This window comes from Amphiprion ocellaris, chromosome 7 (assembly GCF_022539595.1).
Source record: "Amphiprion ocellaris isolate individual 3 ecotype Okinawa chromosome 7, ASM2253959v1, whole genome shotgun sequence".
NCBI lineage: Eukaryota > Metazoa > Chordata > Actinopteri > Pomacentridae > Amphiprion > Amphiprion ocellaris.
Genome location: NC_072772.1, coordinates 19906038 through 19962260, shown reverse-complemented (window position 1 = coordinate 19962260; position 56223 = coordinate 19906038). Strand labels below are relative to the sequence as shown.

Here is a 56223-nt window from a genome sequence, read left to right as displayed (position 1 = left end):
ATTATAACATTCTTCTGATTAATCGTGTCTGCTCGCAGGCCTCAGAGGGGTGGCGCTGTGTGCAGCTCATGCAGCAGGACCACACACTCTATAAATAAAGTCTGAGTCAATAACAACGTTAAGGATCACTCATAGTCTTGTCAGCTCTGTTTGCTAAGCCCCGGTGATTCAGCCAATGAGAGGACAGCGAGACGTACATGCCAACACACACACACACACACACACACACACACACACATGCTGGAAAAGTACAAACGTCCGCACTCTAATCACCTGCAGCACACACTCACTTTGGTGCACAGACACACACTCTCACACACACACACACACACACACACACACACACACACACACACACACACACACACACACACACACACTGTTTGCTTTCTTAATCAGTCCATACCATTAAAGATGAAGACAAATCACACCTGCAAAGCTTCTCAGCTAAAGCATTACTTTTATTAATGAACGCTCCCCGGCACTGAAAAGGCTATTATTTCTTTAATACACCCCAGAGTGTAGTTACACAGAACTATTTTAATGACATTTCATACTGCCAGATAATCATACATTTTTGGACGTGTCTTCTCGCTCCAATAATACTGCCATATTCAAAGAAACCCAAATTAAATAATCACATTTTCCCCTAAAAATTTTCAATGGAAAAAACATAATAACCCTCCGTGTTCCAAAAGCACAAAAATAAACCATTGACTTTGGTCATGTGTTAGCATTGCAAATGTATTTAGCTTAAAATTCTATTTTTACATCAGCACTATAAAATATCAACATAATTCCATATTGGCTTGTTTGGGTGAAAATAGAAACATCTATCAATCTGCAGATTAGCTCCATGTTTGACACAGTGTGAGGTAACAGTTTTACAGACTCTGTCGCAGAGTCAAATGTGCTCCTTTAGACTTCAGATGAGTGGGATAAAATGGAAGAAGTTAAAGTTTTCTAAAGTAAAACCCCGTCACACACACTGTCCCTTTCTCTCTCTCTTGTTCCCACACAGACACGCACATCGAGGGAAACACTCATAGCCTTGTACAACCATGTGATCCAGTAACTCACATCTTAGACAACCCCCTGGGTCAAAGAATTTGTTTTTTTCCTCAGTGTTGTGATCTAACTTGACCTCCAGATCACGGCAGCAGCTGCTTCTGTCATTCTCACTACACTAAACGTGTGTGCGTGCGTGTGTGTGTGTGTGTGTGTGTATGTGTGTGTGTGGACCTTTTCTTATTGTCTTGCCGTGCCATTGCCATGTGTGTTCTGTGGCTCTTTGTGAAACTGTCTGAGTAGCTTTGAAACAATCATGTAGTCAGAGAGAAGTGGGTTGGCACACTGACTCCGTGGGTAGCACAGAGAGGTTTCACTCTGAATGTGACGAGCAGCTGGCTGGTGTTAGCTTGGTCTTCCTCAGTCTGTACTGGTTTGGCCCACATGTTCTCGTTTCAGGCTGTAGTGAGCTCCCTGTAGATGTAAGTGGGTTCGTCTGTCTCTATGTGAGCCCTGAATGGAATTAACTGTGAACAAAATCAAAAATATCATCAAATATGCTGAGGACCATAAATCAGGCTCAGCATCAGTTATGGACTACTCATATTGAAGTATTCACAATAACATACTCACCAGCAGAGTTCATCAGCCAAAGAAACAGCTCTGAACGTGTCACTCGAGGCTCTGTCAGAGGTGATTGTTTCATTCCTCTGCGCAGGAGCACTTTCAGTAAGTCGGCCTGGTCAGTGAGGAGCGCTAGTGAGTGGAACTCAGTACCAGAGGAGGTTAAACTGCTTAAAACTTACAAGGTCTTCACAAAAAAATGAAAATGTGGCTTATTGACCCCTATAGCTGCCAACACTAAAAGACAAGCCTATTTGTGATGTTTTGATGTTGTGATCAAATGTTGTGATGTGTTGTGATGTCTCATTCTCTCTTAATTGTGTAGTAAGTGTTTGAACATGTATCTTGTATTATATTGTATAGGTATTGTGTGCCTTGTGCTAGACTAGGGATAGACTGGGAATAGTCTTTGAAGCTACAAACCAAATAACTGCACAAAGACACAAAGACTGCAGAATTATATAGACACGCACACTGCTGTTCAAAAGTTCACCCAGACAATTTCATGTTTTCCATGAAAACTCACACTTTTATTCATGTGCTAACATAATTGTAAAAGGGTTTTGTAATCATCAATTAGCCTTTCAACACCATTAGCTAACACAATGTAGCATTAGAACACAGGAGTGATGGTTGCTGGAAATGTTCCTCTGTACCTCTATGTAGATATTCCATTAAAAATCAGCCGTTTAACAATGTCTACACTGGATTTCTGATTCATTTAATGTTATCTTCATTGAAAAACTGCTTTTCTTTCTAAAATATGGACATTTCTAAGTGACCCCAAACTTTTGATCGGTAGTGTATATACATATAATGTATTCCTGTTATGAATGGCAGCACGGGTCTCTGCTGTGCTTCACAGTTCATTCACAGTTTAACAAGTTGACTGCATCGAATCCCTGTGTGTTAGGTACATATATTTGTTAAAAAATCTGATTAAACTTGATTATATCTGCAACAAAATCCTGTTTGACAACTTGGACAAATCCTGATTAGTACAAAGAGATCATAAGAGGTTGTGAGTAATGACAGTGGCTGACTGGATCACAGTCTCAGTATATTACACACACACACACACACACAGTTTGTGTACAATGAGTAATAGAGCTAGTTCTGTATCAGCTCTACGGAATAGAACTCCAGTGGGATTTGATGATTGTTATAATTATTTATTTGAAATTGGGCACAATTATCGTGTTTCCACTGATGCTTCTGGTGCAGTAAAGAATTATGACAAGTGAAAACATCAGATCTGTGCAGAGCAATGATGAAACTGTAACTTTCTTCAAATCATCATATGCACCAGTGTCTTATTTCCAACGCAGTTTGTATAAAGTTGTCCATCATCTGAGGTTTGTCTGGCTCTCTTCTGATCTAGCGGCTCTGTTTTTTTTCTCTGCAGTGTTCAATGGTCCGTGGAGAATTAGCACCAACAACTGTTCATCTAATAATTTTGCATAATTGTAATAAAGACAAACAGATGATTCATTCACATTTTCTGTAAATGCGATTAAAATTTGACACAAATCTGAATGGAAACTTACCCTGCTGCTGTCTCAGTCTATTTCATGGCTCACACACAGCTCAGTTCAACTCTGTAAGAATCCCACAAGTTGTGATTAATGATCTTAAATCCTCTAAAGTAACAGAAGCATTAACCCATGTTCACCATTATATTAATATATGTCACCCCACCAGACATCCCATCAGTCCAGTCCCCTCTGCACACCAGGTGGAAGGAAGAGTTCTGGGGTGTCTCCTACATATCTCCGCCTGCCATGTAACCCCTGTACACACACTTAACCCCTGACACTCCCCAGTGTTCAGACACTCTGTCATCACAGGTCTTGGCTGCTGCTGACCTGAGCACTAACACATGCTGGGGACAACTTAACCTCTGGACCTTCGCACAGAAAAACACATCGACAGAGGAGAAGGAAGGAGGGGCAGGAGCCGAAAGAAGATGATGAGGGATCAGTGTGTGTACAAGTGACCCCATTATTGTGGTGATTAATGACATATTTAATGTCTTGTCTCCTTTCTACAGATTATGTTTTTTGAGTTTTTCTGCTAATTCTGAACTAGTCTGTTGAACAGAGCAGGAAGCAGCTGCTGGGTGAACACAATTTAAACACACCTGAGAAGTTAGCTTGGATGGAAAACTTGTTTCCAAGACAGTGCTTTGCTCCTGAAATCTATAAATGCGAGTTGTATTGTATAATTCAGGGGACTCAGACATACACTCAACATACATTCAAAAGTTTGGGATCACCCAGATAATTTCATGTTTTCCATGAAAACTCACACTTTTATTCATGTGCTAACATAATTGCACAAAGGTTTTCTAATCATCAATTAGCCTTTCAACACCATTAGCTAACACAATGTAGCATTAGATCACAGGAGTGATGGTTGCTGGAAATGTTCCTCTGTACCTCTGTGTAGATATTCCATTATAAATCAGCCATTTCCAGCTAGAACAGTCATTTACCACATTAACAATGTCTAGACTGTATTTCTGATTCATTTAATGTTATCTTCATTTTTAAAAACTGCTTTTCTTTCAAAAATAAGGACATTTCTAAGTGACCCCAAATTTTTGAGCGCTAGTATATATATATATAATTGTGCAGTCTTTGGGAAATTATCTAGTGTGTAGCTTGAAAGACTATTTCCAGTCTATCACTTTAATGCAAATTTAAAGGAAGCTTTGTAAATGTTGCAAAATATAAAACAATAGACAATGTGCATTAGGCTTGTTTTCAGTACAGTAACTGGAAGCAAATCAGACTCATCAGATTCTGAATTTTAAAAGCTGCTGAATTTCTTACTTTGAATTTTTTTGCATCAAAATTACGTATGTGATTTTTTTTATGCCTGAATTTAGCTCATCAAAATTCTAAAAACCAGTTAAAAATTCAATGTCTTCAAAATTCACCATCAAAAAATTCAAAGTTCAAAATTCGCCATCAAAAAATTCAATGTTCAAAATTCGCCATCAAAAAGTTCAATGTTAAAAAATTCTCTGTAAAAAAATTCGCTGTTCACATCAGGGGGACTCAGGCGTAAACAATCGATCCTGGCCAAAATCGAACCAACGCCCAGCCAATCACGTGGCGCTCCTCCGGCCATCTGACGCAGACGGTTCACCTCACAAGACCGGGGTCAACCATGGCTACCAGCATGAACAACGGCGCTTCAGTGAGTGTATTAATCCGTTTTTTGTCCTGTATGTGGTTTGTTTTTGTGAGAGTCAGTAAGCTGTAATGCATGCCGTTAGCTGCGCTAGCACAGCGTTAGCCGCGCTAATACAGCGCTAGCACAGCGTTAGCCGCGCTAATACAACGCTAGCACAGCGCTATCACAGCGTTAGCCGCGCTAATACAACGCTAGCACAGCGCTATCACAGCGTTAGCCGCGCTAGCCGCGCTAATACAGTGTTAGCCGCGCTAATACAGCGCTAGCGACGCTAATACAGCGCTAGCCGCGCTAATACAGCGCTAGCCGCGCTAGCACAGTAATAAGGTCACACAGACAGCACGTTCTGCAGCTGGGTAGTTGAGTAACAATTTTATAAACGCACAAATGGGTGGAAGTGTGATTTATGCGCCCGAAAATGCAGTTAAGTCACAGAGCAGTGCAAAGAAACTGGTCACCTAGCAAACTGAATTAGTCTAGGTAACACTTTGTTTATTATGTGTGTTTTCTGCTCAAGTTAATGTCCTGGTTTGATTCATTTTAAATTACTCCTGATCTTGAAAGGTTTTAAACTGTGCAGTCAAAGTAGTTACAACTGTGAGCGAATAGCTTGAAATGAACTGCCCTAGACTGCCCTGTTCATAGCCCACCATTCTTTCACAGCTATATCAAGAGTTATTGTGCAATGATAGTGATAAATGCGGCCCATTTTTTCAACTGTTTCCTGTTTAGTATGCGTACCCTAGATTGTTTTTGTTGTAGCCATTTATTTAATCAATTTTACTCCACTCCATAGCAACACCGTCTGAACTGACCAGTCTGGTGAAATTCTGGACTGGATGGGAGACTCTACCAAGAACTCTCTCCTCAAAAGTAGTGAATGGCAGATACCTGACAACCTCCACCTAATACAGTGGTTCTCAAATTTTTTCTGTCGGGCCCCCCTTCGGAGGACAAAAAACTTTCGTGCCCCCCCAATAACTTTGTGCATATATATATATATATATCAAAACTGTTTTAATATTAAAACGTGAATATGCAGCGCTGTGCTATTTTATCTGATTCCATTTTGTTGTTTTTCACAGTAAAGATCAGGGGTGTCAAACTCATTTTAGTCCAGGGACCACATAAACCCCAACCTGATCTCCAGTGGGCCCCACCAGTAAAATCACAGCATAATAACCTATAAATAACCACAACTCCAATTTTCCCCTTTGTTTTAGTTCAAAAAAAGTACATTCTGAAAATTTTCACATTTAATGAACTATCTTTTTACAAAATATTATGAACCTGAAATTTCTTAAGGAAAACAAGTTCAATTTCAACAGTAGCCTATTATGCCTCAGTTCATCATTTACACATGCATTGTAACTGCCAGATAACAGTTTATCTACAAAAACACAAAACATTCAGTCACAGGTATCTGCAACTGAACAATCTAGTATTTTACTTTATGATCAGAACAACTTGTCAAGTTCTAGAAATTATTTTAAATTTACAGTTTTACAGATTTACAATTTACAGTTAATGTTGTAATTTTTATCATTTGTAAAGTCGTCCCGCGGGCCGAAATGGACCGTCTGGGGGGCCGGTTTTGACCCGCAGGCTGTATGTTTGACATTACTGGTAAAAAATTATCGGAGGAGATGAGCCGAGTATGTGACGTGATCAAGTACGCTGGTGTTCCGACTGCACATTAACGATGTGTTCTCCCGTTCTCAGGAGTCTGTACTTGGGAGTCTGAACGGCCAGTGCATATACCATAGATATATATACAAGATCATTATTATTAATATTTTTTTTATATCTATGGCATATACAGTCTATGGGGCCAGCACAATTTCAGTATTGTACGTCGCGAAAAACAGGCCGACGTTAAAACAATAGTTCAGCTAATTAGTTCCGTGTTGAAGGACCTTTTCCTCCCAGTCGCCCGCGCCCCCCTTGACATGCCTCTGCGGCCCCCTAGGGGGGCGCGCCCCACTATTGGAGAAACACTGACCTAATATGAGACCTTACATTCCCAGGACATTACAAGGACTACACATCATTTAAGACTGATATCCTGGCCTGTATTTGCACTTGCCAGTCAAGATATGTTATGTGTTGTTCTCTAGTTAGTTTTACTTGACTGACAAAACTAAGTGCACTTTTGGATTCCCTCCCCTACATGTTCTCCCAACTCACCTGACAGGTTATCTGGCTCAAGTATGCGTGTTTCTGCCATACATTTAAAGTATCTGAAGTTAAGAATATTTCTGGTGAACAATACATGCAATCACGGCATTAAAGCAGGAGTTAAAAATGAACTGGACTGTATTGACTTTATTTTCTCACTGGTGAATGGGATGAAAATCCGTTGCAATATTACAAAACAGCAGCCTATATATATATATATATATATATATATATATATATATATATATATATATATATATATATATATAAAATAAATAAATAAATAAATAAATAAATAAATAAATAAATAAATACATATATAAGATAAGATAAGATAAGATAAGATAAAGTTCTTTATTTCTCCCCACTCCAGGGGAAATTTACATTGTTACAGCAGCTTATGTAACAGTAGACATAGTGATAAGAATAAAATAATAATAGAACAATAGTAATAATATTTACAATATATACAAGGGTGACAGATGAGGGTAAAGTGGCTTAACAGAAAAAATAAAAATAAAGTTTAAAAGTGCAGAGATGTGCAGTGCAAGAATGTCAGTGCAAATTTTATGGTTTGGGGTGGTAATGATATAGTCCAGTTTATGTTAACATCAGCCAGTGATGCTGATGTTGTAAAGTCTTATAGCAGATGGAATGAATGACCTGTGATAGCGTTCCTTCTTGCAGGGTGGATGTCTCAGTCTGCTGCTGAAGGAGCTGCTTAAAGACCCCACAGTGTCATGCAGTGGGTGAGAGGGATTGTCCATGATGGATGTGAGCTTTGCCAACATCCTCCTCTCACCCACCTCCTCTATGGAGTCCAGGGAACAGTCCAGGACAGAACCAGCCCTCCTGACCTTCTGTTTAGTCTCTTTCTGTCCCTTTCAGTGCTCCCTGCTCCCCAGCAGGTGGATATATATATATATATATATATATATATATATATATATATATATATATATATATATATATATACATATACATATATATACATATACATATATATACATATTGTATGCCAAATACTGTCAGAGCAAAAAATATTTTTAAATTGGCCGTCACTGTCAACCTACTTCAACAGGCATTTTTTTGCACATTGAAATTTGAGGTTGTTTGAATGACACTATCTCAGACAATGATGAAGAATCTATAATACTGAACAAGTAGATCAATAATCTCAGATTATGGGTGAGTTGAAATATGAAAAAAATTAAGTGGTCTATGAAAAGTCCAGTCTTCGAAACCTGACATGTTGTTTTGTGTAATTAGCCCTGTATCCAGTCATTACCATGACATTGGCATAATGGAACCATGACCACATATATCCTTCTGAATATAGTGGTATTTTTCTAATGGCAAATTTTTATGCTTTGACAGATACAGTGGTGGAAAAAAATTTTCAGGCACCTTTAAAATTTTCCACAATCTCAAATATTATCGTGAAATATTTGTTGGAAAGTCTTTTGTGTTTCAAAAGGTGTGACTGCATTAGACAGACACAAATGATGCGTTTTTTTGTTTATTGTTTACATGAATAACAAAACTAAATTCTACCAAAATGACCCAATACTCAAAATTTCTTATTTTTAAGGAGCCAATCAATTTCAAGTTTTTATTGACTTTTTTAGGATTTGTTTCGTATTATGGCTGTGACTGAACTAATAGAAATTGCATTTGAAGACCTCAGAGGGATTCTTAAGTCAATATTTCACAAATGTATGAGGTGTCCAAAAACTTTTTTCCACCGCTGTATTTAATAGCAGTCTGATATTCTTATGTTAGCAAGACAAATAAATGAAAATTTCAGGCTTTTATCTTGAATTATTCTTGAGATATTTCATATATATATATATATATTATATATAGCCTCAAATTTCAATGTGAGAAAAAAAAATACTGAAACTAGGTCTACGGTCCACTTAAAAAAATCTAAAAGTATTTGACATACTAAGCTAATATTTCACAGATACCATTATCTATACATGGGACAGACATATTAAGTTCCAGTAAGTTGTACAGGTGCTCTGGGGATGTGACCATTCTTTGTCGCCCAGCTGCTCCTCTCTCTGAGTGCACAGTTGCAATGTACTGATTCCTGTTTTCTTTTTCTGAGCTGATAAGATGGTGTAGCTGTGTCAGTGCATTTAAAATAGCTGGGCAAACTTCTACTTGGTTAGATAAATCATTTAAAAACACAAGTTCTTGTGTGCAAGTGAACTCTAAGAAGTCCAGATCCAGAGGCATGCGTCTGAGAATATGCTCCAAACGAGAACAAAGTCTCACATAAAGATGATTTAACAATAGTTCCTAGAACAGAGAAAAACAAAGTTATATAATGCAAACCACCAATGGGAAAAATGACTTAACCTGACTGAAACACTAGACTGCCTCATTAGACATTTCTTTTAGAACAAATTAAGAGGAGGTTACACATACTAAACAGGAAACAGTTGAAAAATGGGCTGCATTTATCATTGCACAATAACTCTTGATACAGCTGTGAAAGAATGGTTGGCTATGAACAGAGCAGTCTAGGGCAGTTCATTTCAAGCTATTCGCTCACAGTTGTAACTACTTTGACTGCACAGTTTAAAACCTTTCAAGATCAGGAGTAATTTAAAATGAATCAAACCAGGACATTAACTTGAGCAGAAAACACACATAATAAACAAAGTGTTACCTAGACTAATTCAGTTTGCTAGGTGACCAGTTTCTTTACACTGCTCTGTAGGGTTGCCATCCATCCCTTAAAATACGGAAACATCCTTTATTTGACAATTAATTGTTGCGTCCCGTATTGAATCAATACGGGACGCAAGTTGTTCCGTATTTTCATAAATGCCCCGTACACGTCTGTCACACACACATCAAAACTGCATAATGAATAAAATAAAACACAGGAAATATTAAGGGCAGCCAATTTCATCTTCGTAGGACCCACGTAGCGAGGACCCGATGCCAGGTCCAGTGGACAGACTTCAGACGTCTCTGTGTGTCCGGTCCTGTCTCTGGTTGCCAGGTTACAGACGCTGCTGCACCCGCACGTTTAAAAATGTCTACACCTGAAACTCCACCACGTCTAAAGAAGCAAAAACGTTTGCAAATGTACAGACTGGAGTGGGAAGAGTGGAACCCCTGGCAATGGGTACAAGGCAAACTGTGTTTCCTGTTGCTCATGGACTGGCTGAAGTAAGGCAGCATGAGGAGACAAACATGGAGGAAATATGAGAACAGAGAGAACCCAACCAGCAGGTCACAGTTTATCATCATCTAATCATCTCCTGAAGTCCATATGGTAAGGAGACATCATGATGAGATCAGCTAGATTTCCTACAGTATATGGCTGTGAATTTACCAGAGGAATGCTTATAATAATGCTGATGTGGCCGTAGACTCTACACTATTTTAGTGACTCAGTAAATGCCTCAGTTGGTTATTATTTTTTAATGCTTTTTAGTTTTTAATAAACATTTATTTAATAGCCTATATGTAATCAAACATGGCCTTTGCCTAAAAAGAATAATATTTCATTGCACAAGTAAAAGAATAGTAATTTTTAAAACTGTTCAAATTATTATATGTTGCTAAAAAACAAAAAAACACAAACAAAAAACACATCATAGTAATATGTCAATTAAAAAAGCCTATAGTATAGCATGTCGCCCAACAAAAGTCATAGTATGGCCTTTGGTCTAGAAAATGTCCATAGTATAGCATGTCGCCCAACAAACGTCATAGCATGTCGCTCTAAAATTGTCATAGTTTAGCATGTTGCTCTTAAAACGTCATAGTATAGCATGTCGCTCTTAAAACGTCATAGTATAGCATGTCGTCCAACAAACGTCATAGTATAAAATGTCGTTCAAAAAACGTCATAGTATAGCATGTCACTCAAAAAGTGTCACAGTATAGCCTTTGGTCCAACAAACGTCATAGTATAGCATGTCGCCCAAAAAACGTCATATTATAGCCTTTGGTCTAAAAACATCGTAGTATAGCATGTCGCTCTAAAAACGTCATAGAAAAACCTTTAGTCCACAAAACGTTATGTCCTGGCTGTCTGAAGTAGGTGACGAGCAACACAAAAACAGTACAAACGCTGGTTTACAGAGGGTTAGACGAGTATTTATTTGAAAGTAAGTTTACAACAACACAACATGTGAGGGGGTTAAAAGCAAATGGGTGTTAGTAAAATAAAAATAAATAAACAGAACTAAAAGTGAACTTCATGTTGACATTGATGGGCATTCCAACCAGGAACAAAGTAAAAGATAATCAATACGAAAAAAAAAACTCTTCCTGTTCACCTCTTAAAACCCAAAAACACACCACAGTAGCACCCTAAACTAAAACTACCAATGGGTTCCCTGTTTTCCTTTCTGAATAATTCAAAGGTTCCTCTCTATCTCCCCACACATCCACCAACCACTGGAACACATCTCCAAAGTTCTGCCAGGCCAGCTCAGCTTCCCCTCAGAAGAAGTGCTGCCACCTGCCAGATGAAGGAGCCTTTTGAGAGGCAGCTGGCATCGTGATTGGACTGTACTTTGGTCTGTTCCAATCCAGCTTCAGCTCCAGAGACGGCAGGCGGGACGAGTCAACGGAGGCCGGGTGGATGAAGGCATGCAGCTGAGTACAATCTAGAAAACAACAGAGGAGGAGTGCAGTGGCCTAGAGCCAGAACAAGCAGAGTAGTATCGTATGTCTCTTAGAAAACATCATAGTATAGCCTTTGGTATGAAAAAACACCATCATATACATCGTATATTGTACAAATAACAAGTCAAAGGAAAGAGACATACATTGTAGAATTGTAGTAATTGTGGGCTGACTGATTTACTGATTATCAGTATTTTATTTTTTACTGATTTACAGTAATAAATACATTTAAAAATGGTGCTACTTTGGCTCTGAACCTTAATCTACCTGTGGTCGCTCTGTCTTCTGGAGTGATTTGATTGGTTATACGTCACGAATAAAACTCCTTTAACTTAACATCTGTAAACAAAACAAAAACGTATCAACAAAGTTTTCTGTTAGAGTTTGTGTTCTTCTAAGTTTAACTCCAAGATTTTAAATACTTTCATTTACTGCAAATGAATATCGACTCCAAATGTTTCACTAATAATCATTATCAGCCTTAAAAACCCACAAAACACCCCTCTATACTCAACCACACTTAGTACAGTCCGGTTCCCCCTTCTATAAATCTGCTTGGAATCTTCCACTTCCTGTTTGTCAAAGTGGCCTTCTACCTGGACAGGTTTTGTTGGAGCACATGCAACAAACATTTTGGGTAACTGCACCTTAATATGGATGGATGACACTGAATTAGAGTCTGTTTTAATGAGACTGAGTTAAGATGTGTAGCTGTCATTAAATAGGAAATTATTTCTCAGAATTCACAGAGAAAAGTCTGAAATGTTTGCTAGGTTAGCGTCCCACATGTTCTTTGGCTCAGCTAAAGCTAACTCTGTCCAATTTCTGGATCTCTTGAGTTGCTTGTTGTTAAAATATCTTGCTGTAGGTGCTGAAGCTCAGAAAGTCTGAGATGTTTGTTCAAAATAAGCTCATTCTCAAGTCTTATCTGAACTGTCCTCTTTTGTTTGAACTTTCCCTAAACTTAGGAGTTAATGACAGAGCAGCACATCCAGACTCACTCTCATTTATGTAGAGATTAAACTTCAGTGTCATTCATTGATGTTAAAGTGCAGTTTTTCAAATGTTTGTTGCACATGCTCCCGACCAAACCAGTCCAGGTGGAAGACGATGTGAAGAGAAAGCTCCAGAGGATGAATATCACACATTTACATTGGAAATTAATGTCCTTTAATTAGACATTGTCATGCAAAAGTTGGATTTCCCTTCAATGATGTTCAAATCTTTGAGTGTTTTGTTGATGTTGGTTTCTAAATGTTTTTTGACACTCGGCCCCAAAGATTAAAACCTTTTACGGCTCACAAGCTGCAACAATTCACACATTATCAACTATCTTTCTGACTAAACTAAGATAAAAAGTGAAAAACTGTTTGATTCCTTCATCATGAATGTAAATCTTTTTGGTTTTTATGACAGTAAACTGAATATATTTGGGTTTGACATTTTATAAACCAAAACAAGAAATGAATTACTGGAGAAAACAATCAACAGATTAATGGACAAAGAAAATGTGTTTTCCAACATATATGGCTGAATTACTCCAACATTACAAGATACATACAATTTGAATTCAATTTTATTTATATAACACCAATTACAGGTCAAATTGTCTTGACACTTTATTTTTCCATTTTCTGTCATATTTAAAATATGACAAAGTAAGAAATTTAAACCTCTTGACTAATCCAATTTATTATTTGGTTTTTAAGAGACTAATCGACAACTAAAATAACTTTCTCCACTAAAACTAATAAACATGAGGTCAAATAGAAGGAACAGTTTTAAATACTGCAGTCCCACGATGACAAGAATGAAGTTTCTCAACAAAAACTAAATCTGCTGGTGGATTCCATTAAAGTCCTAATAAATGATAATAAAGTGTGATACTAAAGGTTTGTGGTGCTAAAAATGTCAAAGTAAAGATATCAAGTTGAACATCTGGATGGAGGTTGATAAAAGTTGACCTTCCTTCATTTCTCTGGAACCGACTCCATGGATTTTATGGATGGTGGTTAAAGACCTGCTCTTCTAGTCGTCTTCCTTCTAGTCGCTGTAAAAAGTCAGTCCGTCCTGACCGACTTCAACACCTCTTCATGACAACTTGTTCTGCCTCCGACCTGGTGGAAACTCCAGAAACTCGGGAAAACCTGTGGAGACTCGAAGAACTCGTGGCGACTCGAAGAACTCGTGGGGCGGGGGAAGGTGTGGTGGGTGGTGGGGGGAGGTGGGGGAGTAGAGGGGGGAGGCCGCCACCCACCTCCCCGCCTACTCTCCGCCCAGACTCCACCCAGACTCCGCCTCGGCTCCACCCATGTGGCCACTTGAGGAACTACGATGCCAAAGGGACGACGAAATTATTTCTTTATATCTGATCTGTAGCTCAGTGAGTTAAGGATTTGCCTAGGGAGCTGCAGGTCGCTGGTTCAAGACCAGACCCTTCTTAAGTTTTATCAAAATCCTGACAAAGACAAACAAAGAAAACTGCCGGTGGCGGGTCTTGAACCTGCGACCTTCCAGTTGGTAGTCCTCTTCTTATCCTCCTGAGCTACTCGCTCAGATACTAATTCTTCTTTTTTTTGCGCATTTATCATCTATTTTTTGTCGTTTTTGAGTTTTTTTTTTTTTTAGCTCGAGTCTCGACCGTTTTTCTCAGGAGGTTGGACTTCAGCGTTTGTGCTGGAGGGTTGAACCCTCAGTTCCAAGACTTTCCAAAGCCTCCACACCTCCCGAGTCCTCAGGACCTGAGCTTTCACACAGTCTGAGGGCTGAAATTTTCTAAGTCCCACAGTAGTTCTCTGTGAGATTGAACTTTCAGACAGTCCAAGGACTGATATCTTCTGAGTCCCACAGTAGTTCTCTGTTAGATTTGACTTTCAGACAGTCCAAGGACTGACATCTTCTAAGTTCCTGAGTAGTTCTCTGTTAGTTTGAACCTTTCCACAGTCCGAGGACTGAAATCCTAAAAGTTCTTGAGTAGTTCTCTGTTAGTTTGAACCTTTAGACAGTCTCAGGACTGAAATTTTAAAAGTTTCTCAGTACTTCTGTTAGTTTGAACTTTATGGTTAACAGAAGCCTTAAAACTTGTGACCATGAGTCTTGATTTCACATTTAGATCATCCATCTGAGTTCTTCTCAGACCTTCACCTGTGGGTTTTTTAGAAATCCTCAACAAACTTTGATTCTCTTCACTGAACAGTAAAGTTTGTGGAGATCAGAAGGTAACATTAGTTTGATCGATGCCTTCAACTACTAGTAGACTTTATCTGGAAGCAGTTTTCTGAAATGAGTTCTTAGTAAATCTTTCCACAATCAAACCAAGAACATAGAAAGAGGAAATGTTTGAAGAAACAACTTGATGTTTTCATTTCAGACTAGAAAACACTTCAAGACTTTTATCTGTTTTTGCTCTTTTTGATCATTTTATTGTTTCTTCTGTTTAATTTGATCTTCTAAAGTTTAACTGGTGTCTTTTCAAATGTTTTGTCTTTAGTTTGATTCTTCTTAAATGTTTAGTTTTGCTCTTTTCTCACCTTTTATTCTTTTCTAATGTCTGATTTGATTTCCAAATGTTTTGTCTTTTTAATGTTTAATTGTTTTTTCAAATGTTTTATCGGCTTGTTTGAAAAATTTCCTTTTCTTTTTCTGTGTTTAATTTTTCGATTAAATCTTTAAGGTTTTTCTTTTTAAATGTTTTACCTTTCAATGTTTAATTTTCTTTTTAAATGCTTCATTGTATTTTCTGTTTAATTCCTATTTAAAGATTTATTGTCTTTAAGATTTAATTTTCCAATTAAACATTTAATTTTTAATTCAATGTTTTGTATTTTTAAAGGTTTAATAATCTAATTTAATGTTTTGTATTTTTAAAAAAATGTTTAATATTCTTGTTTAATTTTATTTTTTAAATGTTTAATTATCTAAAATATTTAATCTTTAATGTTTCATATTTTTGTTTAATAAATTTTGTTTAATTTCATAATTACATGTTTTGTATCTTCTGTTGAATTATTTAATTAAATATTTTGTCTGTTTAATATAATTTAATTGTATTTAATGTTTAATTTTCTTTTTAAAAGTTTTGTTGTATTAAATTCTTTTTTCCTTTGATTTAATTGCTTTTTTAAAATGTAGTTTATTTCTTTAATCTTTTTTTTCTGTCAAGATTTTAACCTCAACCTTAGAAATGAAACAAACCCTTAAATCACAATGAAAATATTTATGTTGTCACAATCATGAGTTAGTCAATTATTCAGTTTATCAATTCAGCTTTATTTTTTTAGCACCTTTTACACAGATGACAAAACTAAACAAGCAAAGAGAAAAAACTATGCTAAAACTATGATTAAAACTAAAAAACATATTTAAAAAAAAAAAAAAAGATTTAACATCGTAATAAAATCTGTTGTGTCCAGGGGATGGAGGGAGTTTATTGAAGTCTTCTTGGGCTCACATGGGAAATCATTTAAAATATAAACTTTATTTTCAGTCTAAGGAAACTGGAAACTGCAGAGTGACAGAAGAACCAACAATATCTCCTGTTTTCTCCTTCAGTGAGTCGACTCTTCTTGTGCTTTCAGACCAAAGAACTACAGACTCTTCACAACCTGCTCAAACTCTTGGTACAGGACCTCACCACATGGGTCAAGAAGGTTTCCGTCTCATTTCTACTCTGAAGATCACCTTCTCCTGCTCAAACTGCTGACAAATGTTTCTGCTGCTCTAAAGTCTGGTCTCCAGAACTTCCTAAAAACTCTCAAAGTCTCTTCTGCTGCAGGCTGCTTTGTAGAACTGTTACAGAAAACCTCACTAAACCACATGGAGGGGCCTCAAGATAGTCGTCCAAATGAAACCGTACAAAAACCAAACTAGCACAACCCAAACACTAAAGTCTCCTGCAGCCTACCAGAGAACCTCTGAGAACAGAGAATCAGGACAGGAACTCTTACCTTCTGGACAACCACCTTTGGTTCACAAACAAGAATACAGAATGTGTCTGACCAAAAACCTCTGAAGACTCACTACAGCCAAGATAAAGACACAACTCAGCTGCACCAAATCCACTAATCACTGCACACATTAGCACCATGTGCAAACTGTGGCTAAAGAACCACATTTACCAAGACAACTATCCAGTACAAAGCCCTAAAACACACCAAGAAACACATTAAAGATGATTTTACTGCTGGAAGCTGCAAGCCAACACCTAAATAACAAACTAAAGCAATGGAGCCAAACCCGGTTCACTGGTGAAGAGAAGCAGAGGAAATGTTTGTCTGCAGCTAAATAAAGCAGGAAGACACTGAGCTGCTCAGGTGTTCCTGATAACAACAAGCAGCCACCTGGACAGCCAATAGGAACACAGCTTACTAGAAGTCCAGAGGGTTGGGTTAGTGAAGGAAATTTAGTTTAAAGTTGAGGCAGAAAGTTAACAAAGTTGAAAACCACCTTCTGATACCTGAAATCTCTGAGTTTTCACACAAAGAACGCCTGAACATGTCAAACTGGTTTCATAGTAGAACCATCATTGTAAAAACGTCATAGTATGGTGTGTTGCTCAAAAAACATTACGACCCGGCTGTCTAGGGTCGCTGAGGAGCAACACAAAAACAGGTGGTATATTCCACCCAACATCCTTGAACATAAACTTAAAAAGTTCATTCAAAGGAATATTCCACCCAAAATCCTTCAATGTAGACCAAAAAAATCTTGGTGTAAAGGAGTATTCCACCTTAAATGTAGAGCTAAAGGATGGTTTGGAGTAATATTCTACTCTAAAATCTTCCAATGTAGACCTAAAAGGTTTATCTGATGGTATATTCTACCCAACATCCTGGAACATTTACCTAAAAGGTTGGTTTAATGGTATATTCCCAGAAAAACCCTTGAACATTAGGCTTAATGGTATATTCCACCCAAAATACTTGTACATATACCAAGAAGTCAGTGTAAAGGAAATGTAGACGTAAAAGGATTGTTTAAAGGAATATTTAAACGATTACTTTCATTATTTAATAATCTGTTATCAGTCAGAACCCTGGCAAACTTATTTTCATCAGTTTTTTTTTAGTGGAAGTCACAAATAAAGGAGCTCTTGGTTTTTCCCGGCATTAGTGAGTCAAAAGCTGCTTTTTCAACACAGACACGTTCACATGCATCCACAAACCTCTCAGCACTCAAACACCCACAGACAGGAGGCCGGCTGGACCGAGGCTCGGCAGCGTCCTCAGACCCACGAGTCGGGGAGTCGGTGAACTTGTTGGTCTGGTCTGAAGGCCTCCGTGTGGTCCAGTAGAAATCCACGTAGTCGGTGTTGGCTTTGAACTGCAGCGACTGGCCACCATCAGGTGGACCGGCTCATCCTCGTAGGGCTCCTCCTGTAGCCTTGAGGGTACCACAGGAACATTCAGTAGCTGTTGGAGTTCTTCCTGTCAGGCTCGTGGTAGAACGGCTCTGTAGAATGTTGTACTTGTCTTATCTGGAACAATCTAACAGCCTAAACTGTTAACAGCGGTGTAAAGAAGCAAACACAGGCATTGATTAGGACTCAAACTAGATTTATTTTAGAAAACAAATCAGCTTAGAGGCATTTGTTCACACACGTGGCTGAATAGGAGGCTGTCCAATCAGATTTGAGGTCTTCACTCTGTAGGTTGGTTGTTCAGTGAGACTCTTGGACCTCCATCAGCTGACGTGGATGTTTGATGGTCTTCCTCTCTAGTGCCAGATGATTCATCCATGAATTCAGCAGCTACAGACTGAAATGAAGCTCATGCTGCCGTTATTGAATTCCTGTTCCAGATCAAATGTTCAGAGCTCACCTTGAATGCAGCCGTCTGCTGTCTGATAGTTTTTCTCATTGTAGTCTTCAATAAAGTCTTTTTCCTCATGTCAGGATGTGGTGAGACTCTTTCTCAGTTGCTGCAGACGTCCCTCATTGTGCATCTCCAGAGAAGAAACAGAAAAACTGGTCACTGCTTCAGCATCACAAACGCTCTCCAGCAATGAGAGTGTTTTAGGAATTCATTCATTGTGTTGTGAACTTTGAAGGAGCAGAAACTTTACAGCTGCCAAAGATATGAGCTCCAATTCTGGATGTTTTAGGAAATGAAGTTCATCAAATGAACACTTGATTTTTGCTGATAACTCTCATTAAATTACTGAAGAAATCCAACATAAAAACCTGTAAACTCTCAGGCAGCTTTTGTTAAAGTTTGTCTATAATTCTATCATCATGTTCTGGAACCAGGACTCTGCAGAAGTTCCTTCAATCAGATACTTGTGTGTTTCTATTTAAGGCCTCAGGTTTGAATGTACAGCAGAAGATTAGAAAGGAGTGATTTTAATATTTAAATCAATCCAGTAAATGTTTGGAGTAAAAATTATTAAAATTTTGATTTAGATAGATTTGTGTCAAAGAATATTGTAGAGTCTCACTTAACTATATCCAAATGAGTTCAGTGTATTTACATTTTATAGAATATTTGATTTCTTAATCTTAATACTGTAGAGTCTGACCCTAAATATTATAATAATGATGTAAATCTAATTAATAAATAATATTGCAGTGCAGAGTCATAAACTTTAATCAGCTAAACTTACATAATAAATATCACTGTACAATCTTAACCTGAACATTCATATTATTGAGGTAAATTTACATAAATCATGATATTCTAGAGTCTTAACTGGAATATTTCTAACATTAATCTTTTTGTATTGTGCTGATAAACAACAATAACCCGACTTTCAGATAATATTTATTCACTGTGTATTGGGTAGTACAGAAGTATTAGTACAGATAATTATTTCTTGTTTTATGTGTGATAATTGGCAGTAAACATTCTAAGAATTGCAAATTGACAGGGTTGTAATAGTGCTGTTCTTGCACAATATTTGTCACTTAATTGCCCTCAGGATGCTGTCGTTGAGCTACCAGTTTTACAGAACAGGCAGATGTTGTAGTTAATGATGTTGTAATTCACATAAACAAGGAAACAAGTCCATCATAATTTGAATGTTAACAGTCCAAAATGAAAAGGTCATATACAGCTTTCCTATTGGGTTAAAGAGCCAAAAAAAAAAAACATGAAAAAAAACTTTGTAAAAGCGAGAGGTCGGTAGCAGCTTTAATTTTTTCATACAACCCCCCCCCCAAAATATCTGTTGTACCCCCCTGTGCCCCCCGCCCCCCACTAAAATTAATCTGGATCCGCCCCTGTCTGACATGAAAGCTCGAATCGTTCTGCAGTTACTGTCCTCAACGAGCAGCAGGTGGCGCTGTGAGCTCCTCCCCTTCCCAAAGCACAGGCGGTCAGTCTAGTGACCTGCAGCATCCCACTGTCTGATTAGAGGAGACCCACATCACTCCATGTCCAGACGGCAGATAAATCAAAGTCTCTGCAGATCCTGTCCTGCTTACAGAGCGGGATGGAAATGAAAATGTTTCTTCACTGTCACACTAAAATATATCACTGCATTTAGCCTCTAGTTCAGAAACATATTTTGGGTATTTTAAACTCACTTTTTGTCTCTCCCGCAATGTTGATTACAATTACATGCAAACGGGAAATTATGCAAATTAGGCGATGACATCATTTAGCGACTTCTAGTGACTTTTAGGACAGCCAATAGCTACTTTCCTTACTGAGGAGTTGGCAACACTGGTCAAAACATAAACGATGCCTCTTTCCCACCGTTGTAAGGTAGACAATGTGCTACAAGCCCAGTTTTATCAACAGTAGCTGTCTTTCAAGCTGCACGAATACCATTGATGTCTATGGAGTGAACAGGGACCGTGTGCAAATTGCAAAACTGCTGCAACAGCAAAGAGAGACACAAATATTCAATAGCTTCTCTCTGATACACTGTAGTGTCACCAGAATCACTGCAGCCTTCAACTGGCTCCTGTTGACACCAATGTTATTTCTGCAGCTTGAAAGACAGCTACTGTTGATAAAACTAGGCTTGTAGCACATTGTCTACCTTACAGCGATGGAAAAGAGGCATTGTTTATAATGAGTTATTGATGCTGGAATTCTGAATCTGTGAATATCTTTCCGATTTTACTGAACTGTGGCCCCAAGGAGCCGTGGTAGGCGTCCTTTATTTTCATTTCTGAAAGGTGGCAACCCTACTGCTCTGTGACTTAACTGCATTTTCGGGCGCATAAATCACACTTACCCCCTTTTGTGCGTTTATAAAATTGTTACTCAACTACCCAGCTGCAGAACGTGTTGTCTGTGTGACCTTATTACTGTGCTAGCGCGGCTAGCACTGTATTAGCGCGGCTAGCGCGGCTAACGCTGTATTAGCGCGGCTAGCGCTGTTTTAGCGCGGCTAACGCTGTGCTAGCGCTGTATTAGCGCGGCTAGCGCTGTACTAGCGCGGCTAACGCTGTGCTAGCGCTGTATTAGCGCGGCTAGCGCTGTTTTAGCGTGGCTAGCGTTGTATTAGCGCGGCTAACGCTGTGCTAGCGCAGCTAACGGCATGCATTACAGCTTACTGACTCTCACAAAAACAAACCACATACAGGACAAAAAACGGATTAATACACTCACTGAAGCGCCGTCGTTCATGCTGTTAGCCGTGGTTGACCCCGGTCTTGTGAGGTGAACCGTCTGCGTCACATGACCGGAGGAGCGCCACGTGATTGGCTGGGCTTTGGTTCGATTTTGGCCAGGATCGATTGTTTACGCCTGAGTCCCCCGGATGTGAACAGTGAATTTTTTGACAGCGAATTTTTTAACATTGAATTTTTTGATGGCGAATTTTGAACATTGAATTTTTTGATGGCGAATTTTGCACATTGAATTTTTTGATGGTGAATTTTGAAGACATTGAATTTTTTTGATGGTGAATTTTGAAGAGATCGAATCTTTTTGATGGCGAATTTTGAAGACATTGAATTTTTAACTGGTTTTTAGAATTTTGATGAGCTAAATCGGGGCATAAAAAATTCACATACGTAATTTTGATGCAAAAAAATTCAAAGTAAGAAATTCAGCAGCTTTTAAAATTCAGAATCTGATGAGTCTGATTTGCTTCCATAGTATGTTTTAGAGCAAATCGACTGCAAACCAATAAATCTGTAATTATTCTGTCAGGTGGTATTACCATCTTTATTGAAAAAAATTATTTTTCTTTCAAAAATAAGAACATGTCTAAGTGACCGCAAACTTTTGAATGGTAGTGTACGTATTCTCCCTTCTGTGCCCAACTGGGTGTCTCCTGTACAAGTGATTATACTCCCTTGTGAACGCAGCTGCAGACACTTTGGACACACAGTTGTTGCTATTATGCTACTTTTTTAGTCAGCTGAACTCTACCTGGAGGACTTCATACGGATTTAGTAGATCCTATGTACACTACTTCTGAGGATTCACACCACTGCCCTTGTAGAGTAGCCACAGTACAGACACAAACGTAGGGCTCTGCAAACTCTGGTGGACTTGGGAAGATGATGGAATTTACATCACAATGACCCTCGAATGCAGAAAGCAAAAGACTGCTGTTATACCCGCCTTAAGGCTAATTCATGCTCTCAGTGTCTGTAGGTAAGTGAAGGTACGCATGACACAGATTTTGTCATCCACCCAAATCCACAGCCCAAAATGCAAGCACACCAAGTGCACAAATGCCAGGAAAACAAATGGTGCTTTAAACACATTGCTGAGTGATTCTTCTTCATCGACACCTTTATAAATCATCATTAAAAGAGCTGTAATTAAAGTCGTCGCTGCAGGACTTTGGACTTGCTTTGATTTGTGACGGCTTTCCACTGACGGTGCCCAAACACAGCGGAGAGTGCTAAACTTTCCAGAAATCCACTGTAGTCTGCACACCTCAGGGCTAATTGTACTGACATGAATAACCTTCTATAGTCCAATCTGGAAGCAGCTGCTACATCCTGTAAAAGAGAGAAGTGGCAGCCAGCCAATTAGAAACATCCATGGGAGCCCTGTGTGTTTATCTGTGCCCAATAAGAGGAGCAATGTAGCTGTTTGCAGATCAACACCTAGCTATTCCAGTATGAACCACATCTGCTTGTAAAGTCTAAATTAGACATGCAGAAACCATGAATTGCTCAATGAACTGTCTGTGTACACATCCACAAGGGCTTACATTCAATATGGATGACTATTGGTTAAAGAAATGGGTTGCAATTTGCATCCCTGGACCAACCATTATTGGTCAGATTGCTGTAAACTATTGTGGTTTAACATTTATGATCTCTAGAGGATAATATCTGCTGCCTTTGGTGATCCTTCTCCTTCAGCTTTACCAAGAGGCCACCATTTTTCTTAACCAGCGAAATATTTCAACAACTGCCGAATAAATGGTGCAATGTTTTTCACAGTGGTCCAAAGTTCCCTGAGCTATGCTAAGAGAAACCTGCAAACCATCAACATATTAGCATTGTCCGTGTGAATATATTAGCACGCGGGTGTTAGCATTTATTTCAAAACACCACTGTGTATTAGTACAGCCTCTCATAGTGATGATCTCACTTAGATCTAATTTACCGTTTTACTACTGATGCTGCCCCCCAGTGATCAATAAAGTTTTGCCATGATTTATTTCACTGGAACTAAAAGAAGCACAAAGAGGAATACTGTGGCAAGCAGTAGAGAGTCATCCTCATCCTACCAAATTAACCAACGGGAACAAAAACTGAATTCATCGCTCTTTGATCTATTGAAAGAAATGACAGTAATAGCATTGTTATTTGGTTCTTGAGTTCTGAAAATGCATTTTTGTTGACACTTCTCCATAATATGTGCCAGCAATCTATTCTATCAGAAATAAGTCGGAAACACAATCTTTGAAGTGAAAAAGGCATGCTTGTCAGCAAACAGTTGCTTCATTACACTACAAGTAGAGTCATACAAAGAAGTCTAATATATTTGCAGGATGTGCAGTGAAACTTTCAGAGCTGTTAAAACAAAACAATGAGCTAAAAAAGCTTAATGACTCAGCAGATGTGAGGAGAACTGCAGAGTTGGGTGGCTGTTACTGTAAAAATATGGAACAAAGCTGTTTTAAATATACAATTTCCTTGTTTCAATAGCTGTATTTGTATATGAAAAATGATTATTGCGCATAATTGGTGATAGAAACACTTTTTCTTTAAAAAGTGATTGTGTTTTCCATGAATCAAACTCAACAAAGTTACTCTGCATGCAAACTATCCTGGTGGAAGACAAGTTCACTGATTCAGACCAGACAGGAAAGCCAAGATTTTATCATTGACTTTCTGGTGTGCTACTACAATTCTACTTTGATTGAACCTGCACTGAAGAAACCTGACTGTATGAACTTGAATTAAACTTTATGGAACCAGCTTAGCCCCAACTGATTAGTTTGGTTCATTTAAGATGGTGGACTTCAGTCGCCACTTTTCTGAACGCACTTAATAGAAAAGGTCACTGGTTTTCTGACTCCTTCTACTCTGTTTATTACAGCCATGTGTGAAGCAGCCTTTACTGCCAACTTCTGATGCACACTACACAGTCTAGTTTATTACTCCACCAAGAAGGCGGCGCTTCGGCGGAGTTATGTGATTTTCGGCGTTGGTTTGTCTGTCTGTCTGTTAGTAACATTACTCAAAAATGGATAAACGGATTTGGATGAAATTTTTAGGGAAGGTCAGAAATGACACAAGAACCAAGTGATTAGATTTTGCCAGTGATGTTGGTTAAAGTCTGGATTTGTTAATGATTTCTTTTGTCATTGCATGATAGCGGCACGGCATCACTGTAACTATGACGACAAGTGAACACTATGTCAGCTGCCTGCTGATGATCACATGATTGTGATCCTACTATCAAATCGACCGCTGCGGACTTATCGGGACTCATCCGTCTGAAATGACACAAGGACTGAGCAGCCTTGGTGTAGTACTGTGCTCTCTGAATGCTTTTCTTGTTGGCTCTAAAGCAGTTAAAGGAAACAAATCTAATTTGGATTTTCTATTTTTTGTGACATTTTTAAAGTTTGCCTCAGTCTTGCTTAACAGTATTATGGAAACACTACTAATGTTTTACCTTTTCTCCATGATGAGACCTTGTCACTGTTGGAATCAGTTACAATGACTTGAGTCCAAGCTCTTGTTCAATAGAAAGAAGGAAACTATAAACTTTTAACAGCAGCTTTTAAAGCAGCTAACAGCTGGTGAGTGTTTGATACTCAAATGACAAATTTTGTAACGAGCATCACTTTATGAGAGAACCATGGCAGCCAAGAGATTGTTTTGACAACAGTGGAGTCGAGCAAAAGCAGGACTGCCTTGATTCATTTTTGTCTGGAATCACATGATGAGAGAGAAACGATGGGAGTGACGGAGAGAGAGAGAGCAGAGGATTGCAGACAATATGTACCTTGTTTTATATGTATGTCAGCGGAAGCTACATACGGTTTGTACGTTGCAGCTTGCATGTGTTTCTGTGTAAAGGAAAAAGACAATTGGCAGACAGTGACGCAGATCAGAGAGAGAGGGCTGGAGGAATGAAGTCAGACAGGAATTTCTAGGAAATGACGGCTAGCCAAACAAGAGCAATGTGACTGCATCAATACGAGTGCTGTGGCGCTCTGCAGCCGCACATAGGCGCCACTTTTAGGGGCTTACTTTGCCTAGAGAAAATCACATGACCTGCATGTCTGTGTGTCTTTGTGTGTTGTGTTTTTAGGCAAAGAAGCTGTTGGATGCTTGATAGTGACCTTTTCTGTGCAGCACCACTCTCAATTCGGAGAGAGTATTATTTTCCTGATAGAATAACATGCCACAAATAATTTTAATGTGACTGCATGATGCTATTGAGCACTGATTGCAAGCACAAACATTAATGCAATGAAATCTTTAGAAGTTCAAAAAGACTTCCTGGCAGGGCCTGTTTCTGTTTAATCTCTTCTGACAGTCATCTGGACAAACACGGAGACATCTGTAGGCAAAACCCTGCTCATGTGGACTGTAGCTATTGTTTCTGCTTAAACACTTTTCACTCATCTTCAAGTGAAAATGTGCAGTTTATGCCTGTTTTTGCCTTTATTTTCCACTGATAATGACCATTCACTATCCCATTTGGCTTTCTCAGTTGCTATAGGTATACTGTGCCTATAAAAAGTATTAACCTAATTTGAAAGTTTTTCTCTTTAACTGCTTTTCAACACTGAGTCATGGTTAAAATAATTTGAGATTTTTGACAAGAATTCTCTGCAAAAAGACTATTTCGTGTCAAAATGAAAACATAATTCTACAACATAATGTCAGTTAATTGAAGATATAAAGTGTGGTTGCATATGTTTTCACCCTCTTCAACTCTATATTTAGCAGATGCTCCTTTGGCCACAATTACAACATTAAACCTTTGTGGACAGATCTCAGTTAGCCTTGCACATGTGGAGGGATTGTGAGAAAACAGCCTGTTTCAATTTCAGCCACAATTTTCATTGTGCACCTATCAAATCTGTATGCTGATTAAGTAGCCAGAAGCCGCTTATCTTAGCATAGCATAGCATTAAAACTTAAAATGAGATGAACAGCTAGCCTGTTTTAAGAACAGCCACCATCTTATGGTAACCTACACTACCGTTCAAAGGTTTGGGGTCACCCAGACAATTTCATGTACATTTCATGTGCTAACACAATTGCACAAAGTTTTTCTAATCATCAATTAGCCTTTCAACACCATTAGCTAACACAGTGTAGCATTAGAACACAGGACTGTATTTCTGATTCATTTAATGTTATCTTCATTAAAAAAAAAACTGCTTTTCTTTCAAAAATAAGGACATTTCTAAGTGATCCCAAATTTTGAAAGGTAGTGTAATCTGCCTGCCAACATCACTGAAACTCATGACAACACGTCACTCACTGTCTTGAATTTAATATAGAATTGTTTTGTTCTTGTTTAAACCCCTAAAGATTGATTTTTATGTCTCAATATTTAGACATTTCTTTATCAAAATATTCCCTTCCTTAATTTGACTTTTCCTCCACATATCTGGTGTCTCTAGAATTTGAGGATATATCAAGTTCACATCTCTAGTTTCTCCACTTGTTGCACTTAAGCACACCGGCTCACTTAAAACTCTGCTCAAATACTACTCTGCATTACACAATGGCAAGTTGTAATATTGGAGTAACTTGGCCATGCATATATGAACTGAAACCCAATTCTTAAGGAGAATAATGATACAGAACTCTGCTTGTTGACAGAATTGGTTCTTGTTACATCTGAAACCCTGGAAGTCCAAATCTGTGTTTTTGAGACTGTTGTCACTGCAGTCGTCTTCTTTAATACAGAATATATATAAAAATATACAGTATATATCCCCTTCATGCACTACAAGTTGCGTCCTTTTCCACTGTGTAAGCTGATCCGTTCCAACCCCACAGTGTTTGGAATAGCATCCCCATCTTCCAAGGATGATGTCCTGATTTTCCTAACTGGAGTTCTGAATGGATGGCTGCTTTTATTCCTTTGGGAATCATGAGAAAGAAAGACCTAACTGGCCATACAGGCAGCCAAAAACATGCTCTGCAACTGGTCAATGTTTGTGGCGTCCTACATTTCTGCATTCCAAGGTAGAACTGCTCAATCATGATGTCGACTGATTAATTTGATGTGCCTTCAAGTGTTTATATATAAAACTGGACATGGCAACAAGATGAAACACTTTAATGCAGAGGAATAGATGCCAGCAAAGACGGAGAATGGTTTCTTTCTGGGTTGCTTCCATCCACTCTGACATATTGATAGCTTCATACTAAGCACAGTCTATCAGTAATTCTCAAAATTGGATCCATAGAACCCTAAGGGGCTGTGACAATGTGGCTTCATCAGGATAACAATGTACTGAGTCAGAAAAATGGCACTTATTCTTGTAAACGCCACTTGTCAAATTATTCGGTCATTATAGGAAACAAAGCCATGCAGCCAGTCGAGCTAAGGCACCATCTGATATCACGACACCCGGAGCATGCAAGTAAATCTAAGGAATGGGGGTGGGTGGGTGAGAAATATAACCAGAATTAAAAAAATACTGGTTGCAAATACCAGAGAAAGCACAGAAGGCGTCTTCTTTAGTCGCTCAGTGGATTGTGAAAGACAAGAAACCGCACACAACCAGCAGCTGCAGCCGAAGCGTGAGTCATTATTCTCCTCACTGACTGCAGTAAAGACTGAGGACAGGGCATGTGTTTATGTGTGTAATGACATTAGAGCCTTCCTCTTGACTGTAGCTCCAAGAATTGACAGACTGTGTATATCTTCTCTTTCACAAATCTTTTCACGTAATGATGAATCATCCCAAAGAGAATTCTCTATGCAGGCTCACCACCAGTTTAAAAAAAAAAGTGTGTTTTGAAATGGAAACAAACCCATGTTACACTTTTTCCATCATAAAACCTACTGCCATGATCTGTTCAATAGAGAGGAGGAAACTATAAAGTTTTAACAGACACTTTTTAAGCAAGCTGTTCTTTTACAGGGCTGCATGGTGGATCGGTGGTTAGCACCGTCGCTTTGCAGCTAGAAGATCCCGGTTCGTGTCCCGGCCGTTCCAGGACCTTTCTGGAGTTTGCATGTTCTCCCTGTGCATGTGTGGGTTTTCTCCAGGTTCTCCAGCTTCCTCCCACAGTCCAAAAACATGCTGAGATTAATTGGTGATTCTAAATTGTCAGTGGGTGTGAATGTGAGTGTGATTGTTTGTCTCTATGTAGTCCTGTGATAGACTGGTGACCTGCACAGGTGTCCCATGTCTTCACCCTAAGTCCGCTGGGATAGACTCCAGCCCCCCGCGACCCTAATGAGGGTAAAGATAATGGATGGATGTTCTTTTATAGAGGTAAGCAAAGGAAAGACTGTGAAAATCTATGATGGACATGTTATGTCAATATTTACTCTGCCAAGGGATGGTGGAGTTATGTGATGATCGCCGTCTGTTTGTCTGTCTGTTCGTAACGTTACTCATAAACAGACTAACGGATTTGGTCTGGATCCATGGATTTCTTAAAGATTTCTGTGTCATTGTGAGATAGCAGCACGGCGTCACTGTAACTATGACAAATCACAGTTACGTATCATATTTTACACATCATATTTTTTAATGTGTAAATAATACCTTTTTCCAGTCTTCAGTAGTCACATGATTGACATCCTACTATAAATACACCGCTGTGGACTTATTGGGACTTGTCTGTTGGAAATGGTACAAGGAACAATTGATTAAATTGTGGGGGTGTTTGTGAGTCTCATCAATCCCCGCCGCCCGCTATATATTTAGGTCACGCAATTCGGTATCTGTACATAAAGTACACATGCATAACACACACCTGTGCTCAGTCCAAGGTCATTTTGTTTGCGGGTACATCTATATTAAATGGACACATTCTGCAGTGTTGTGATTTCTGCCATGAATTTTTTCAAGACTTCACCATTGGAAATGATACAACAACTGAGCAGCTTTGGCGGAGTACTGCGTTCCCTGAGTGCTTTTCATGTTAATGCATCTCGAGACAAAATTTCAAGGCTACAAACTTAATATATTAAGCTACACATCATCATTTTGTCTGTTTTTACTTCTCTGAATTTACACTAAGTTAAAGAAGACAAAGAATAAATGTGTCCCCTTCATGACCATTTAAAAACCATCTGTGAAATCTAATGTAATCCAACACAGCACTCTACCGATAAAACGTACTTTTAAGAGACCTCTACAGAGAGGTCATAACAGACTTGATAGTGCAGTGGATGAGATGAATTTTCAGAGTTTTCCTAATATTTTGTCCACACCATTGACAGACACTTTTGAATGTAGTGCAGTCCATTTCACCAACAACTGTAGAAGCTTTGTTAAAAGCAGAATTTATAGCAGTGCTGTTGTATTGGATTGTATTAAATTTCACAGGTTCATCTACTAAAGTGGTCAGTGAGTGTAATTCATTTGATTATTTACAAACATGTATTTGAAGATTAGATCTACATTACTGGAGTTTTTGTGACTCTTCCACAATGCCTTTCTAGATTGATATATTGCATTATCTTAATTGTTATGTCGCCTTCAGGGTACACCGCTTTTGACTTGTTTGTTGAGGAACTCTGCAAACCATTTATTTTGTTTTACAGCTATCAAAATTAAGTTTTTATTATAAAGTTCTTCTTATTATTGTGTTGTTACAAGTTGCTCTCAATTTTCTAGTTGCCAAATTCAGAGCAGTAATGTGACAGTATGGCTTTAATGTCTAAACAGTGTGTGGATACCAGCACACTTACATCACTGGAATTTCATGAAGCAAGTCCATGTGACTCATCAGAGGCACACAACAAACCTCCATTATGTAAACTTTAATAAGGTTCACTGAGCAATTTAACCCATTGGATTATGGGAGTTAATGCAAAATCATTTAACAGGATAATGATTAGTAGTTACTTTAAGTAACAAGACTCAACTCATGACTTCAGTCATTAGCTGACCTGACCTGACATTAACAATTGATCTAATTACACCAAATCTGTAATAATAGAACAGTTTATTAAATATAACTTTATAAGATTTAACACTGCAGGAAAGACAAAACAAACATGAAGTCAATTGTGAAATTCCATAACTAAGAACACAAGTTTTGCTTTGATTTATCAGTTTGAGGTTAAATTCACTTTTGTTAAAGCAAAAACAGTGATTTGGCCTGCTGCCACAACTTTGATTCTTTCTTGTTCTATATGTTTTAGTTACAGTGTGGTCATGAAATCAGCAGAAAAGTATAGAAGAAACAGTTTGACAGGTTAGTGATCTGAGAATTACAGCACAAAAGCACAACCTAACGGGCACAAAAGTGTGTCTTTAGTTCACTTAACTACTATTAAATGTCACCTGCATGTTATTTTACATGTAGTTTACATGCAAAAGAGGTCATGTAATCTCTGTGTGTCTCAGAGGTCATAGGTTGCCTTACTGCCACATCAGCAGAGGATATGAATCCAATCCTGCTGTCAATATAATTTCATATTTCATGAATTTATTTGCCTTTGTCTTCTCTCTGGCTCGGTGGTGTTGCTCTGTGATTGACAAGGGAGCTCCTCTGAGTGCATATCTGAGACATTATGAGCGCCTCGTGGCTCCGGGTTGTGCAACAGAATCGCCTCCGAGCTACACAGCCAACACCGTGAGGTTTGGCCGGCAGTCTGAGGACAAACTGGCAACCCAGCGTTTGCGGTTATGTCATGTTGACGAGTGTGAAAACCGAAAAGACAAGAGAAAGAATGTGAGCGATTAAGATGCAGGCAGAATTCAGAGGAGAAGGGAAAAACAACACACAGAGGAAAGTTGGTTGTAATTTGCACACACATTCTGCCATAAGGGCGTTGTATGAAGGGGTTATAACATTTGAGGTGAGTTTTGGTAATCCCTGAGAGAAAGCAAAAGGGAGACGAAAAGACAAAGACGGCTTTGCTGGGTGAAGATTTCACAAAGCAGATGGACAGAAGCAGATGTAAATGATGGCCAACATTTTGAGAAGGATTCTACTTACTCAGAGAAATATAGCATCTCTGCAGAGGTTGTGTGTCGGTGGGAGAGCGGTGGGAGCTGGGAGGTATGCGGCGTGTTTTTTTTAGAGAGGTATGTGATGTAAAACGGTGGAAGTGGGATAGCAGCTGAAGCTGTCCATCGCCCATGAATCAGGCTGAGGCACCGTGAAGCAGTGGCCCTCACAGGAGCCAGATGGGCCCTTGGCTCGACTCTGGCCGGGATGAAGGAACACACACGCACACACAGGCAGGATGGAAACAAATGGGCTCTTATGTGCTCTGCAGATACAGATGCGGAAAAACAGGCAAAAGCAGGAGCGCCAGTGTACACAACATTTAATACGAGAGACTTTATACGCACGCTTAAAGTGCACATGAACTGAGCAATGTGAAAGAAACAAGTAGATGGAGGCCCAAAACTGACATGAAGCAGAAATAAATTATCAATTTAAACTAGGAAATAAAATAAACGTGCATAAAATATCTTCCCATTTATGCTTAGTGAAACAGAGAAAAACATGACTTTTTTTTTTAGCTTTGTTACAAGTTGAACCTACTTCAAAATAATTATATTACTTTTATTTACCCTTTTCTAGTCTTAGAGAACATTTGATCATTTTCCCCTACAAAGCCTCACTGAGTTATATGATTTAATAGAATACAGAGTACATGTCGTGGGCAGCGATTGCTCTGGTGTGTGTGTGTGTGTGTGTGTGTGTGTGTGTGTGTGTGTGTGTGTGTGTGTGTGTGTGTGTGTGTGTGTGTTTTCAGCATCAGTTAGATTAGCATCCATGACATATTCTTAGTTTAGATAGGAAAAAACTCTCTGTGCACTAATTTTTTTCAGATAAATTATATTTCATGTTCTACACTCCCTCCCCTCTGCCATCATCATCCTCAGCTGCTGATGAAGGGCCTGCAGCAAACATGCCTTTGATTTTTGGACATTTGGCAGCAACACCCTGAAGGGTCTGTCTTCTTTGGCTTATAGTTTCTTCACCCCTCCCTTGTTTTTTTTCTTTCTTTCTTGTAATTTGTGGCATTTTTAAAAAATTTTTTGTAGATGCACTGCTGAGTGAAGGCACTAAGCTCAAAGGGGGAGGGATTTGAATATATAACTAGACCAGCCCATATAAGATATTAAAGTTCCACACTGGTGGATGATTTAACCTATAAAAATTGATCTCTCTGTGTTAAAGTTACATATTTAGGATTTTTGTCATGAAAAATATCTTTTTTTTTTTTTGCCTTAATAATGACTTCAATGTAACTCTTTGTTGCCTCTTCTGGAATGTGCAGATCTATGAAATCTCTGTGTTGTTTTTATCTATCCACCTCTCGACTCAACACACCAGCTCACCAACAACACAGTAAAAGTACTCTACTCTATACAATGGGGATATTCAGGCATGTTTGATTGAGAAACTGATTCTGAAGAAGAATAATGATACAGAAAGCCTCACCCTGCAAGTTGACAGGATTTTTTTTTTTAACATGTGAAACTCTGGATGTCTGAATCTGTTTTTGAGACTGTTATCAATACCCTATAGTTTCAAGATTTCAAGATGGAAATATTTCACTACTGTATGGTTCTGGCATATATTAAAAGAAAAAGAACTCCATGTGGACATATTAACAAAGTAAGTGAATGTTACTGGGCTGTACATACCTATCTGCTGTTCTCTTTCAAACACTCATTTGGTGTCTTACCAGGGGGAATGCTTTGAAGTGTTTGCTGTTTTAAGTGCGTGACTTAACAGTTAATGTAATGTTGCTTTCATTTGGAAGGCACTGATCATCTAATCAGTCTCTCTCTCAGTCTTTCACATAGACAGGATGCCCCTTGAGTTTCATCATCCGAATATATAGGGTGCTTAAAACAAACATTTTTTTATGATGAAAGACAGAATGGAGAGATTCTCGGCCGTCTACGCCTTTAAAATTCATCATTAAAAGAGCTGTATATTAAGTAGTTGCTGCAAGACTTAGGAGGTACTTTAATTTGTACATGTTTTTCAAAAAAAGCTTCCAAACACAGTAGGAAGGTCTAAATTATCCAGAAACCCTGTACTTTGTCCATCTCATATTGAGACAGTGCCGCCATTGCTCCTCTGTCCTATAAATAGTGCAAAGTCACAACCATCCATCCATTATCGATACACTGCTTAATCCTCATTAGGGTCTCTGGGGGCTGGAGTCTATCCCAGCTGACTTAGAGTGAAGGCAGGGGACACCTGGACAGGTCACCAGTCTATCACAGGACTACATATACAGACAAACACTCACATTCACACCTGCGGGCAATTTAGAGTTACCAATTAACCTCAGCATGCTTTTGGACTCTGGGAGGAAGCTGTAGAACCTGGAGAAAACACACACCTGCACAGGGAGAACATGCAAACTCCATGCAGAAAGATCCTGAGAAGGCCAGGACATGAACCGGGGATCTTCTAGTTGCAAGGTGAAGGTGCTAACCACCACGCCACTGTGCAGCCGAAGTCACAACCAGCCTTTCAGAAACATCCAGCCCTGAGTGTTTGATATGAGATGCAGTATGACTGTATGCATACCTATTGTAAATAGAGATGCATCCCATGTCAGATTTCCAAGTCGGCATTGGTCATGTGGAAACCATGAACTGGCCAGTGCTATACTTCGTGTGTCTGTGAATATAGTGACTCTCTACAAAGGTCTGCATGACATAAATTTCATCTTCTGCGCAAGTCCACGGGAGTCCCAGTGTTTGCATCCAGACGATACCTGTGCAGAAACAAATATAAGCTACTATGTATTACTTGAAAAAAGTCGTCTCAGTAGAATCACGCAAACTATAAATATAGTACAACAGCAACACTGTATGTCCACACTGCCTTTAGGTATCCGAGTGCACAACACATGGGACTATAAACAAGGCTTAAGCCAGCTTGGAAGTATTGAGTTTATTTTTTTTTAAATGTAAAATTAAATGATAGGCTGCAGAGTGGCTTGGTGGTTGTCTCTATATGTAGCCCTGTGATAGACTGGTGACCTGTCCAGGGTGTCCCCTACCTTCATCCTAATGAGGATTAAGCAGTGTATAGATAATGAATGGATGGATGGAAGTTAAATGACACACATCTAAAAAAATATCCAGGATAGCACAATAATGTTCAAAATGTATTTCCATTGTCTATTAAAGAGCACAGTGGAAATTGAAGAGAAAGACAATGTTGTGAAGGCAAAAGTATCCCTTTGATCTGCCAGATCTAATCTCTTCTAACTTCTAGGTTTTTTGTCTTTTTTATTAAGATCAAAGTTCAGTCAGGGTAGTTTCAACAAAAACTAAAAAATACAGAACAGTGCAGTACAGCACAGTAACAAGGTCTCAGGAATAAAAAAAACTTCGAACGGGGGGAAACAGCGAGGGGCCAGTGAGCTGTAACTGCAGAAGATACTCTGCCTCAGATCATCTGAGCAGGTCACTATTTCAATGGAGCCTGAAGAGTGTACGTTTGCTGCAATGAATGGCTTCCTAAAGCCCATCATCCCTGTCTGGCTGACTTAAGTTCGACAGACTGTGACTGATTTCAACCCGTAGTGAATCCGTACGATCCCACTTTACAGGCCACAAAAGAGATGGGTCAAGGAAAAGCAGCAGTTTATGGGCTCCGATAATTATGGAGCTTTATGTGATGAGTTTTCCTGAGCCAGTCCTTTAATAAAGAACACATTTAATGGTTAATTTACAGTTTGATAAAGTTATTTTTAATCAATACAAAAAACTTAAGATCTGCTAACACTCTTAGCTTAAGTACATAAAGAATAAAATTCTTTGTATGCTTATCATAATAAAATCAATGCCTAAACAAACAGCCAATAATAATAATGTATATTGCATATTTTAAATGACTGCATGTATTGTAATTACTGGGGAGGTGTTGGTAGGAGTCTTTTACTGGGAGGTCTCTCAGATTCCAAATATTCGAGTAAACACACAAGCTGCACTGACCACGGTTTGTATGTAAAAAATAATCTCTCCATAAACATCTGTGGCCACTTGTAATCATGTTCATAAACATTTCCATGACTCTATCTGCTGACTGGCCCTCATAAACGTCTGCGGGCTTGTCCAGAGCGCTGTGCCACGGTTTTATACACTGTGACTGCTAATTATAAGCTGCTTTGACATACGGCGGTATTGACATCTATCGGATTACTGTGGCAGGATTTGGTTTTTGTGGTGTCATATAGCCAATAAATCCGCTTCTCGTGAAGGCAGAACAAAGAGCGATAATTATGAACAGATAGAAAAGCCACCCTTTCAGATGGAGGCTGCTGAGTCACACTGAACAGATGCTCTGTCTCCAAGATATTCATAAAAATGGGCATAAAAATGAATTAAAGACTGCTAACAAATCTGAATGCTATTGATTCAAGGACCACTTTGAGAGGGGAATTTATTATGAGTGGAAAAAAACCAAGCAGAAACAAAACCTAAAATTGTCTTCGGCTGAAGATCAGAACTGATGAATACAAAACTATTCTCCAACTGAGGTTTATTCAAATTGCATCCAGAATTAAAGGTTTTCTATTCAATCTGTTTTTTTCTTCAGTTTCAGAACGAATTTCCATATTGTGATGCCTTCAAGTACAGAGAGAATAGCAGTAACCACAGATAACCCAACAAAGCTGTACAAAATGAGCGTTTTTAAGATTCATGCTTATAATTCATTCATTTACAAATGTTACAGTATTATATGTCTGTTTTTATTTACATCATGTTGGTTCTCTGTGTGTATCAGTGTTTGTATCACTGCGTTCAACAGGGCTGCTGGATATAAATCGGATTTTTCATGAATTCTTTGTTTGACTGGTCATTTAAAGTATGAAATGAAGTAAGAACCTCAACAGAAAACCAACAGTAAAACCTACTTCCATAATTAGACACTTTATCTTTTAATTTCTATTTAAAGCATGTCATTGTGCAACATGTTAAATCCCCTTAAAGAGAGTTAAACACTGAGTTATCAACACAGTTTGTAGCTCTGGGGAACATTCACTGCTGAACACAGACCTCTGCTGGCTATTTGATGTAAAAGGTTTTAGCCCCTTCTATTCAGCCCTCATAAACTGACACTATGAGACACTTTAACGGCACGATTAGACCTTCAACTTAACTCTGACAAAGTTTGACATCACACACAACAATAAGCCAGTGCTGAGGTGGAGAAATGGTCAATGAGGTAATAGTGGTAGAAGTGAAACACACAGTTTTAATAGTTCTTCTAAAATGATTTTCTTAGATAAGGGCTTTGCACGAATGTCTTAAATGCTAGATTTATGTTCAATGTACATGGAACAAAAGGGTACTTTAGCATAGCACCGATAAGTAATTAACCCTTTGATGCGCAACATGGGCCAAAAATGGCCCAAATCCAATGGAAAATGGGTATTTCCTGACCGACACTGCGCATCAAAGGGTTACGAGGGGTCAGACAGATTAACAAGTAAAGAATGGATAATATCCATAGACAGATATGCTCAGTTTTAGTCCCTAAAAACACTGGATGGACAACTGTCTTAATGCAGCTCAATGCTTTTTAATGGGCCCTCACTTATAAACTCAAAGCAAATTAAAAGTGGAAGTTTTAGCTATTTTTCAAACACAACTAACAGTCAATTTCTGTATTTTCATGAGTCACAAACCATGACAACAACAAAGCAATTCCCACCATGTCAAGAGTGTTTACCACTATGTAGTTCTCCTCAATGAATGGCTGCTTTGAAATTTATTTCTGTGCTGCTTGCAGCATTCCAGTATCTGGTTGTGTTTGTGCAGCATATTTTCTTTGTTTCTTTGTGTCTTCTCTTTGAGGATGTATTTTCATAAACTGCAGTGCAATTGGCTCTTAGAGCAGTCAGAATAATCAGTAAATGAAATTTCCCCTTAAAAAAAAAGAAGAAAGAAAATACCCCATAAGCTTGTACTTGCAGCTCATTAGGAATAATAGCTATATTTTATTGTAACAGCACCATCTGGTGGCTGAATAAAGGATGACAGGTGAGAGGTGGAGGACGTGAGGTGATTGAACCACAGAGTCAATGTAGGGAGGAGGTTGGTAGATGGATGGGTGGACAAAACATTTAACTTTCAAATGACACACTGCTGTTTGTTTCCCGTTTCAAATGAGTAGTCAGCACCACCTTTAATCATTCTATAACCTTAATAAGGTCACTTGTTTTGAACCAAACCCTGATCTTTCCCTAAATCTCACTGAGATGTTTTTGTGCCTGAATCTAAGTAAGTCAAAGTGGAGAAATATCAGTGTGATGTTTTTTGCCACCGGTAGGAGGCTCCAGTAGGTTGTGGTCAGAGAGTAGCAACAAATGACCATAGACTGGATGTAAAAGATGGACTCAGTGCTCTCAATGTGACCAGTTGGTTTTTGGACTATAGTTTAGGGCCTTGAGTTTGGATTTTGGCTGTTGTCATCTTGATCTTTGAAAACCAAATGTAATGACTGAGAAGTTAATCTGACTGAGAACTCGAGGACACCACACACCCTCATATTCACCTCTCAATCACAAGGGTTTGAAAGCACACCCTGCCTTAAAGTCAATTTCACGCTAAATTAAAGGAGTATTAAAGAAGACTTGAAACAAGCGTTCAAGACCATAAACTCATTATGAAAATGCTTATTGAGGTAGAAAATCAAATGAGAGGTAATTTTCTCATAGACTTCTACACAATCAGACCTGTTTTTGCAGTGAAAAAGTTGCTTCCTTTGTCCATTAGAAAGAATGCAGAGGTCAGGCTTTCCTGTATATGGTTGGTCAGGTTAGAGGACTAGTTGATTTTCTTGTGTAGAGTTTCTCAGCTGAGGCACAGGGAGGTTAGTGAGAAAAAAAGAGCGAATGTTGATCTAAATGGGCAGTAACACTGGAAGATATCCACTTGATTTGTCCACTCAGACTACTGAAGCCTTATGTTAGCGTCAGATGAACATTTAAATACATGTTTTTAATATTACTCTTTCGCAGTCAGTAGGCCAGCAAATACTACTCCTTAGTATACATATTTATAGGGGGAGAATTGGATTTTTGTCACTCCTTACATTAGACCAAAAGGAATCTCCTAATTGCCTCTGTGAGCATGAAGAAAGTTAGTTAGTTTCAAGACATAAATGAAAAATTTAACCTGCTGTGTCCTTTAAAGGAAAAAGTGAACATACAGTGTATTTAAAAAATGTTGCTCCATCAGCAGCCTCCAGAGCAGCTTCATTGGTTCTTATACATGAAGTCCCACAAACTGTACTGGAAGGCTGTCCTTCAAGATCTCTATCCAACACATTGCTCCAAAATCTCCTCTATAGATATTCTCATTGGACACTCCATCCATCCATCCATCCATCCATCCATCCATCCATCCATCCATCCATCCATCCATCCATCCATCCATCCATCCATGCACTGCTTAATCCTCATTAGGGTCACAGAGGGCTGGAGTCTATCCCAGCTGACTTAGGGTGAAGGCAGAGGACACCTGGACAGGTCACCAGTCTATCTCAGGGTTAAACATAGAGACACTTGCATTCACATCTACGGACAATTTAGAGTTACCAAAGTGTATTTTTGGACTGTGGGAGGAAGCCAGAGAATGTGGAGAAAACCCACGCATGCACAGCGAGAACATGCAAACTCCATGCAGAAAGATCCCGGGAAGGCTATGAACTGGAGACCTTCTAGCAGCAAAGCAAAAGTGCGAACCACCAAGCCACTGTGCAGCCCTTGGACACTTCTGTTCCCTGCATTTTTTCTTATTGCTTTGACTTTTCCTGTTTCACTGGATTTAAAACAGGTTTGATTTCCTAAATATATCTCACATCACATGACCGCTCAGTCTCCAGTAGATAGCGTTCACGTCCCTCCCTCCTCTGTTTACATGTCCTCACTATCTCTTACAGAAGGCCAGATTTTTACCCACTTAGCCCACTAGGTGGCAGTGGTAACTAGCTGTTGACTTGTGCTGATGAACCCATTAACCCGCTCTTTCCACCCCAGAGTGAGAGAATCCTCAGCATCCCAGCACTGTAACAGAGATATGAGCCTGTCTTATGCTGTTTCAACTCTGACATGCTGTGTTGCCAGGCTGGGCTGTGGGATGCTTATGTATCTATGTGCATGTCTCTAAAATTGTGAATATGTCTGAAGGATGAAGTATGTTGTCAAGAGTCCACCATGGATCCTTTCCCCCCCTCCTTACTCCTTAAATCTTGAATTCGTTCACACCTCCTCTCTGCATATTTGTGCTTGGAGCTGCACGTATGTGTGTGTTGCTTTGGTCTCCTGGGCGCTGCCACGCTGCCCAGACTACTAATGCCCTACCTGCTCCTCATTAGAATGTCCTGTTTGAGTGCAGCCATCTGCACCAGCTGGTTGGCGAACCTTCTGCCAACCGTTTGATGTCGATGAGGAGCTCGGCGAGCCGCTTGTGACGGTGTCTCGCCACCGAACTACAAAGCAAAAAGACCTTTTTGCTTTGTAGTTTTTTTCCTCCCAAAAAAACCCTGAGAAAAATCCTGATGTTTTCATCTAGGCTGGCGGGCTTAGAGGGGACCAAAGTGGGTTTGAATGGCATCAGGCGAAGCTACTTCACCAAGGTCTGCACAGTTTGAGCAGCCTGAGATGTGCTGGATTTGTCTTGGCAGATGCTTAAACAGAAAGTGGAGGACGTGAGGTGGTGGTAAACAGAGAGGAGGGCAAACAAGACTGAATGTACAAAATGTCTTCCTGTTGCTGGATTGCAGCCTGTTTTGCAGAATCCACATCACAAATACTTGTAAACATGTCCTCTAGAGTCAATATGAGAAATCAGTGAACTGAAAATAGCATATTTTTTCTGTGAAAATTGAATATTTGTGATTTTTAAAAATGTTTTTAAAATAAGAAATACAGTATGCAACTGAGACATATGAACAACATACACATTATATCAATTCTGACATATCTGACTCAAAGCAGGACTGTAAAAATACAGTTATGGCTTTGCCAGTCTGGTGGAAGATCACATTCTGCAACTTAAAACCTAAATATTGTAGGTTTTTTAGTGAGTACTGTTGGTGTATTTGGATTTTACATAGTAAAAATGGACAATTTTAAGCCAATAAAACATACATTAAATATGCTGAATATGAAATCTGTACTTTGCTTTTACAAATATTAGGATGTTTTGGTCAGTTTTATTGTAGAGATGTCTCATCAGCTTATTAATGCATCAATATTTCTATGTCTAATTAAGATCTTCAAAAGGTCAAACCCTATACATGCTATTCAAAAGTTTAGGGTCACTTAGAAATGTCCTTATTTTTGCTTATTTAAGAAAAGCAGCTTTTTAATGCAACGAGAGTAGCATTAAATGAATGATAAATCCAGTGTAGAAATTGTTAATGTGGTAAATGACTATTCTGGCTGGAAACAGCTGATTTTTAATGGAATATCTACATAGGGATACAGAGGAACATTTCCAGCAACCATCACTCCTGTGTTCTAATGCTACATTGTGTTAGCTAATGGTGTTGAAAGGCTAATTGATGATTAGAAAACCCTTGTGCAGTTATGTTAGCACATGAATAAAAGTGTGAGCTTTCATGGAAACATGAAATTGTCTGGATGACCCCAAACTTTTGAACGGTTATGTACGTGTTACTATTTCACCCCACGAGCCATTCAGTGTATTTCCAGTGTATTCACTCCTAATTGCCTCATGTCATTGTTTTCATTGTTAGTGGTGCAAGTCATCCCCATTTACCAGCTTCCTTCACATTTGAACACAATGTTAAATACTCTTACATCGTGGGTACATTTGAATGTGTTCCCAAGGATTCGGTAATTCACCGCTACTTACCACTTGGAAAGAGAAAAGCATCAAATTAAGAAATAAAATTAGCTGAAAATACAAATAAGTCAATGAAATATAAAAGGTATAGTGGATGAGGGAGGGACTTTTAGAAACTATTGGGCTCATCATTTCTTAAAATACCCTCAACCCCACTACAGTAGAGGTGAATGGAATTTTGTTTGTGGTGCTCAGCACAGTGAAAAATCACATTTGAAAAATTCAGCAGCAGCAGCACCACCTCTTTTTTTCAGCAACACTGTCCTTGTTACTCTGGATAATTCATGGAACACACAGAACCATTTCTTCAGTAGCCAGTAGTTCCCGAAAACTGCTCAGTATGAAGTGTGAGAATTATCCAAAAAGAACCATTTCTATGCTGTTTAAAGGGACCCTTTAAAACCAATGTAAGAATCTTTTTCCTTCTCTTTTTCGCTAGTCCTCCTATAAAAGAGTGAGTAATGTGGGTTTAGCTTCACTCCAAACATGCCCTCATGCTGTTTTTTTTTTTTTTTATCACTTCTATTTGCATCAGCGATTCCTGTGGCCAGAATAAGAAACAGTCGGTTGCTATTCTGGCCTGCTGATGTCAGGCTGGCCTGTGGGGAAGCCAGAGCCGTCTGCCGAGGTTGCCTTCGGATGTCTGCGAGGTGGGTAAACATGTGTTCAGAGATACCGGATAGGGGTAAACACGTCCACGGGCACAGGCTGACACATGGCCGAGCTAATCCTGCTCCACCATCTCTTCTTCTACCGCTCTCACTCCATCCTCGCTTCATGGCTTCCCTGCACTTTGGAAAACAAAACTCCGCAAAGGATCTAAATGAGGAACGAGTGCGAGGAGACGGAGGAGAGTGTTGGGAGGCAGAGCTTTAAACATGCTAATGGCCCACTCTCCATCATGTGGAGCCTCTCAGGGCCTGCAGCATCCAGACCAAAGCTGCGAGTGCCCACCGAAACATAAAGATGAATTAATCATTGGCTTTTCCTCCTCACTCCTGCGTCCCTGCTCTTTCTCACACTCCCACAAATACGTCGCCGCGCGTCAACGTTACATTTCTCCCCTCGCAGCATCTCTGTCTTTCTGCACTCCCTCTTCCCTTCGTCCCCCATCCGTCTCTCTCACAGCTTAAATCCTCCCCCCTTCCTCCCCTCCAGCGTGATGTGTGATGCCGACCCACTTTATCTGACGGGAAGCGGGGAAGAAGGAGGCGGCGGCTGAGGGGAGAGGAAGGATGGAAGGATGGAAGGACTTCACGTGTCTCCTCGTCTTCTCCCCGCCGCTCATCTGTCCCACGGTGCCGTGTTTAAGGTAAATATTTTCACAGCACCACTCATCGCAGGGACTTCTGGGAGAGCCCCCCCTCAACCACCACCACCACAAGTTCAAATATTCATATGCCCTTGCGTCACGTCTCTCGCTCCTCATCTCTCCATTTCCTCATGTGTTTAACCCCCCCTACATCATGTCATTTCCAGGTCTGTCACTCCCACACGCACTTTTGTTGCCCCCACTTCACACGTCTCTCATCTCCAACTCCCATATCGCCCCCCCCCCCATGCTCACGGTGCACCATACTCTGTACCATCGTATAGGTCGCACTTCACATGCAGCCAACACATCAAGTGGGAGTGATCTGCGCGCCTCCGTCTCTCGTGTGTTTCAGTAGGCTAAGATAACAAAAGGAGCAGGGCAGCACTTGCTTTTCTTTCCAACATAATACGCACGCGATGACAAAACAACACCGCTGCCTTTTTATGGAGGCTGAAAGAGGAGAATGATGATGTAGGAGTGAAGCGTGCTGAGTGGACGCACATCTCCTGCTTCTCTATCACATTCCAACAGCCTCCTTCACACCCAATACATGTCACTCACCTTCAGCTTCTATGAAATACATGCTCCTTGTTCTGAAACCCCCAAATCCATGGAGGAAACATTGAAATGTTATAGCAGCGGTAGCTTTAGGACCTTTGCTGTTCTATCCATGTTGAGATAATAAAGCATTTTCATTTATTAGGAGCGCTGGCTGCTCCTTATGGTTTCTTGCTGCTGTGTGGAATTTATTTAACGGGAGCAACATACAGAGAAGTAGGCGGTGGATAGTGGTGAGGGGTCAATAGGTGCCCAATTGTACATTTTTTTACATTAACAGATTCATGTTTATGCATAGAAAATATAAAACAAAATACATGATGATTTACTTTTCCTGCATTCCAGGAGGAATATTATAGGTATGAATAGGGGAAAAAATGTAATATATTTCTCACTGTATGTATAAATTTCAAGTACAAAAATACAATGAGTCCGCTAAACTCAACTACTATACTTACTCAAGTTAATATTTTCCACTTCAGAAGTAAAAATCGCACATTGTTTTTGTATTTCTTTGACAGCTACTATGCTGCAAATAAAGATTTGTGATTGATGTCTCATTGTACTCTGAAATAAAAGCATATAACAAACAAACAAAGTGAAAAAAACTTAAACCAAATGTATTCTAAACTTTTGACTCATCAAAGTACCACCTTTGGCAGATATGACAGCTGAACACACTCGTGGCATTCTTTCCACAATGAAAATCAAATATTCTTCAGAAAGTTCTTCCCAACTCTGTTGCAGAAGTTCCCATAAATGTGTGGTTCTTGTAGGTTGCTTTGCTTTCACTCTTCTGTCCAGTTCATCCCAAAGCAGCTCCATGGGGTTTAAGTCTGGAGACTGTGCTGCCACTCTATGTTTTCAAGCTCACCAGCTTCTTTTTTCCTAAGGTAGATCTGTCATAGCTTGGACTTATGCTTTGGGTCATTATCTTGCTGTAGGATGAACCTCTGACCAACTAGGAACATACCAGAGGATACTGCATGGTGCTGCAGAATGCTGTGGTAGCTGTTTAGGTTCAGGGTTCCTCTCACTCTGTACAAGTCACCAACCCTGGATCCAATAAAACAACCCCAGACCATCACACTTCCTCCTTCATGTTTGACAGTTGATGTCACACACTGAGGAACCATCCTTTCTCCTACTGGACGGCGTACAAAAATCCTGCGTGATGAACCACAGATTTCAAATTTTGATTAATCTGTCCATAATAACTTCTTCCAGTCTTCAGTAGTCCATTGGTGGTGTTTCATGGCCCAGGCAAGCCTCTTTTTCTGATTCTGAGGCCTTAGCAATGGCTTTCTTGCTGAAACTCGACGTGTCAAATCTGCAGCTCCAAGTCTTCTCTTCACAGTTGAAACTGAGACTTCTTTCTATGACCACTATTAAGCTGTGATTGAAACTGTTGTCCTGTGAACTTCTATCACCAAGCTGCTGACTCTCAAAAACTTGTCTTCTGATTCTGTTGTGGCTTTGGGTCTTCCAGACCTCTTCCTGTCAGAGTTTCCTCCAGTTTCTGAGACTTTTGATAGTGAAGAAAACTGTACTCACTGACACCTTGACTTTCTTCACAATTTCTCTGTAGGAAAGATCTACATTTTTAAGTGTTATGATGATCTGTCTCTCTTCTGGTAATTGTCTTTTCCTCACTATTTTTATAGCAACACACTTTCTGCAGTACAATACTGTTCAAATAATGCTCTGGAGGGTTTGGTGCCACGGTGTGTTCCAACACTATTTTGGTGCAGACAGAGGGGGTTGTAAGTAATCAAGAAAAGTTGAGACACCTGTAGGATTTGGTAGCACCAACTTTCAAGGCTTGATCAACCTCCATTGCTGCAGAACAGCTTTAAGTTGCTAATCCATTTCTTGTTCCCTGAAAAAGGGCTTTTTGTATAATTCTTAAATGTGCATTATTTCACATCATTATAAGCATCAACATGTTTGCAGCAAACCGAACAACATAAATGAAAACTTTAGTGAATACAGTGGAGCATTTAAAGAGCCAACCAGTCCACTAGGAGCTGGTAGGGACCAAAAACAGAGGTAAAAGGAGGGTTGATATTAAACATTCACTGGGTGGCAAAGAAACATGATTGCAAAGGAATGTTGCTCTGTACCTGTTCAGTGTGTCAAAAGGCATATATTGACTGGCATATTTGCCATATCAACTTAGTGTGGTGATACACAATACATGTTTATAGCAGTTATTTCTCCTTGCTAAGGGTCCAAATCCACCACAGAATACACAGCTGGAAGCACAGTATTGATCACAGGTCACTAATAACTACCGTTCTAAAGTTTGGGGTCACCTCGACAATATCATGTTTTCCATGAAAACTCACACTTTTACTCATGTGCTAACATAACTGCACAAGGGTTTTCTAATCATCAATTATCCTTTCAACACCATTAGCTAACACAATGTAGCATTAGAACTCAGGAGTGATGGTTGCTGGAAATGTTCCTCTGTACCCCTATGGAGATATTCCATTAAAAATCAGCCGTTTCCAGCTAGAATAGTCATTTACCACATTAATGACATTTAGACTGTATTTCTGATTAGTTTAATGTTATCTTCTTTGGAAAAAACTGCTTTTCTTTCAAAAATACGGACATTTCTAAGCGACCCAAACTTGGTAGTGTATATGTGTATTATTGACCATGTGTATTAAGTGCCCATTAAAATTTAAATTTTGAAATTTAAATTCATTGATTTAAAAAGGGACACTGTTTGTTAATTAACATTCAAATGAATGTAAATTTACTCCAGTTTTTACTGGCAGTCCCTTTGCCTGATGTTGGTTGGCATCCAAAGGTAATAATTCTATCACAATATGTACAATAAATAAATTAGCTTAGATTCTAACTGAAGCATGAACAACACAGATAGAAAGCATATGCAGTTCATTCAAATCTATTCAATACAGCGTCATTTACTCATATGCAGTAATATATTGTGAGTATAATGTTGTTAAAGGTGAAAAGAGACAGCATCACTGTTGACTTTGCGTTTCCTGCTGGGAAAAATCCCACCACAAATATCACAGTAATATTTCTTTCTCTCTCTGCTTTCCATCTCTTTACCTTCAGAAGTGTCGAATTCATGACAGGGATTCAAATCCAGCTGTGAACAACAACAGGAGATGACAAGGAGGAGAGCAAGGTGGGCAGATTTAAGGGGCATCCGGAGGGAGGGATGTAAGTCAGATGGGTGGAGGACAGAGCAGCACGTGGCAAACTTGCCTCTCCTGATCTCTCTCTATGAATATTTGATGCAAGGGACTAAAACCAGCGCCGTGAACTCTGAAAAAGTGTGACAGCTGAAAATGCTCGGAGGAGAGCGGCTTACAACAGCCATCTGGAAGCAAAATGAAGTGAGCTGCTACTCTGAGAGACGTCTGAAAGGAAGTTAGCGGACACGTGAGTGTGCAGAAGCATGGCAGGTCGTGACACTAGAAGGTGTTGCGTATGGACACACTGACACTTACAACACCAGGGAAAAGGGAGTAAAAGTGAGTGTTGGTGTTTATTATGCTTCCATGTATTTTTGTAGTTTTTCTTCTAATGTTTAAACTGAAACAAGGATTGTGTGTATCCTTGAGGAGATTTGGTCATTATAAAATGTACAGGAGCACACACAAGCTCTCGCTCGCCCTGACACACTGTGGGCAGGCAGGCCCATTGAAATATTGATGGAAGCTCTCCCCTCGCTGTAATGAAAAATCGTCCTCCGATAAATGTTTCATCCCACCAGATGCATCACCTACCCATTTTTAACAGATGAGGCAATTCGCTGCAGAAACACAAACACTGAGGAAATGGGTCTGGGCGCAATTTGTTGCCCTCAAAATTCGACTGAGCGGGACAAGCTGGAGGAGGTTTTAGAGGAGACGGAGGACGAAGGAGCAGGGTTTTAAATCCACCTCTCACCCTTGTTAATGTCGCTTACGTTCTTAAAATAACCAAGATGTGTGTGTAGATTGTCATCCAGACATTCACTTATCATTTAACTTGTCTATATTCAGCTTCTTTGGAACAGTGACCCGTAGTTTGTTTGTTCAGTTTCTACTCCTGCACAGTAATCGGGGGAGTGTTGTTCATTTATTGACACAAGCGCTAATATTAGGGAGTATACCAACTGATTGGATCAAAAATGTAGGCATAAGGAATACAGTCGTGTTCCTCTGTAAGGATTACATTTTCCAATTAAACATTTTGCCATAAAATATCACAGAATAGCAAAAAATGCCTGTTAAGACTTCATCCAACCCAAGGTGATCTGTTTTGATAGTTCGGTTTATTTACCCACATATGATAAAGAAAAAGCTTCAAATCCTGATATTTGAAAAGGTAGAAGCAGCAGAAATTTGGGGAAAAGTGACTGAAATGGCTGATTAAAACAGTTGCTAATTAATTTTCTGCTGATTGTCTAATCAACAAATTTCTCTGGTCACTGATTAAATCCCTAAAAACTCATCTCTGTGTATCAGAGTTACATATTTATTAGTTTTTACCATGGAAATAATCCATGTTTTTGTCATCGGTACACTGTAGCTTCAAGGGAAATGTTCAGCCATGGTATTGACTGCTTATCTGACTCATGATATGTCTTCCAGTATATAAAAAACACCATATGGACATGCTAACATGGTAAAAAACTTTACTAGAGGTGGTAATTGATTCACACTGCTGCAGCTGTAACTGGAGCTGATGGGAATTTTGTGAGTTTTGTCGTAAACCAGAAGTAAAGTTTAGACCATATGATGGCATGATCAAAGTTGAAATATCCCAGAAGCTTTTACATTTAACATTTTAGATAAATGACATATATTTATTTTGTTGCTGTTTGTATTTACATTATCCCAAAAGGTAGAAAACGTATGTAAAAACATAATTCGGTTTAACAATGTGTTTCATTTTGGTTGCTAATGGCGTCATATCCTCTTTACCCGCTGTAGGTAAGGTAGACACTAGAAGATACATCATAATGTGTGGTATGATTATTTAGATCTCAGATAAGCAGCCACACCACAACTGAATAGCCACAGTAGCTGTATGGATAGTTGACCCATCTAACTGTAAGTTAGTGATTAATATTACACCAGCTAATGCTACTTGCAGCTATTTCTTTGTAACGGAAGAACATAAAACAAATTTGCACGTTTGAATGTAACATGTATGAAACTTTTCATACGTGTCTTTGTCCATAAACATGATTTCTGTCTCTTACAAAAGTTTTCACCAGCAATGGCGGTAAAGAGAGCTCTAATGAACCCACAATGATTTACAACATCATCAAACAACGTCTTTTGTTCTGAAGACGTTTTCCACTGCAGGAACTTGCTGGTAGTTTGAGGGTGGCCTGAATCTTTGTGGTGTTCCAACCTCAAGAACTGCACCAGTAGAACCTCCTTTAAGGAGGGAAAAAATGACCTTCTCCAGTGCCAGTACTTCTGGGCAGGCCTGAAAAACTTCTATGCTGCTATATTTTTTCTCAGTGCTGATTGGTTAAACTCAGGCAAAACAGTAATTTTTCTGCCCACTTGATGTCCTTGTTGCCATCCATCCATCCATCATCTATACATTCTCATTAGGGTCATGGGGGCTGGAGTCTATCCCAGCTGACTTAGGGTGAAGGTAGGGGACACCCTGGACAGGTCACCAGTCTATCACAGGACTACATATAGAGACAAACAATCACACTCATATTCACACCTACAGACAATTTAGAATCATCAGTTAACCTATGAATGCCTTTGGATGGTGGGAGGAAGCTGGAGAACCTGGAGAAAACCCTCAAATGCACAGGGAGAACATGCAAACTCCATGCAGAAAGATCCCAGACTGGGGCATGAACCGGGGATCTTCTACTGCAAGGCTACAGTGCTAACCACAGAGTCACTGTGCAGCCCTGTTGCCACAGTCTTCTTCTCTTAATGAAAATTCATTATATGGGCTAATATAGCAAACCCTCAATTGATCTATTTTGCACATGCTCAGAGAACTGGACTTACATTTAGGTAGCTGCTATTTGTCATCGTTTTGGGGCACTGAACTGCTCACAAGTTCTCGCAGTGAAAGCTGCCTGTGTTTGTGATTGAGGGACTCCTGGTGACAGAAATTACACACTGTTCGTTTGAGTTGAGCATGAATATCTGAACCACATTATGTAACAATCCAGCAAGAAGTTCTTCATAAATTTAACTCAGAGCCACAAGTACCAACCTCACTGTGATGCTGTAAGAGGACCAGGATACATCATGTGGGAAACGTGGATGTCTGTATAAAAAAATCTGGTGCCAATCCGTTTGGTAGATTTTGACATATTAGATCAGTGAAAATTCTGACCCGCTGGTGAAGCAAGATAAGCAGGATTCATCCTTTCGGTACCTTTAATATCTATAACAAATTGCAAAGTAGTCTATATGGAAATGTGTTGAAATATTTGAGTCTGTACCAAAGTGGCAGAAAAACCACATAAAGAATGTTAAAACTGAATGTAGAAGTGCTGATTTAAAGAGGTAAAAATAAAAAAATAACAGAAATGAGACACGATTCCTCATACGATGGAGTCAGACAACACAAAAGTGAAGCTGTTTCAGACGTCACTGCTTAATATCATGATTTAGTGCCAGTTCCTTATAATCAAAAAGCAGAGATGTTTTCTTTCTGAACTCAGCACTTTACACAGATGTGCAGCAGGGTAAAAAAAAATGGAGGAAATGGAGATATCAATTTTTCCAACAACAGAAGCTCTGTAAAGCAGATTTCAGGACAGCCAAAGATATGTAGTGCTGTGAATGGGAGGAGTGGCTGCATTCTGAGAATGATAAATTCAACAGTTGGAGTAAAAGTAGAAGCCATTGACGAAACAGTAAACTGAATTTCTTTAACAGAGAATAAACCATAAATTGCATTGCGTGCTTGATAATTTCTGAGATAGTAAGAATGTTTTGCTCTGTAGGGAAACATGCAAACCTCCCTTCAAGTGTCACTGACTATTGCTTCTCCGAGTGGTTTTAAATCATCCATACACATACACTGGAAGCCTCAGCTTACTGTCCTTGCTGATGAGGCCTCCACACAGTGTCACGTTATTTGCTGTCTTGCTGAGTGATTCAGCAGAATGTTCTGACCTTCGAAAGCACACAACATCAATAAAGCAAACTATTACCAACATCTCAAGGCAGACTCTCCTCCAGACGCTGAACAGGCATACAAAAAAATTGCATAAACTTTGCAAAAGCTCGCCTGAACAGAGAAAAAAGCTTTTGGTCATAGATTCTGTGGTTGAAGGAGATGAAAATGGGGCTATTTGGAAACAGTTTGGAGAAAGACGGGAGAAGTATTAAACCTCCAAACAACTACAACAGTGCTTTTAAAGCGATGGGCTGGAACTGTATCAAAGTAAACAGCATGATGAGAAAAAAAGACTACGGACTTTATGGCGTCTGCAGAAAAAAAATATATCTTAGACAGTATTGGACTTTCCAAGCAAACAATGATCTAAAACATACAGCTAAAGTGGTCAAGAAATGGTTGACAGAAAATAGTATGAAACATGTTGGAGCAGAGTCCAGATCCGAATCCATCAAGAATCTGTGGAGGGAAATGAAGACCAGAGTGATGGAAAGAAGAATTGAACCTCAGAAAGCTGGAGATCGAAGTAAACAGGAGAGGAACACAATCCCAGAGGAGACATGAAGAAAACCTGTCAGCAATTAAAAGAACTGTTTAATTAATGTGGTGACAAATAAAGGTGTTGCCAGTGATTACTGAATTATGGACATGGTAATTTAAGAACAAATGTAAAAAAGAAACAAACATAGAACCAGTTCAAGTGTATCATTAACATCTCTAACACAAGGTCCTTCTATCTTCTTTCATATTCTATTCTTTAAAATGTTTTTTCATTTCTAGCTAGAAGAAACCTTTTGGGTTAAATAAAAACTATCTGTAAGTCAAAATTTGCTGTGAGTATGAATCATTTTAGGCCTAACTGTAGATTCAAAGGCTCAGACAAAGAGAAAAAAACATGAGTCATTTACCAAGGGGCGGCATGTGTGTGATAATTTATGCCTCTCTTTTCATTTGACTTTACACTTTAAATACTATGGAAGTGAAAACACAAAAACTCCTTTTTTGCGTGGTGGTCTGAAGACTTGAACGTTCTCCCATCACTGTATGGGAATGTTTTATTACCCTGAGGATGTTGGACGCTGACTCAACATCTAAGACCTGCAGATAGATAAATCTATACTGGCAGCTAGCATGTGTAAGAAGTATGTGTTTCCTATCAGCTGAGCCTCCGACCCACTAACCCACTTTGTACCACACCAGCAGCGCATGGTTGACCATACATCTGTTATTCAGCTCACACCACCTGCTTGTCTATATTTGTACACTCGTCATATACTATATATACGTGTCTTGCGTGCCGCATGTCAGAGCTGCTAAAGTGCTCGCTAAAGTTTGCACACAAGCTGGTTGAACTGTCCAACCGTGGCAACGTTAATAATTAAGTGCATGATAAAAAAGGAAGAACTTCTGAATAGTTTCACTCGAGTAACCACAGCAACACGCTCCCTCCCCTCTGTAAACACTGACTTCCACCGATATACAGGAATGATTGATTGTCCACGGCCTGATGTGTCACCCAAAGCATGAAAAATCACATGAATGTTTAGATTGTTGATGCGTAGTGTAGCTGGGTGTGGCTGCTGTGGCTTAGATTACAGCAGAGACTTGTTTGGGACATATTTTCCTCCTCGGTGACTGTAATTAGAAAAGCCTTTCTGCTCCCTCGCTCTTACAGCAAATGCGTACTGTAACTAGAACTCCTCTGGGCTATGTTCCCCAAACCCTTTCCAGACTGTAAATGACTTGCAACCTGCTTGATTGGCAGCACATGAGAGCTCGTCATGGAAAGCAGGCTTATGCGCACAACCGGTTGTATTAAAATGCATCCATCCTTATTAAGATTCAGAAAGGATTGGCTGATTCTGTCTTTATGGTGCTCTCTGTGTCTTCATTGTTATTGAGCGAAAACCCATTAAAGCTGGGCTAAGACTTGGCAAGCTTGCAGGATGCTGCCAATACAGCTCTGCTGACATTGTCTGTACCCTTGATACCTCAGCCGTTTGCCGGTCTCATGTTGAATGATAGGAATATTGGAATTCAACTGATTTCCCCTGGCAAAGCCGAGACACTTTTCCCGCTGCAGTTCAACACAATACAGGAGGTGAAACAGCTAAATTGAAACGATAAAACAGTTTCAATGGGCGTTCTTAGAGACAATAGTGCCAATCAGGAGGAGTCCTAAAGGCTTGAATGAGGAAAGAGCAATGTCAGTGAATTCTCCTACAATGTCCCTCTAAGCCAGGAGGCTGGAAGCAGCAGAATGGCTTCACAGTGTCCCTTTTAGCAGCAGCCATGCTTATCCTAATAATCTGTTACTGGTGGAAGGTCAGTATGATGAGCAGTTCAGGGAGGATCACATAGATTTAACTGCCTAAATCTCTGTGCTATGCTGTATTAGCAACCGTATTGCGATTCTTGTCCAATTGTTTCATGTTTAATAATTAATATAGCCACCTGCTCTTTGGCCGATCTCTGTAGTTCTGTTCCAACCTAAATTTATGTGCTGTAGTTCATTTAGACTCATGCTGGGCCAGTCACCAACACAACTACACTATGCCAGTCATACAGTGCCAATGGCCCACTATCAGCCAGACTAATACTCTTTTTTTGCTACCCTGGTTTGATTTTATTGCGTTCTGATTTGATGCCATAAACACCAAAAGCAGTGTTTGTAACACATGATGATTAAGAAAAATCCCATAAATTATGTTTTTTAATATCATTCAAACTATTTACATTTTAACTAGCGATTGACACTTTTGACTCATGATATGCAAGGTTACTCAGCTCATTAGCACAATAACCTTCAACTACTAATATCTGAATGAACAAATTGGACACAAATTGAAAGAAATATCTTGATAACAGCAAAAAATGCAGATATTTCCATACAGGACACGAAGAATCACTGAATGTTTTCAAGAGTTGGTCATCTTCTTCATACTCAGACACCCTAATATATACATACTTTCATTTCTTAGCCACTATACCACTGCAGCCTTCTGTACTCCTGCCTCAGTCAGAAGACGCTTCACACCTCCAGCTGGTTCAGAATTCTTCTGACAGACTTTTACTGCAATGGGCATACAAATAAAGAGAGCACATCACATCTGACACTGCACTGTAGATGCATTTTAAAGGTGTAGCATGTTACTGTCTTTGAAAGGAGAACTCCATCTGGCTACAAAACTGTGACAGATCCTGTAAGTAATATTATTATAATTTATGTAAGGCCACTGTTATACTTTCTGCGTCCTCAAGTGTGGCTTAATCCACGTGCAGCCCATAATTTCTTCCACTGCTATGAGTCCAGTGTTATATTTACTGTCTCTGTGGCTACACAAGAGTCCACTACACTGCTAAAACAGCATTGCACATGTTTGATGGTAGCGTGCATTTGGCGATTATATACACTACTGTTCAAGAGTTTGGTTCACTTAGAAATGACTTATTTTTGAAAGAAACACATTTTTTTCAATGAAGATGATATTGAATGATCATAAATAAAGTCTAGACATTGTTAATGTGGTAAATGACTATTCTAGCTGAAAACAGCTGATTTTTAATGGAATATCTCCATAGAGGTACAGAGGAACATTTCCAGCAACCATCACTCCTGTGTTCTAATGCTACATTGTGTTAGCTAATGGTGTTGAAAGGCTAATTGATGATTAGAAAACCCTTGTGCAGTTATGTTAGCACATGAATAAAAGTGAGTTTTCATGGAAAACATGAAATTGCCTGGATGACCCCAAACTTTTGAACACTAGTGTATATATGACCTACTTTGCGTATTTTCTCTTGAGTGCAATACAAATAATAATAATAAAAGAAGATTCAACAGACTTAGTATTGTGCACCATTACACTCGTGGACTCAAATTACAAAATAATTAAAACTGATTCAGCTACAAAGAGATGCCCTCTTTTTTGTTCCACACATTCTTCATTTTTTTTTTTGTCAAAATCTGCCACCTACATTACCGATAATGCCACTTCACTGCCTTCGATTCAGTCAGAGGTAGGTGTGATGTGCTCATAACTGCTAAAATAGCTTTAAGCTAAGGTTGCAAAAGAGAAATTGTGGTGAACTCACTGTTATCTATCTGCACACATTTAGATATTTGTCATGTTAATGTTCAGCCTCAGCCAACACTGACTAATGTGACATCACTTGAAGCAGAAGACAATATCTCTACACTTTTTTTATATGTGCAATTGTACACTCCTCCTCTAAGCAAGCTTTAATGTGTAAAAGTGGTGGACACTTGAAATGATTGAAATGGAAAGTTCAGCAAGTAAACCACACATGGCTTTTGCAGTAACCAGAGCTCAACCAAACTGAATCCCTGTGTCATATACTGGAGAATCCACCAGCATCATCAGTGCAGTGAAAGAATGAGTGTCTTTTGGATAAATTCTGTCCACAATCTCTGTGACCAGGAGTGCTGATGTTGATGTTTTTTTTGAACAAAAAGATATTACTTGTTAATCAAACCTCTTCACTATTAGTAGCTGCAAGGACCTGTGATTACTTTGAGTGTAAGACAAAAGTGTTGCAATAATCCTCTTAAGCTTATTGTGTTTCCTCTTTCAAAGGTTGACCACTGAGTGTGAGGAGACCAGAGCGGCCTGCAGGGGGTGACAAGCTACAGGTGACCAGAACAGAGAAGAAAATAAAGAATGGTTGGACAGCTGGGTCTGGTGAGCTGGAAGAAGATGAACTTTAGAAAGAACAGAAGAATGTGAGTCAGACCTGACCTCATTTCCTATGGCTGGAGGCTGAAACAGAAAGAAGTAAAATACTGTAACGACGAAAAGAGGAAATAGCAGTTAAAGTAATTGTGTTAATGGCTTCGTATGTATTGATTGTAGCAGTTATAGCTTTAGAGGGAATTTTGTCAGCCTTCTTCACTTTTTCACATTGATCTTAAACTCCCAAATGCATTGCTGGACTCTTTCCTATTTCACTGAAACCGCTGTCATTGAGGGACACCATTTCGTCCTTTGTAATAAAGCATTCTAGGTAAAAGACGATGAACGTGTATGCATCACTAAAACTGTACAGTCTCTAACTTTCCAATTTCTACTTGAGACTGTGCCTGTCCAATTAACAGCAAACAAACTGAGCCAGCCATTTCTGTAGACATTGCTCATCCGGATGAATTGTGCACAGATCAAGTAGTTCAGTGATACAATTTCATGCCTCAGCAGATGGAATGGTGTGACTGCATCTTCAGTGAAAGGTTGATGCTTTTAGACACTATTAAACCTACAGCATCTTTCAGTGAAATTTAGAAGAGAAGGAAAGGTGACTGAGTTTCTGGATTTTTATGAACCGTATATCACTGATAATGATCCTTTGAAAAGAAAAATACAAGCTCAGCAAAAAACTGTCCATGAAAGGATGAAGACACGAGTTTTGTACAATGATGGAGCCTCTCACTGAGATAGAAAGGAGAGCACTTTTTTTTCTTTAATTTTCCACTAATGTGGGCTGTGGTGGCTATCACTGCTGATGAAAACAACCTCAGCTGCAGTTTGTCTGATACAACTGACTGTTCAATAAAGTCCTAAAACTGCATTTATGTATTCACATGGCATAATGGTGCAACTGGGGTTTTGTAGGACTAAAACATAATAAATGTATTAAATAGTATGTTTGTCTGTGTTAATGTTAATGAGAAAACTTAGCATGGTCAACTAACAAGTTTTCTACCTACTATAGATACAGTATATACACTTTGAGACCTCATACTGGCTTGTGAGGTGCATCTCTACCGCTGCCATATTGCAGATGGGTTCTGGCCATTTCAAACTGTAGAAAATGCCAGGCCTTTAATTGGATGTTACAAGCCCAATAAATGGCCAATTAACAGCTCAGATCATTCCCATATGGGCCGGTAGGGACCTCCTTCTGCTTCAATTGGATGTTATCACCCGATCTAATGGTGTTCTGTTATCACCTTATTTATTGATGAGCGTAGCGAGTATAGCAGCTACAAAGACTGTGTACTTTCCCCTAGAAGTCCTATCAGCAACATCTTGTACTATTTTTTGGCTTAATTCTCATTTAGATTTGTTTGATTTTACTTTTTCCTTTTCAGTTGTTTAAGCTGGTTTAAAGACAAAATG

General features: G+C 39.2%; 2 long non-coding RNA genes across 2 annotated transcripts; one reads left to right on the top strand and one right to left on the bottom strand.

Moving 5' to 3' along the window:
• Window positions 1–4774: 4774 nt before the first annotated feature.
• On the top strand, window positions 4775–18306 carry LOC129349230 (uncharacterized). The gene is made up of 3 exons (XR_008602153.1): window positions 4775–4836; window positions 9946–10306; window positions 16248–18306. It is a non-coding gene; the product is annotated as an uncharacterized LOC129349230 (long non-coding RNA).
• LOC129349229 (uncharacterized) lies at window positions 18197–31303 on the bottom strand. The gene is made up of 3 exons (XR_008602152.1): window positions 31199–31303; window positions 18489–18612; window positions 18197–18425 (listed from the first exon to the last, which is right to left on the bottom strand). It is a non-coding gene; the product is annotated as an uncharacterized LOC129349229 (long non-coding RNA).
• Window positions 31304–56223: the final 24920 nt, after the last annotated feature.